Consider the following 66,289-nt stretch of genomic DNA (forward strand, 5'->3'; position numbering starts at 1 on the left):
CTGAAGTTTGCCGATGACACCACTGTCATTGGTGTGATCCAGGACAGTGATGAGTCTGCATACAGACAGAAGGTGGATCGGCTGGTACACTGGTGTGGTCAGAACCACCTCAAATATAACCTTACGGAGATCACTTTTCAAAGACTTTGTACTGTGGAATTTATACCCATTTTAGTTTATTAAAAAGAACATTTATTATCAATTGTAATGTTTTGCCACTATGCAACTTTTTAAAAGATTGACAAAACTGACTGGTATTTGGAACTGTTCATATTTTCATCCACCATGATAAAAACCTCAGTCCATCTGAAGAAAAGTAACACTGCAGCTTGATGCTGCCAGCAACATGCATCACTACGGCTATGATGTCCTATTGGTGATGTGCTGTGTTGTTTTTGTGTCAAACCTACCTTTTGGAAATGTGGCCTAAAGTGTGGTTTCATCAGACCATAAAACATTCTGCCATAGGTCTGGGGAGATTTTAGTCAGGTCTGAATGTTTGATTTGAAAAACATGGCTTCTTTTTTGTAGCCTTACACTTTAGTCCAAACGTGCAGAATATAGGAGATCAAATAAAGAACATAACCAGTGCTTGGCAGAAAATGCTGCAGCGCCTTCAGTCCTATTGCCAGGCTCTTAGCATGCTCCCTAATACACTTCTGCGTTGTCTTTTATTAATTTTAAAGAAACGTTCAGCCTTGATGTGACTGATGTCCCATAATTTCTCTAACCATTTGTAACTGTCTTTACTGTGCCGAGGTATATTTCTTTTGCTGTTGACGTTTTTGTACCCTTCTCCTGACTGACCGTTGTACAATAATTTCACTTTTGGATCTTCTGTAACTTCTCTGTAAACTGTGGTTTTAAAGGTACAAATCAGAAAATGTAGGGTAAATCCTAAGAGAGCCAATCCTTGCTTCAGATTAATCAGATTCACAACATTTGATAGGTGGGATTTAAAAACAAAACCTTTGTATGTTCAGACAAACCCTGTTTTATAATGCGGCACAATTACCTTTATTTATAAAGCACCAATTCACAATAAAGGACTTTTGTAAGCCACTTACAAGACCAAAAGGTATAATTTATATTCAATACAACCCAAATCATTCTATTACCTATTCAGCCCAAGTTGATGTCCTCCAATTCAGTTCAGTGAACTAAAGTCAGATTCTGATCTAAATTTAATTGAAAATATCAGAAGGTTCCTTGAAATTAAAGTGTTTTTCAAGGGAGTTTTGGAAAAGTAGACGCACGTTACAATCTGAAATAGATATAATGCACTACAATCAGATGTAACACATCGTACAAGTCAATACATAAAGTCTCTATAAGGAATATGGCAAAATCTTCACTTTGATGCTATTCCCAACCTAATCAACCGTGGTGCAGTTAAATCTGGTAGCTCTCTTAACTGGTTTGGGACTGAGAGGGGGTTGTAAGAGGGAGAACTAAGTGAGGAAACAGTGGAGAGGTGTATTGCATGTTCCTAGTTTGGAACATGGAGTGTCACTTTTTTGGAGGACTAGGAAGGAACACAGACAGGTAAACGGACATGGAGCAGGCTAATCAGGAGCAATCTAGAGCAGCTGGTGAGAAGGAGAATGCAGGGCAACAGGAGGAGGGAGGCTAATTAACACCGATGAGCAGGGTGTCCAGATAAGTAACAGAAACATCTAAACACAAGAATAAATCATGAATCTAAACTACAATGAATGAACTAAAATAACAGCAACCAAAAAACGTAAACAGGGAAGTGCAGAGAAAATATATGGAAGAGTGTTAGGGCCACTGAAAAATCAAAATCAAAATTCTGACTTAAGGATACAAATGTTACTACTTAGGGACATAGAATCATTATTACCTAAAATAAATAAACAAAATAAACACGAATCTGGCACATACAAAGCATTTTTACAGTGTAAACAAGGATTTGGTTTTTCATCTTTAATACAAGATGTTTATATTTTTGTACAGTTTTGCATCAATTACTGCTCTGAGTGGGTTCATCTTATAACAAATGGCATGGTTTAGTCTGTATACTCCAGCCAACAATTATTTTATTACTAAATTAGTTGATTATTTAAATAATCAATTATTCAGGATTAACCCGATCATTTCACCCCTTTTGTGATGTATAAAAATTAGAATCTAGATGTGTTTTAAAGAATCTATAAAGAAATTTATTTTCACCAGGACATGACTGAGGGTACTACACTAAGTGCCATAGAAACAACAACAGTTGGAATCTACATATCTAGAGGAACTCCTAACAGTCCCTTTAATGATCTGAGAGTTGTTTTCGAAGGTGTAGTTGTGTTTTGTGAATGCAGCCCAACTTTCAAAAAGGTCCAAAGCCTGAAAGCTAAAGTGCATCAGTGAAAAAAAACGATGCGGCCTGTTCTCTTCCACCACCAGTATTTGTTAAGCCAAGATGACTGCAATGATTCGCCAATGCAATAAGTGTTAACCTCTTAATGTATTATTTTTTTCAAGCTGACATTCATCGACATTTCATGTTACTTATTGTCAGCGGGAAACCTGATACCAGTTTTGCTGGACATGTTGGTGCAATGGTTGCATCAATATACCATTTATAATGTAATGCTGTTATATGGCTGTAAAATGTGCCATTTTGACTGTTCTTCCAGGTCATTGAATACAAGGTTTAATTGTTTCACTGTTTTTGGGTGGGGAGAAAGTGGGTAACAGAGTTGAAAATAGAATTTACTTGATTTTCATTTAGAATCTGTTTCTAATTTAGAATAATGTATGTTTTCAGAGTAACATTAATTTTGAAAAATTTAATGATATTAAAGTATTAACATTATCAAGATGTCACTGGATTATAAAAATAATATTGAATGTAAGTGATCAAATTCTGTTAAAAGGTGCATGTAGGCAAAGGACTGAGTTGTGTAAAGTCGTACAACTCCATAGTGCAAAGTAAAATGATTGTAGAGCTTAATTTACTTTATTTAAACACATTTTGTCATGGTTTTTTTTAACTGTCTTGACCAACATGCAGATATCACTCAGGAGGCAGAGAAAAGTTTATTTTACAGAACTGGATTTGGAGATGGATCCAGGACTGGAAACAGACCAACTGGACGGAGAAGTAGAACAGGTAAGTCGGATATATTTCAGGAATGCGGGTTTTGTTAGTGAAGACGGACTTTGCTTATAGGAGAGGTGAGGAGAACTGCTATGGGGAGAGCGATGTGGAGCCTGGGAGGAGAGCTGCAGAGCCGCTTAGCGGTGGATCTGATCCAAGGTAAGTTATTGTCGTCACAGGTGGTGGTTATGAGTGAATCCACGGCAGTGCAACTTTCTTTCAGGAAGATGGGCACCAGTCTGAGGTTGGTACTGCACCTGGTGAAGGTTAAAGTGCTGGTTAGTACAGGTTTCAACTGGGACACATGAAAAGTGGGATGAATACAGAGACTGGAGGGTATACTAAGTCAGACAGTGGTAGGACTGATCAAAGACTCGATCTCAATTTGAAATGTAAAATTTGAAAATGAAAAAGCATTTCTGGAAATGCTTTTTCATTTTAAGAATGCGGCTGCGTTATTTGACCCATAAATAAAATTAGTAATCAAATCATCCTATTTGCATTTGCATTTTCTTCTTCACGACTGCACATTTTATGCCATAATCAAAAAGAAAACAAAGCAGACATTGCTTTTTCGTTTTCGTGGTCTGCCCGCAAAGTACTGCCCAGAACTCGAAAACGAAAAAGCATTCCGAGCTGCGGGCGCAGAAGAGTGACATCAGCAGCCGCTCTTCCTCAGCTCCCTGCTGACCGAGCTACCCATCTTGTTCGGTGGGAGGCGCTGTGCACGTCTGCAGTGCATTACATTGCAAACGTGCCGAGAAATGGATTGAATTGCAGCAGGACCGAGCTCAATTTGTGGCAGTGGCAGGCAGAACTGGTAGTTCCGGTGGCAGGCTGTGGCGGAACTGCCACAGCCTGCCACCGAAGCTGCCACCGGAACTGCCACAGTCTGCCGCAGGGTGGCACGGGATTCCGCGAGGATGCCAGAAGGTGCCAGACCGGCCGTAAAAGCTTGCCAATGCGGTTGCCGCTGTTTTTGTGGAAGCTGATGCTGATTATCGGCAAATGGGTTGTCATTATTGTTATAGCCTGTTACCTTTAAATAATGATTTCATTATTGATTATTATTTAATAAACAGCTTTAGACCCATAACATAAGGTGATTGTATTTACTTGACATGGAAAATAAATAGCACTATGTGTATGTGTGACGTATTGAAAGGATGACGAAGATTTATTGCACAAACAGCCGGTTTATTATAGAGCATGAGCGGCTATTCCGAATCGTCACTCACAGAAAATTATAAATAAATGCTTAAAAACACGCTGGATGTCCCAGGCTATAAGGCTGCCACCGGAACTACCAGTTCTGCCTGCCACTGCCACAAATTGAGCTCGGTCCTGCTGCAATTCAATCAATTTCGCGGCACGTTTGCAATGTAATGCAATGCAGACGTGCACAGCGCCCCCTACCGAACAAGATGGGTAGCTCGGTCAGCAGGGAGCTGAGGAAGGGCGGTTGCTGACGTCACTCTTCTGCGCCCGCAGCTCGGAATGCTTTTTCGTTTTCGAGTTCTGGGCAGTACTTTGCAATGTCATTTCTGGAAAGGCTTTTTCATTTTCAAATTTTGCATTTCAAATTGAATTTTGGTATCTATTTGCTGGGGCATATTTTGAAAAATAAATCTTAGAAGTATTTTTCTTTTTCATTTTAATTAAGTGAAAGAATGAGCAGTCTTGAAGAAGAAAATTAAAATGCAAATAGGATTATTGATAACTAATTTCATTTATGAGTCAAACAATGCAGCCACATTCTTAAAATGAAAAAGCATTTCTGAAAATGCTTTTTCATTTGAAATATGGTAACGATTTGCTTCCATAGGAAAAGGGGTGGTTGATATCCTAGGGATACCTCAAAGGGAGAAAAACCTGTTGCAGCTGGGAATTATGAGCATATTTCACCCAAGGTAGGAACTTACTCCAATCATTGGGGTTAGTTGAAGTGAGACATCTGAGAGTCGACTTGAGCTCCTGATTGATCCACTCAGTCTTTTCATTAGACTGCGGGTGGTATCCTGAGGTTAATGACACTTTGGCTTCCAGAGCTGAACAGAACTGTTTCCAAACTTGAGATACAAATTGTGGTTCTCGATCTGACAAGATGACTTAGGGAATGCCGTGCAGCCGGAAAACGTGCTTGACAAGCAGTTGAGCAGTCTGGAATGCTGATGGAAGTTTTCTGTGTGGGATGAGATGACAGGATTTAGAAAAACAGTCAATGACAGTAAGAATGGTGGTCATACCTTGTGACTTAGGGTGGCCGGTGACAAAGTTGAGAGCTATATGAGACCAAGGTCAGTTAGGTATACTGAGGGGTTGAAAGAGGCCGGCCGATGGTTGATTGGTGGATTTATTTCTAGCACAGACGGTACAAGCCTTTAGATAGTCCTTGATGTATTCATGTCTAGACAGCCCCCAAAAACGTCTGGAGATTAGGGCGATAATGTGGCTTAAACCGGGATGAGCTGAAAACTTGGCGGAGTGAAACCAGTGAATGAGACAGGAACAGACTGCAGAATGTATAAAGGGTTTAATTAGGTTCTCCAGGATCGGGTTCGGTCAGTTGGGCTTGGGAAACCAGATTCTCAATCTCCCATGTGAGGGACCCAATGGTACAGCTAGGAGGTAGAATAGGAGCTGGTTGTTTCTCTGAATCATCTGGAGAGAACTGTCTGGACAGAGCATCTGGTTTCACATTCTCGGAGCCTGGTCTGTATGAAATAGAAAGGTTGAAACGAGAAAAGAATAGGGACCAATGGGACTGGCGAGAGTTGAAATGTTTAGCAGATTGGAGATAAGATAAATTCTTGTGATCAGTCCATACCAGAACAGGATGTTCAGCACCCTCCAGCTAGTGGCACCATTCCTCCAGGGCCAACTTGATGGCTAGGAGTTCTCGATTGGCCACATCGTAGTTTGGTTCCGTGTTGGTCAATCTACAGGAAAAGAATGCACATGGGTGATGTTTTCCATCGGACTCTGCACATTGGGACAATACTGCACCCACTCCCGTATCACAAGCGTTGACCTCCAAAGTGAATTGCTTGGATGGATCTGGGTGAATGAGAAGAGAAGGGTGCTTGAGAGAATTTTTCCTTTCAGTTAATGAATGCTGAATTGGCCTCTGGGGTCCTCTTGAATGAGTTATTTGAGGAAGTTAGAGCGGTCAGGGGGGCAGCGGTCTGGCTGAAGTTTCTGATGAACCTCCGGTAAAAATTGGCAAAGTCCAGAAAACGCTGTAGCTGTTTGCAGGAGTCAGGGACTGGCCAGTCGAGAACCGCCTTGATTGTTTTCTGGGTCGGCACGAACCTGCCCACCCTCTAGGATGAACCCCAGGAAGGTGAACGAGGACTGATGGAATTCATACTTTTCAGCCTTAACAAAAAGTCTATTTTCCAGGAAACGATGAAGAACCAGACGGACATGACAGCGATGTTCAGTGAGATTCTTGGAATAAATGATGATTTCATCAAGATAAACAAAAACAAAGATGTTGAGAAAGTCCCGAAGGATGTCGTTCACCAAAGCTTAAAAAACTGGTGGAGCGTTACTGAGGCCAAAGGGCATCACTAAATATTCGAAGTGACCCAAAGGTGTCTTAAAGACGGTCTTCCCCTTCCCCTGTAATTGATGCATAGATGGAGGGATCCATCCTTCTTCCCCACGAAGAAGAACCCAGCGCCCAGGGGGGATGATGAATGGCGGATGATTCTAGCAGACAGAGACACTGTGATGTACTTCTCCATAGTTTGACGTTCTGGACGGGAGATGTTGTATAGTCAGCTCGCGAGTAGAGGTGCTCCAGGGAGAAGATCGATTGCGCTGTCGTAGACAAAGCTCTGGTTTTACTGAAGACCTGCTTTAGGTCATGGTATTCTTCAGGGATACGTGAAAGATCAGGGGGCTCGGCCTCCTCAACGTTCACTGATGGTTGTCTAGGAGATACGGCTGACTGTAAACAAGAAGAAAGACATTCAGTGGACCAAGAGTTAATACGGCAATCTGACCAGTTGAGTTGGGGGTTATGTTTTTGTAGCAACGGAAAACCCAGGACCACAGAGGTTTGGGAGATGGGAAATACGTAGAATGAAACGTGCTCTCTGTGATTACCTGAAAAACCAGCTCTAGGGGTTTGGTTTGATGTGTTATTCTTTGAAAGGGTTTTTCCATCGAGGACCAACACTTGTTGAGGAGCAGAACGAGGTTCAATTTCTATTTGGGCTTGTTCCACTAGGAGCTGGTCGATCAGATTTTGTTCACTTCCTGAGTCGATCAGGGTGGATAGATTTAGGATGTTTTGGCTGAACAGAATGGTGGCTGGTAAAGTGAATCTGAGGGTCTTAGGGTTAGAGTGATGGTTCACCGACCTCCCCTTTACAGCTGACGGACCCTCTCTTTAGGCCACACAGAACAGGTGGTAATAAAGTGATCAGGGGAACCACAATATAAGCATTGACTTGATTCTCTGCGTCGTTGCCTCTCCTTGGGGGACATGCAAGTACGCCCCACTTGCATTGATTCGGGTACTGCAATGGATGTGTTTAGAAATGGTTGAGATGGAGTTGGGGAATTAACAGGCGTCTGGGGTCTCACAACAGTTCTCTCTATTCGGGAAATTCTTTCTACCCCTCATACGACTATCTATCCTAGATGCTAAGACGATCAATTCATTTAGGGCCTTAGGTTCATCAATAATGGCTAATTCGTTCTTCAGTGATTCGTCCAAGGACTGAAAAAATGTTGCTTTGAAAGCACATTCATCCCAGCCTGAAGCGGCTGCTAGAGTGCGGAACTTAATGCCATGTTCCGAAACAGGTCTGCTTCTTTGTTTTAGAGCGCACAAATGGCAAACTACACTCATTTGATCAGTTTCTGTGGCAAAAGTTTGTTTAAACTCTTGTACAAACTCCTCAGGAGAACAGCCGAACTGATTGTAATTAGTAAATCTAGCTTCGGCCCATCGAAGGGCTTTTCCTGTGAGCAGACCTAAAATAAATGATATTTTTACATCATCATGTGGAAAAGATTGTGGGGAGCGTTTGAAAACAAGAGAGCATTGCAGGAGAAAACGCACACAATTACCAACCTCACTGGAAAATCTTTCGGAGTTTGGGGAATGACGTTACGCCCTGTGCCGTCAAGGCGGTCTGGTTATTCAGGGCATGTTGTAGAAGGGAGGCCATCTGGTTGAGTTGCTGGTTTGTGTTTGTTGTTCTAGGAGAGATCGGAGAGTTGTTCCGTGAGACTGAATCTGATGACTGTGCTCAGAAAGAGTCCTCCTGAGCGTATCTGCTGGGACAGAATGGCCTGCATGTTCTGTGATAACACAAAGTAAGTAGCAGGCAGACAGGAAACAGAAAAGAGTCTCTCAGGTTCCAACATTTTGATGGTTTTGTAGCAGCATTAAATACAGTACTTGTGTTCACTGAATATAACAACTTTGTGTTGAATTAACACAACAGTTAAATTGCTGCGAAAGTAAAAACGTTGTAAGCAAACAATGTCCAGCACTGAATTGAGTAAATCCAATGCATTTTTTGTCAGTGTTGGCTTGGTTTTATTTTTTAACAACGAAAACTATTTGAATAGAAAGGAATGTTAAAGGTGGAATACAGAGTTATTTATTCATCAGCTCATTTACGCATTTATTCTAACTTTCACATTATGATTACTGGCGCTCCTGTACAGAGACATAATCAAGCACAAAATAGATGTGGATTTTCCTCCACACCCATTAGATCAACATTTAATTCATTCAATGAAACCTGTGTGTTCCCATGTCACTGAATTGAGACTTGATAGCAGTCTGAGAAAGCTGAAGTGTTTCACATGTATGTACTCGACACACTGAACAGATGTAAACTATTTTCAATTTATGTGTGACATTAACCACTCCCAAACTGGAAGTTTAAAGATTAATGACCTCTTGCCAGTTAAGCGGGAAGCCCCACCTGTGGACTTTGTTTCTGCTGACGTGTCCTCTGAAAGCTAATGAAGAACCTTTTTACCCTGGTTCAACAGAAGGAATCGTCTCTGATAGTGTTCAGGTATTAATTATTAAGTTGCCAAAGTTTTACTTTATTTTGTTCCTCAGGTAGGAGCCAAGTGGAGCTTGTGAACATTCAGCGGGAGAGCCAACTGTTCTGCTTGTCGGGTGAGCCTAACAAAGACCTGCTTTCTATAAAGCAGGTGAAGGAATAATGCTACTTTTACTGGCTTCCCTTTTTCAGAAGCCAGAAAACACTTGCTGCACCTGTCCTTACGCAGTTGCAAATGTGCTATTGTTATTTTGCTAGATCTATGAGCAACTTTTGATATTATTGTCCTCCTACATCGCCATCAGTAGCTGGTTGAGATTCAGGGTGTTTTTCTAGTGGTTCCTGAGTGAAGGACATCACCCTTCAAAAGAGTAGGTCCTTCGCTGTTGAAATGAGAAATTTCTCTTCCTATACAGTTACTGTCGTGGACTTCCACAAAGCTTAGTCATGGGGTCAGTTTTAGTTACTGTTGAAGCTTCCCTGTATCACATTTTATAAAGATAACATTTTGTTCCAGTTTTCTGATACACAGATTAGATACTCTTCAGTCCTACTAGCTAATCATATATTGTCCTTTCATTTATTACATTGATTCCATGGTCCTCCTATGTTGCCTCCAGGATCTGGTCGCGATTCAGGGTGTTGACCATCAGTGGTTCACGTCTTATTTTTCTGGTAGATCCTTCGTTGTTGAAACTGGACATTTCTATTTCTAAAGAATGCTGTTGAGTTCCTCAAGGATCAATTTTGGGGCCACTATAATTCTCACTGTTAATGTTTCCCTTGTATCATACATTTTATATAAGATTTAATTTCACTGTTATGCAAATAATACACAGATTTACATCATCATCATCAATTTTATTTGTGTAGTGCTTTTAATGAGCCACAGCTGAAACAAAGTGCTTAACATTAAAAACAATAAAAACACAATAAAACAATATACAAGCAATACCAGTACAAATTACGGAAAATCAGTTCTCAATTGGGTTGAAGACCAGTGAGTAAAAAAAAAATTTAAATGAGTTTTAAAAAAGGACAGTGAAGGGGCCTGTCGAATGTGTAAGGGTTGTTCCATAACTTCGAGGCCCCAGTAGAGAAGGCCCTGTCACACGCCCTTGAGTCCTGATAACTTGTTACAGGACTCATCATTTGTTACATCCTGCCATCTGTTACATTGATCACATTGTCTTTCACTGTCATGTACAGAATTAAAAGGTGTTTCCTTTAACTCAAAATGAGCTCAGAATTGATATCCATGCTATTTATTCATGACGTGAAAATAGTTCTCATCACATTGTTCATCTCCACATTAAACTATTATTTATTTTGGCATCAGTCAGTCTCTGACAAAATTCTGCTCCTTGACTTCACTGGTATCTGAATTAAAGCCAGTATCACTACTGTGCCACTGCTTGTTTTAAATGCGCTATTTAAATAAAAAAATGTTTTATTTAACTGGGACTTTTTGCAATTAGTTTGTCTTGCTGTGTAACAATGTGAAATGCCACTAGAGGGCATACTGGTGCAGTTTCTGCTAAAGGCTGGATCAAATTGTCAGTTGTTCTTCCACAGCTTCCCTAAAACCTGAAGCTAATGACTCATGTTGTGTTGTAGGGTGTAAAACCATTAATGGTGCACTGGATTAGTTTCTTGTGAATAACAATGTGAGGTAATTTCTGCAGTACTCTCACCAATAGCCAAATAATAAACACAAGTAATCAATGAAATAAAATCGACAGGTGTCTGGCTTACCAGGTAAGGTGTAATCTAGAAATAATGAATAATAATAATCACTGAATACACTTCATAGATTAACATGAGATTCTGCATTTGTAAGCTGCACATACAATCTCCTGTTCTACTACATCTAAAAGATGCTCTACTTGATTGGCATCTGATGAGTCTGGAGATCGTTGCAAAACAGTTTAAAATGTTCTGAGCTTTGTAACACCTTGAATTATCCTTCTGGAAGTAGCCACCAGAAGACTGGTTCACTACAGTTATAAAGGGACATACATGGTCAGCAGGAACACTCGGGTAGGCTGTGCTGTTTAAACAGGGTTGCTATTGAGGGACCCAAAGTGGGTTAAAAAGAACCCATTTCATTACAATACTAGCAGCAGCTCGAATTGTTAAAACAAAGCATGATGTGTCCACACTTTTGTTGCTTAAGACAAATCCCGACTCTTGTAAATGAATGTAGCAACTGAAATTGAAACTCATGAGGCCAGGTTTTTCAAGTCTGTTATTGTCCCGTATTTGTGAGCTTGTGTAACGTGTAGCAAGTTTCCTGTTCTTAGCTGAATGGAGTTGCATCCAGTGTCATCCTCTGTTGCCCATCTGTTAAGGTTCAACATACTTGCACTTAGAGATGGTATTCATGTACTCATGTATTAAGACACTTGGTTGTAATAGTTGTTTATTTTAGCTGCTGTTGCCTTTCATCTGGAGCCACTCTGCTCATTCTCCTCAAACAACATCAAGCATTTCCATCTACCCAACTGCAGCTCACAGGATATTTGCTACCTTTTGGACCATTCTTTGTGGACCTGAGAAATGGTTGTGTAGGAAAACTACAGTAGATCAGCAGCTTCTAAAATATTTAAACTGACTTTTCTAACACTAACAACTATGCTCATAATAGTGTAGACCAGCTGGTCCTCCGCATCTAAATAAATCTAGACCAGCCTAAAAGAGCCCATGGGAAGATCCAGAAAACCTTGAATGGACTATATATTCATACTAGCCTGGAAGAGGGAGGTCTGTGTTTCCCGAACCTGTTCTCTCTGCGACCCAAACTCAGATAGGTAGAAGACAATAAATGGATGGTAGTGCTTTTGTATGTAATGCCAAGAATTTACTTAATTTAAGCCTGAAATAACATTTGAAGCCAATAATAAATATTTGTTGTATTTACTTTCAGCTTTTGGCAAATCTCCTAAATTGAATATTTTGTGTTTTGAAGTTTGTAGATAAAGGAGTTGACAGATCATCAAGATGTAAGTCTTTCTTAATACAAAATATGAAACATTAATTAAATAATTAAACATTAAATAAAAACATTTTTTTTTTAAAGGTGGTGGTGTCTGCCTGTTATCGTCGGTTTCCTGTTTGTCGGCCTCCCTTACTTTGTCTGTTTTGTGGCCCAGTGGCTCCATGGCTGGCCAGACAAGCCTGGGTATAAAAAGTACATAGAAGCTCTTAACCCAAGGTAATTTGTATAATTTTTTTCTATTTAAGACTTGACAGCCAATATCATCTCTAAGAGTTCAAAGTTTTTGGTTATTTAGAAGAGTTTTAATTGTCTTATTTTTTACGTGCTGCCATTCGATCAGGCGGATATACCGTTTGACCTTTGCTACGGTGGATCTTCTTAAATATCTTCAGTACTGGAGACTGTACTATCAGATTAAGTCATGGTATAGAAATGAGGAGAACAGTAAGCTTTACAAAAAGGTAGGAACACTGTAAGTTGCCAAAATAAATAAATTATGTAGTTTTTTTTGTTTATTCCTAGTAAATAAAGTGCATTGTCTCAAAATCAGTAACGCCCCGTTTTCTTGCTTTCCTTTGGAAGGGTATCGTTTATGGCCGCCATGGCAACAAGCTAGACTTGTATTATCCCCCTAAAATGAATAAATCTAAAGATAGGCTACCACCTCTGGTGGTGTTTGTCTATGGTGGTGCATGGAGCACTGGACACAGATCCATTTACTGTTTACTGGCAACGCAGATGGCTGAAGAACTGAATGCAGCTGTTATTTGTCCAGATTACTCTACTTTTTCAAAGGTAAGAAAGGCACAGTTTTCTGATATATATATTGTTTTGTAATAAATGTAAATGAAAGGTTCCATTATTAACACACTGTGGCAAAAATGGCTCTTTGGGGATGCAACAGTAAAACAAGGATTGGTCAGAGAGCTTTTCAACACAAGGTGTATTGGGGGAGGGGAGGTGTTTTTTTTTGTTTTAGTTTTGAATTACAAAAAACAGTTGAAATATCGAGAAACATTTCACAGTTGGAATACAAGGATAAAGTAGAATTGATTTGGAAAAAAAGTCAAATGTTGAGAAAAGAGTGGAAATAATACCTTGAAGAAAAGACGGAATGCTGAAACTGCTATATTCTTCCTAAACAGGTTTGATAAGCGTCTTATATCAGGATGTTTATGGGCTAAGAGGGAGAGAATTTCTTTGTTTTAAAATTTTATTCTAAAGTATGATGTTTCAAGTTCATTTACACAAGGCGTAGCTGTAGGTCATTTCAACTATGTTTGCATACTTTTCTAACTTTTTCTCATAATTTAGATTTTTCTTCTAATCATTTTGTCATTTATCTCATTATTTCATATTTAATGTTAGAATGGGTTAGCAGCAGCAACAAAAAAACGTTCTCCTGATTATTTTTTTCCCAAGTGACCCTAATACTGTACTGAAAATAAGATGTTGTCATCCTGGATATACTACTGAGAAGCAGTATCTATGTTTCAAAGTCACTGAGTTTTTATCTCTGGGTTTCTGTGCAGGATCTTCTTGTTTTTGACAACAAAAGTAAATTTTTGTTACTTGGATGTTGTTTGGGGAATAATAAGCTGATTTATTGGCACCTAGAGTCTTACCCTAGAAAAATGTTTCTTCCTTGTTTTGGAGATACTAAAACCCTTTTTCTGCACCTGTAACTTTCTAAAAGTTTATTGACCATTGATTTCAGTTCATGAATTCAGTTTTTTGTTTACCATGATAATAAAAATGGGTAAATGAAAATGCTGAACTAGTCTGAAAAATGAATTTTGTTTCTATCTCATTTTCAGGGGAACGTTCTAATGATGGTTCAAGATGTTGCAGACAGTTTGATTTGGGCACAAGAGAATGGACCGAAGTTCAGATTTGACAAAGTAAGACTAACTTTAGGTTTGAACAACAGTAGTTCTGACTTCTTAATCCCTGCATAAATTGGAGAATATCCTACATCTGTCACTGTTTCGCAAATATGATTGAGGTCGCAACTTTACATACATTCAGAGTAGAGAGCAGAATGGTTATACAACAGGCAACATCAATGATTTTATAAACAAGAATTGAGTGCACAAGTTTGAATTTGCCATTTATTTTAGTCCATAGAGTAGGGGTGTCCAAATTGCATCAAAGGGGCCATTTGTGGCTGTTGGAATAATTATGTGCAGCCCCCAACCGCTGTTCAAGAGTGGTGCAAATTTGACCTTCCAGCAAATGGAGCTAATGCAGATAGGGCCTTCTTGTAAATTTTTATGAGACAGTCTTCTTACATGAAACATTTTAGGTACACATTTAATTAAACTTGGCTAAATACAGCAAGTATGTTTGAAGAAAGATGCTTGGAACATACTAAAACTAAGACCATCAAAATGGAAAACATTAGAAATCTGCACCTTTCTTTTATTAAGCCAAATATCTCAGACCGTTTTTTGGACCCATTTATCTGTTGTGTTCTTTTTTTACTTTGTTTTATTAAAATATTGTTATGCTGAGCAGGTAAAACGAAAATGATTCACAATATAATTATAATTCCTTTTTTATAGGAAAGCAAATGGCCCATGAGTAATTTCAGCTTGCTGATTTTGGCCCAAAAATGTTTGGACACAACTGTCCTGCAGGGTAAGAATTAGCTTCAATATACAAATACATTCACAAAAAACATTTACTAGGGGAAAAAGCTAAAAAAAACTAAAAAGGAGAATTACAGTTTTACTCAAGTTGGGAAAGTATTTTGGAGCCATTTTAAACAACTGCAGATTCTAAGGGCATTAGTTCAAATACCTTTACAATAGTACAAGTTGTTCTCATACGTCGACACCTTATCAAGGTCTAGAAGAAGAACCAAACCAGTCTCCTCAGATGAAGGAAGACTGTTTGGGATATTTACCAACATCCTAGGACTCGGCAAAACTCAAACCTGTCATGAACTGGAAATTGCAAAAACATGGTTACACCATCATGGACTGATCGGGTGCAGATCAAGAAAGGAGCACCTGCTCCAAAATTGATTTGCAGATGCACACACGAACAAGCCAGATGGCTTCTTGGGTCAATGTTTACCAGACGAGCCAAACTTTAGCTATTTAGCCGCAATGACAAGAAATGTATTTGGAGGAGTTAAGGTTGGCTTTTGAACCTAAAACCTCTGTACCAGCTATGAAGCATGGTGATAGTAGCATCATGCTATAGGGTGAAGAAAACACCTCCATATAAATGAGCCAGAAACTAAGTAATGCGAACAAGTGTTTTAGTCCATTCGAGACACTTCTTGTTGAAAATTAGAGGCAGTGACCCCAAACACAAGCAAGCTAATATTAAGCTTTTGTCATGACCTCAACCCTACTGAACGTTTGAGGATTATACAACCAATTCAAAGAACTCAGTTCTGCTACTAAGAGTGATCGAGTACCTACCCAGAAATATGTCTGAATCTTGTTGATTGTTCTAAAAAGCCCAAAAACAAATGTTCGTGCTATTCGGTTCATCTGGCACGGTTTTGTTTAATAATTATTATTATTCGCAATGCATTCAATGCCTCCTATGCATTGCTATGGCAGGCCCCAATTATTAATTATTAATGATAATTAACTAATTGTAATTATTAAATGCTGTGAGCCCCATAATCACACCAACAGAGTGTATCTCTGATCTTTATTCATAAGAAATGATTTTTGGTTAGAACTTATTTCATCTAAATTATGATTTTAATTATACTTTTTTATTAATATTAATAATCAGTAATCATAAATGAACAGTAGCAAGGATCCTTTTTAATCTGTGATTTATCAACAACGTATTATACTAATGTTTTAATCATATATTAATGAGTCAAATTCAGGGTTCATGATGGGGAATTTGCTTTTCTAAACTCTCTTCCCTGTCTTAATAGGACAACATTGTTTTAGTTGGCCATTCAGCAGGTGCTCATTTGGCTGCAATGACCACCCTATTTCTTCTTGATACACGAGAGGAGCTGCTGATAGAGTCAAAGAAACAGCAGGAGATTATACGGTCATTAAAGGGAGTCATTGGTATGTACATCTTTTTTAAACACAGTCAGTGTTTCTAAGTAAAAATAAATATCTGTTTGAATATTTTATTTCAAAAGCTGAATGTGTTTCTATTATGCATATTCTATTAAAAGTCTATTTCTATAATTTAGCTCCTTATTTGTTCTCTTTTATGTGTAACTGTTGCTGTTTCGGGCTTCCTAATCAGGGATGAGTGGTGTCTACAGCATTATGGACCATCATGAGCATGAGAAGACGCGAGGAATTGAATACATTTCTTGCATGTCAAGAGCCATGAATGGGAAGGAAAACTTTAGACACTACTCACCAGTGCACATAGTAAAGAACCTTAGCAGTGACAAGCTGAGTAGGTGAGAGGCAAACTCAAGTCGTAACCTGAAATCTGTTTCAGGTGTAATTTCTTTGACTCCTGAAGCATCTTTACTGACACTTTTCTTTTTACTTTACTTCTAGAGCACCCCGGTTCGTTTTGCTTCACGGGAATTGTGACATCGTCGTTCCGGTTGAGTCTTCCATAAAGTTTTATAAGCTCCTGTCGTTGCTCTCCGTAAAGGTGTCGCTCCACCTGCTTCCTACCGTCAGCCACAACGAGATGGTCATTGACCTCATGCTGTCAAGCAGGCGCTTCTACCATCCGATCTTCACATGTGTTGAACACGAGTTCAGGAAACTCCTGCGTCCGTGTTACCGGCCTATCAGTTCGGTGTCTGGGTTTGCAAACATCAACTGACAGGACCATACACATGTGCAGCATCTGCTCTACTGCCAAAAACTAAAGTAATAAAACACATAATTTGACATTATTTTTTGGTTTGCTTTATAACTCCAGTGAGAAGAAGGATTTACTGAGTGTTTAATAAATAAACTAAAAAATATTTTGTATTACTTATTATGTCTATCCAAAATCATCAGAAATGAAGAATAAAAGGTCTGTTTGAACCTTCTGCCTCCTAAGCAATGTTTCTTTTTCACATGACATTCACAACAGACTTTCAGTGTGTCTAAACTCATTGTTCAGTGCAGAGGCTGGGGACTGAAGCACGAAAAAGAAATGCCTTTAAGATAATTAGGAAACATCCTGCACCACCTGAGCCACAGCTGCCTATTATGAAATCAGCACTATTAAAAAAGATTAACTGACAACAAAATGAGATCAAGCTTTACAAACCGACTATTTTATTAGGAGAAACACTGTGTTGTTTTTGTTATTGGAGTCTAACTGCCAAAGCAAAATGTCTTATTTTTGGGCAACTGTTTTTACTAAAATAAATATAGGTAAATATCATTGATCATAATATTTATTTAGTCAAATATATTTTAGTTTGTATAATATCAACCTCGATGATTATTTATGCATCCTAATAATAATGAGAACAAATGCGCCTTAAAAATATTGATGTTTGTTTGAATTTTTTCTTTGACGATTGTTTTGTTTTTTTGCTGTACCCCTTTATATTTATGTACAGTTAAGCTCAAAATTGTTCATACCCCTGGCAGATTTCTTTATTAAAATTTTTATTTGATCAACATGTTTCTTCTGACTTGAAATAATATTAACCTTTTGGTGTGACCAAGCCAGAGTTCTGACTTGACTCTTGAGCTCAAGATTAGGGTGATGGCAAGGAGCCCTTCCAGTCTCAACAATTTGGGGCTCCTTGCCAAAGAGAAATGGTAATAATAGCAGTGGAAACATGCAAAAATCAGGTCAGCAAATGTAAATAAAAAATTACTTTTCAAAAGTGAGGCAACTTTTACATTGTTTTATTCTGTTGAAAGTTGCATGTGTTAGTTCCTATCAGAAGCAAACAACATAACTGTACTGCTGGTCTTAAACTCCTAATCAGCAGGATATAGTAAATAATATATAACGGATACAAAAATTGTATTTCTGCAACTAACAGTGTGTGCATAGATTAAGGAAGGTGGTATATTCTCATGTACCACATTATTTTACTACAGTTTTTGTGTTTTATTAAATAAACTAGATTATCATTTGTTTACATGTTGCATAATCCATATTTATACTCATGCAACTACAACATATCAGTACATACTGTTGCTGAGGAAAAGATGGATGCAATAATTATACAGTTTACACTATAATTAAAAATCCTATATACAGTCAAGGTAAAAAGCAAATACACTCCCTTTTGTTGCAAGCTTTGACATATTGGGAAATAAAAATAAATCATTTAAATCTAACCTCCAGTGCAGGGAAAACATACACCACTGCTGCTTCCATCAGATTTTAAAAGTAAAGACACAGTCAGGTGCTGCTACTCCAATGTACCTTAATAACTGGTCAACAGCGAGCGTGGCCTCCTCATTTCTTTGTTCTGGAGCATACAAGTGAGTGCCAAAAAGGAAAGATATCAGCAATAACATTAGAGAAGCAATTGTTTCTTCCCACTAATCTGTGAAGAATAAAACTTTCCCCCCGAAATTGAAATCCATTCTGCATTGAGAAAGATTTTCTACAAAATGGGAAAAAAAATGTAATATTTCTGGGACAATTATCTTTGCTTAGATAAGACCAAAGTGGATATGGGTAATCCACAGCCTTGGTTTAGTCAAAGCCAAACAGCATATCAGCTCAAACAGAAACCAAGGATCAAATATGGTGGTAGAAGGATGATGGTTTGGGCTTGTTTTGCACCTGAGTGCCTTGTAGCCACTAAGTCACACATAAATTCAGCTGTTAACCAGAGTGTTCTTTGAGTCAAATGTTTGGCCATCTCTCTGACTAAAGAAGCTTGGCCAAAATTGAGTCATGCAGCATATCAATGATCTGCAAATCTACAACAAAATGGTTGAAAACAAAAATGATAAAGTTGTTGCTGAAATATGGCAATACTGTAAGACAGTTGTGCTTAAAGAAATTTCTGCAAACCTCAGTGAACTGAAGCAATGTGTCAAAATTCCTTAAAACATTGATAGGCTGTCTACTTCAAGACTAATGCTCAAGGTGGGTCTACAAGCTTCTGACTCACGGGATTTGTTTCCCCACTCACAGCTTCTTCTTTTTGGCTTTATCTTTGTTTTAAAAATACTGCAAATGTGGAATTTGAGTGGGCTTCTGAACAGTTAAGACTGGATTTAAATACTTTTAGAACCTGGTAAAAACCAGATCGATTTTAATCTGCCTTCATGCAATAGCCACATAGGTAAAAGAGGGTACACTTTATTTCTACCATAACTGTACCGTATTATCTGCCATGGATTACTGCATGATAATGTTTATGTAATTTTCTTGACATTCTTTGCCATCATGAATGCCTCAATTTAAGTAATTCAATTCGAAGGATTCACACACAGACGGGTATATTTTGCATTAGGTGTTTGCAGTATGACTTATAGCTAATGAAAACACCAAATTCAGCTTCTCCGAAAAACTGAAAAAGGATTTTTAATACAGAAATTACAGGGAAGATCGTTGAATAGACAGCTGCCCAGCAGACTGTAACTGACACCTTCCACAATGAGGATAATCCATGAAGTGTCATTGACAAGACGTTGGCTGTTCATATAGTGCTGCATCCAAGCATATTAAAAAATCTTAGAAAGTTGATTGAAAGGAAAAAACGTGCACAAGTAAGAGGGATAGCAGCAGGATTGTGTAGCAAAGTCCGTTCAATAGTTTGGAAGAGATGATGATGGGTCGACTGTGGTTGGAGTCAGTGTTTTGAGAATGAGTCCAAACAGATGTGTCCAGGACAGTGTCTACAACTGGCACATTCATTCTGTTAGATCACTCTTTAACCAGAGACAACATTATACGCATCTTACCTGGGCTACGGAGAAGTAAATGGACTGGAAAGTCCTCTTTTTAGGTGAATGCATATTATGCATTTAATACACAAGAAATCAAGATCGCAGAGTCTGGAGGAAACGTTAAGACGCACAGAATCCAAGTTACTTGTGAATTTTTTAGCTGTCTACCAGGACATTTTAGAGCACATGCTTTTCTCTGCTGTCAAGCTTGGAAGAGATTCTGATTTCAATTTCCATCAGGACTTGGCTCCTGCCCACACATCTAAAAGTACCAATACCTGGTTTAATGGTATAACTGCGCTTAATTGGCCACCAAACTGGTCTGACCTAAACCTCATAGGGAACCTATAAGGTATTAGGGACACCTGAGCCAACAATGCAGATGGCCTGAATGTCACTATATATCAACATAGGACTCCTTATACCACTATTACACAAAGACGAATAACAAAAATCACCCCAAAATTGCCAAATCAGCTGTATAGAATAGCAGTTTCAGCCACAGAGTGATTGTGTCCATGTCACACATACTGATGTAGTAATTCATGCATAAGGAGTCCCAACCAAGTATTGAGTCCACATACGTTCATAGTGGGCCAACACTTCTGTATCCATGATCCTTTTTAACTGGTCTTGTAATACTATTTTTTCCTCAGACACTGACGTTTGGGTTTAATTAGCTGTAAACCACAATTATCAAAACTAAAATGGAAAAATAAACATTAGAAATGTTTTAGTTTGCTTGTAATGGAGCTATATAATAACTAGGTTTCACTTTTTAAACTAAGTTATATTCTGTCATTGGGATGCACCAGTAAAAGGTAAATTGATAAAAAAAAAAACATTAAGAATCTTTCTTCAGCTTTTATTTTGAAATTTCATGCCTAACATTCGCGCACGAGGCGGAGCCCTGAGAGAGTCCGCTGCGGAGCTGCGAGCGCGCGGACACACTTCGGTCCTTCTTCGTTTTATGGCATTTGTTGGTCAGCTGGGCGGAACCGAAGCACGAAGGAGTGAACAACATTCGGTAAAAATGTGAAAGTAAAGTCCGCTGAACATAGTTGTGTCCAAAGAGACAGAGAAAAATGGACTCCGCTGGGATCAACACCAAGAAGAAGAAGTTGTGGCTCTGCGGTCTCCTTTGGTGGTCGCTCCTGCTCGAACTGACGTCTGGGGGTAACAATTACTGCTTTTTGGACTTTTTTTTGTTAATGAGAACAAGAACCAAATGAATACATTTAATGTTACATTTAGAGTCAGTGGGTAAAAATTTAAGTTGTACGCTAAAACAGGGAAGTTTGGTGGTTTTTCTTACTTTAATTGTAAATGTTACATTAAACTAGTTAGTTAAAACTGTGAACGTAATAAAAAAACTAACTTCAAAGTATATGTGATTAAAACTTTTTTTATAAACACCGAACATGACAACAGGTTTATCACATTACAGAGGATGATTCAAAGATTTTTCGTATTTGCTGTTTTATGTTGCTGCTGTTGTTCTCAGGTCTTACATTGCTGACCTTCGTGTAACCCAGCAGGATTAAATGAAATCTGTATAGAGACATGCTGGTGGGGGTTAAAGGATGCACTTATTAGTCCCCTTCCAGCATCATTACAAACTCCACACTCTTCCTTTTTTTGCACATAATAAGAGCTGATAAATGCAGTTTTCCTCTCCTTTAAACATTTTTACCAATGTTTGCGTGCATAAATGCCCATTGTACAGAAATGAGACTGGGATTCCCACTGAACTGGAAGAACTTTTGGATGTAAACAGATTCAAATTATTTTCTAGTTATTGCATTGCCAGACCTAGATGTCTTTGTTTCACAACTGAGCATTATTAAATCCATGTAGGCATTCCTACAGCTACTCTCCTTTATTTGAGCCTGACATGTGCCATCTAAATTCAGCTTTCATTCAGGCACTGGCCTTAGGGGATCATCTTAGATTATTCCACTTTGTCATTCACAGAAAATGGCTATAATGGAGACATTTCCCTTTATGTCACTGTCTTTCTGATTCCGTCTTGCCTCTGCACCCTGAACCAAGCGTTTGCTCAAAAGATCTGCGTCTCGGGGTTTTGACGGTGCATCGGCTTCGGATAAGATTCAGTCATGTTGCATCTCCGGTCTGCTGAATAAACGGAATACACAGGCTGACAAGCACTAGTCTACCTCCTCAAATTAACTACTGGCCTGTGTTCTCTAAAAAGGTCACCAGCTTTGTTGTTAAGGTAGATGTTTGGGAAATCTTTCAAAAAATGTCACTGCTGCAAAGAAACTTGGGCCTGTTGACATGTAGATTACAGGATAGTGTTCATAACAACCTCCTGTTTGTTCTTTTAAAGGGACACGTTAAGGTTGGTGTTTTTTTTTTTTTTTTTTTTTTGTCTGATCTGCTGTGCTCTTTAATTTACATACCTGCCAAAAGTAGATGTTTCAACATTTTTGTCATGTCAAAAAGTCAATATAATGGAACAGAATTTGGAGGAAAAGCTTTTACCCTCACCAAATATTATTTCTGTTTATGCAAATGCATAACTCGCTTCCAAAATGCCCCAAAAAAATGTTATATGTTACGCCACTCAAATGAAGGAAAATAAGGTAAAAAAAAGGACAGGCACGGTTGGATACGCTGTACTCTTTTTAATGCCTGCCAGCCTGATGACTGTGTTTACTTCCAGCTATATTAACCCATCTTGATGAAATCATACCTAAAAAACATAGAGCATTTCGCTGCAACTGTCTGTCTCTTGCAGTCCAGTTAAATAGAATTTTAGTTTATTTTAGTTTTCATACTAAATTTGTCTTTGTGCATGTTTGTTGAACCTTTAACAGGTTAGCTTCTCTACCTGCTTCTCTTCCATTGCACTCCTGCCCACATATATGCTAACTGCTTTTTTAACCTAATATATTTTAAAACCATGTATCTAACAGATTTTTTTTATATTCTTGACACAATCAATTGGATCCTGGAGTTTTGTGGTTAGTGCAAAATATATCCTTCCAAACCATCTATAATGAGAAATATGGGATGTAAACTGCGAACGTTTGCACTGAAACATAATAAATAGGCAGGAGATTCTCATGGTTTGATAACCTTGAATAAATATACAATGTTCTCACTCAATGACAATATTTCTACAAAGATTTAAAAAACATTCTGACCTGATTAATTGTTTTTATGTAAATAGAAGAGGTTTATTATTTCTGCAACATTTATTTATGGTTAATTCGATTTTTTGGCTTAAGCAGAAATATAATACACACCATCTTAATTTAATTGTAGTTTTCGAGGATTTAATTTGCAGAATATTATAATCTCCACATCATATTAATATTAATCGTTCTGCTCTTCATAGAATAACACTTAACAGTATGAGAACCTGGCATTGTCTAAAGATGCACAACAAATCTGCTAACTGTAAGTGGACAATTTACAGCTTGACTAGCAAGTGCCAGTGACCAGTGGCTTGTTGGAAAGTCCAAAAACATCATCCATCATTAGAGCTACCAGGTCCTGGCATAACTGTAACGTTACCTGTGAGCGTTGTTACTGGGTGAGGAAGACTCAGTGGTAGCTATTTTATATATCCGCAGGATGTTTAAAAACTGAGAAGAAGCATGAAGAAGCATGCATTTTCTACAACACGTTGGCGCATGTAGGAACTGCAGAGACAATGCAAATGTTGTTGAAACATGTTTCTGCATGCTTGGAAAGAGAGCAAGACCGTATGGAGATAACAGGAAGGCTAAAGGTATAACAGCGAGGTTGCTCTGTTTTTTTCCTTCCTAGTCTTTCAACCTCTGTCATTGGACAAGTTAAATCTGGAAATCTTAGCATAAAAGTAGGGATCTACATCCTCTAGGGCATTGGTTTTCAGTTCTGTTCGTCAGGACCCACGGTCCTGCATGTTTTAAGTTTTTCCCTGCATCTGCACGCCTGACCTAAATAAGCGGATGATTAACAGACGCTCTGCAGCATTTGATGGCATGCTAAGAAGGTAATAATCATTTAAAGCAGGTGTGCTTGAGCAGAGACACACATCAAATTTGAAGGACAGTGGGTTCTGAGGACGAGGATTGAAAACTAGTGCTCTAGAAAATACCTCCTGGGTAACAATGCAAGCTGTGCTAATATATAATGCAAATGCTTTTTTAAATTTTCAGCATTGTAATCTTTTTGTTTTTGTTTTAAAATATTTAAACTCTTTTATTTCCACTGTTCTTCTGTCGTTTATATTATCTTTTATATTTCGCTTGCCTGACTTGTAAGCTGGGTTTTAGCCAGCCTATCTACAGTGCAAAGCAGCGAGTAGGATTTGCTCTGGTACTTTCTTGCATTTCGTTGAAAGGGCTGTAAACAATAAGCTAGTTTGAGGACAAAAATGTGCGATTTCGAAAAGGTGTCTTTTTAAAACTTTGCTATACCTTGATACTGGAAACCAGACCATGCCTAATGCTTTTGGCTTTCTGAGGTATTTGATTAGAAAGCCTGAAAAGTGGTGTGGCCTTCTTGAATTTTCAGCTTATCAATTTGTTAATTTGCATTTGACAGAAAATACATATATTGATTTCCTATAAAGTAGGGAAAAACATTGGGAATTTATGCAATAACAACAGTAAATTGTATGATGACGATATGACAAGCTATAAATAAAGAAGTACTTAACAAAACGGTGTTAAAATCTCTATGCTTTGGATTTATTGCGCACAGACCCCATGTTGAGAGTTATCTATCGAGCGACTCGAAACAGGGGAAATGAAGTGAAATTTATAGAAAAGGTTGCATCCTGCAGCATCTGCTGTTTTGTCAAAGAAACAACTTAGTTGTAGTTTTTTAATTACCTTAATGCCCTTTAAAGACATTTTCTGCTGCGACCTGAAATTGCAGTGAGAAATTAATTTCTCACTGCAATTTCAGGTGGTGTGTCTATGAACAAAAATACATGGGGTAATGTTAGCTGGGTATTTGATTTGACCCAAAGTTTTAGGTCAGGTATAACATGTTAGCTTCCTCGAAGTTTATATAAGACATATTTTACTGTTTTACTTAACCTGATTCTGACTGCAGTGCGGTGCTAGGCTGAATCTGGGAGCTGGATGGAAGAGGCAGGTGAGGAAGGCTAGCGCGACGGGGCACGCTGTTACTTCTACACCATGTATTCGGAGGAATCATGTTGTTTGTGCCCCCTAATTTGCATGATATAAACAAGTGTTGACTCGGTGCACACACTTCCTGCGGATTCTTCTTAGTTGGTGTTTGGCGGCTTCTTCTTCTGGTCAGCGGACTGAGTATCGAACCAAGGAATCAAAATTGTAAAAATTTGAATCGGAATGTTAGTCCCAGTTCCAGTGGATTCTCAATGATCCAACCCTATTGGTGATATATTGTGCAATCCTACTTTAAAGTCACTCTTCCCTTTTTGTGTGTTTTGTATGGTCTCAGCTAACTGACCTTAAGAAATAATATAACACTTTTATTTGTTTTAGTTATTTATTTATATTCAAGGTTAAGTTTCGGGGGGAAACGCCACATCAGTGCTATAGTTTGCTTCTGATCTCAGATCCTGAGACTTGAATGCCAGATATTGTTTTTGTTGGCTTGTTTTTCTCCTGGCTGTCAGCTACAGATCTAGAGCTCATAATATAAAAGTATAAAAAGTTTTGAAATATTTTATCAAATAACTGAATAACAATATGTCCCAAGTTAACCCTTTTTAAAACAGCCCTTTTGTTCTTCTCTTTCCTCTTTGAAATTAGCTTCTGTTGGGTTCTTGTTGTAGATTAACATGTCTTCATGTATTCATTTGCATGACTGGCTCAACTGTGCTAAAAGATTACGCAGATTTAGCTTTTTCATATTCTTTACAAATGAATGCAATAACTCTTATAAGATTTAAAAAACAGAACATGTACCCACATTAACTTTGTCCAGCCCAGTGAGTCTCACTGACCCATCATAGACTTGCCCCCTGGCTTGTAAACTGCAAATGAATGAAAATGTGGAATGGGCGCTTTTCTCCACAGAGGCAGAGATGTTTGTTGACCTTTCAATATGTGTGGTACTCTGGAGCTTGTTAAAAACTGGTGGTGACTGGGCATGGAGGCACATGAGAACGCTTCAGAGCATGTTTGTGCAGATTATAGGACGATGAAAAATGGCAGAGAAGTGAGGTAGAAGAAACAGCTGGGTCCGTCTGCCACGCCACTTCCAGAACAAGAGGCTGCAGACAATGTGGGGACGTCAGAGCCTTTCATGTTTAGGTTGATGGGTCCTGTCAGTGCAAGGCAGGCCTGAGCATGCCTGACTCTCTCCAAGCCAATTCCACTTCCACCGTCTCTGTTTGTGCATTAAAATCAAATACCTTAAAGAAAGTATATGTCGTCATTACAGCGCTGTTTATTAACAACTTTCTACTGATCCACAAATGAAACTGCAGTTCAGTCACTATGCATTGCCTCAAATTGTGTTTCTAACAGATAGTTTATAGGTAACACTTCAAACCACCATTTTAATGCATAATAATCATAATGGTAGTGTACAAACATTAAGCACAACTGGCCCACCTTGTAGGAGAAATTTACAGTATAAAAAACCTCATGAAAAGCTGTTTTTATATACAGAAATCTGTAATATTCAGTCTGTGTCATTACTCTGTCAATGTGTGTGATTTGTACTTAGACTGTCCTTTCCTTCTAAAGCACAAACCAACAATTATAATTAGCTTGGTTTTATTTCCAAATGTCACATACAAGCTATATTAAGACCACAAAGTTGCACTGGCTTTCTTTCTGTTTGTTGCTGTCACTCATACTTTACCGTTTTTTATAGTTTGAACTCGCATTTTTTATAATTCTGTATTCATTTACTTGAATAAAGAAATCTCTGATGTCTTTTCTTGCAGCTTCTTTCTACGGGGATGGCTTCATACAGCTAAAGGCAACAGAGTCGTCGGACCATAATGTGCTCCGTACTCGCTTCCGGACCTCCAGCACCGACGGCCTGATGTTTCTTGCTGCCGGTCAGGCAAACTACTTCCTACTAGAGCTCCATGCTGGTCGCCTGCAGGTTGGTACAACTATGGCTGCAGTACATGGGCATATGTGTGCATGCGTATGTGAAAGCACAAGTACATGCATGTATGCTGAAAATACACATCTTTTTGGGTTGCTGCATGCAGAACAGGCAAACATTGACCACTGTAAGCTGTAAGTCTTGCTGTTTTGACAGTGTCAGTTCCTCTTTAGAGAAACTCATTTTCTTACACTTTTTTGTCTTTCCCATCATCATAATGACAACACCACTCTCTTTGATCTTCAGTATCTTGATCAGTCTGAAATATGTATCAGGTGTGGGCATAAGAAGGGAAATACCGCCTAACTGGCCATCTACATTATTAGCAAGTAGAATTTGACTGCATGGCTCCTAAAATATAGCCTACTAAAAACGCAAGTAATCTGCGATTGTGATATTGAACACATTACAACTGCTATCACAATTGTGACTTGAAATGTTATGCAGCTCGACCTAGTTTTGTAAACAGAAGACATTCTGTGATTTACCTGATAGCGTCTGTGGATTTGACAAAAAAAAAAAAAATCCTTGAGACTAAGCTCGTGCTACTTACAATTTAACAGTTGGGAATAAATAGAGCTAGATGTGTTGAATTTTTGCACTTCACCGAGCACAATGGGTGAACTATGCTTCATGGACTATAAAGTGCCATTGCTTACCATTTTCAAGCTTGGGGTCTCACTGTGGGAGTCAGACATGAGTGTTGCTCCCTGGAAGCTCGTACATGCTCAGTTCCACAGCAAGCCTTGACAAGCATGTCATCTAAATGCAGCATTAGTCTGAGATAATGCTGTGATGCTCTGTGGTTGTGGCTCAGGGCAAATAGTTAATGGTGCTCTTCCTGCTCTGAAACCCAGACAGAGTTCACTGTTTTGACAACAGGTGACATCATAAGCAGTCTGAATCCTGCATTTCTTCTCTCAGGCCTCACAGTATCTAGAGATGATCTTTTTTTCAAACTCTTGCACCTGATAATATCATACATTATTTAAGGATATGCGTTTTTTAAATAATAATATTAAGAATACAGATGGCATCCTGCATTCACTAAAATGAATCTTTTTAGCTAAAACTAAAGCATTGTCTTTTCAGTAACATAAGTTTGCAGTGCCTTTTTCACATTTAGTCAAATTACAACTACAAGCTTCTATGTACAGCATATAAATGGGATTTTATGTAACTAACACAAAATGCTACATAATCGTGAAATGGAAGATAAGAATCATAGATTTCAATTTTTTAACAAATATCTGAATTTGCTGCTATTAGGGCTGCAAGTCTTATGGGGTCTGAAATTTTTGCCCATTCTTTGCAAAACAGTTCTAGCTCAGCCTGATTGGCTAAAGCGCATTTGTGAGCATCATATTTCAATTATTGGCTATAGGTTTTAAGTTAGTTTTAGGTTTAAGCATTTGAATGGGCCATTCTAACACTAATCTCTGTATGTTTAGGGTAATTGTCTTACTGAAAGGTGAACCTCTTCCCCAATCTCAGCTATTTTGCAACCTCTTACAGGTTTTTTTTCTCAGGATTACCCTCCATTTAGCTCTATTCATCTATCCATCAACTCTCACCATTTTTGCTGTCCTGGAAAAAAGCATACCCACAACATGGCACTGCCAGCACCATGTTTCGTTGTGGGGATGCTGTGTTCAGGAGGATGTGCAGTGTTAGTTTTCTGCCACACGTAACGTATTGCGTGTTATGCCAAATGGTGCTTTTCTGACCGGAGCACCTTCTTCATCTGGTTTTCTAAATGGTTTATGGGAATTCAAAGGGCTTTGTTTTAGCATTTCCTTTATTCCTGCCACTCTTCCATAAAGACAGGAATTATGTACTAGTTGTCATGTAAACAGATTCTCCCACCTGAGCTATGGATCAGCACTGGTAATAGCATGTAAACTGTTGACATTGATTGGTGCAAACATGCTAATGTTAAAAGAAATCAGAACAAGTCCAGACACTGTTAAGAAATAGAAAGACAAACAATTATCTCAATATCTTTCTCAGTATTGATCGGTTTAGACAGTTATCACAAAATGGTTTCAAATTAAAAGTCTAGTTTCTAAAAAAATATCTGTTTCAATACAAACTTGAAAAAAAAAGTACCTAGTATTTCCTACCAGCTATCGTCCTATATCCCTTTTCAACGTTGATCTAAAAAAAGTCTGTAAAGCCCTCGCAAAAAGACTAGAAAAGGTAACTTCTTATAATATATCCTGACCAAACAATTTTTTTTAAATGGAGGCATCCATCCACAAATTCACACAGATTACTTAATTTAAAAGACTATTCCTACAGTAAAAATATTGAGACTAATATATTTCTCTAGATGCAGAAAAAGCATTTGATAGAGTTAACTGGAACGTCTTGTTTGCAACCTTGAGTAAATTTTGTTTTGGAAACTCTTTCATAAACTGGTTAAAAATATTATACAGATCCCTAGCAGCATATATCAGGACAGATAACCAAACATCTTCCAGTTTCTTTCTTCAGAGGGGCACCAGGCAGGGATGTCCACTTTCCCCCTCATTATTTGCTATTTTTATTGAACCACTCGCGGCAGCAATCTGCGAACTAATAATATATATACAAAGGCATAAAATGCATAAATATTGAACACAAAATCAGTTTTTATGCAGTTAATGTATTACTTTTTTTGCCAGCATTCACAAACCTCTCTCTCTCAAGTAATTTGATTAATAAATTGTTTCTTAACAGTTTCAGATTATTCTCTAAATTGGTTAAAATCTACAGTTTCTCCAATTAGTTGTTGTTTCCATTATTCCACTAATACACAACTGCAGTCAGGAATATTACATATTTGGGTATTAATGTTTCTCCTAGATTGGCAGAAACTAAACCAACACTAAACCACATCCCGCTTTTGAAAAAATGGAAGATGATCTCACTAGATAGAAATCTCTAACCATATCACTCATGAGTACCTTTAATAAAAAGTATTGTCTTGCCAAAAAGCAATTACTAATTCTCTATGATCCCAAATAAACCATCATCTGACTGGTTTTGATCTCCGGACTCCTCCATCACTAAATGTTTTTGGAAAGGTAGACCCGCGTGTATTAGCTTAAAAACGCTACAAAATACCAAAGATAAAGGAGGACTATATCTGCCTAACTTTCACCATTAATTCTTAGCGATGTATGCTACAATATATATCAAATTGGTTTAAACTCAGTCCTCTAGACGCACCCTGGCTAGACGTAGAACAGACATTATGCAATAATATTAAGATTTGAGACCTTCCATTTATTAACTCAAATATAAAACAACATGTATGCTTTAATTAAAGGCCTCAATATTAGCTCCTCTCTGACAGCATGGTGGGAGTATCTAAAAATGATAGGGTCTTCACTAATCCCATGCAGACGTACACCCATCTGGAACAACCATGACATCCTACAAAAAATATGATAAACTTTCCAGATTGGAGGAGTAAAGGAATTTAATATTTGAAGGATTTCAGTTCATCCCATTTAACAGATTAATCATACAATATTGGATGGACAAGAATACATCTTAAAGTATCAACAAATTAAATCTATAATAAAAAATAAATTTAGGCTCAATAAGTTTGGGTTACAGATGCCATGTAGTCCTAAATCTCACCCCCCCAAAACATATACAAGATACTTTCTAAAATAGCTGAATCAATATCCCTTCCCATTACGAAATAGGAGGCAGATTTATCAGTCAACTTTGGCCAAACATTCTGATCTCATATATGTTTAAGGACTTTTAAATTGACTAGTAACCCCAGTTTACAATTAATACAATATAAAATCCTTCACTATACACTATACAGGTCAGCTGATGTTCAGGATGGGTTTTGAACTGTCTAATACTTGCTTACACTGCACAGGCAATATACCTGACAATTACATACACACACTATGGTTATGTACACCTGTTCAGAGGTTTTGGTGCCGGATATGTGAAGACTTATCAAAGTGTTTGAGATGTTTTACCTTCCCCCTCAGTTTGCTTGTTGCGCAACTTACATGATGTCACCCTAAAGACAAATTCAGCCTTTTGTGGGCTTGAGTGGGTTTTCTCGCCGGCCTTCTTCTGGTTTGGATATGCGTGTCGGGCATATGTTCTTGGGTGTGGACGCTGCGGGTCTTCTTTTCACAGGGGTGCACTTTCGCGGGGAGCTTTATTTTTGGGAGGCTGGTGGGGGCGCATCTACACAGTGTGGGCTTTGTGCACGGCTTTTACTTTGGGTGCTCTTTTCTGCGTTCTGTCTTCCATTCTGTATGGCGTGCTGTGGTTGTGGTTTGGTGGTCCTGTGCGGTGCAGCTCTGGTGGTCGTGTGTGGGTGCCGCGGGGTGGGCGTCACTGGGCTTAGTGGTTGCATCGGGCTTCTCGGCCCTGTACTGGGATGGTGTTTGCTTGTCTGCTGGGTGGTTCCCGGTGAATGGTATGTGCTTGGGGTTGGTGGTTTTCATCATGTCTCTACGGACAAATGGAAGGATGTGTAGTGTCGCTGTTGCGTTGGCTCTGGGGGAGCTGCTCCTTGGCTTTATCGGTTTTGCTTGGCTGGCCTGGATGTTGGTGGTTCTCCGTCTCATTGGGCCGCAGGGATGCAGCCTCTGTGCAGTGCGGGCTGTGGCCTTTCTGTGGCGCCCTTCGGCCTGCTGAACCTGCGTTATTCCCTTGGGTGGGGTGGTGTGTGCTGAGGTCTGCTTGACTGCCCGGGTGGCGCTGGCAGTTTTGGTTTGTTTTTTCTATGGAGGTGTGTATGTGCCTATGCTGGTTGGGGGTTGGGCAGGCCCAATTGGGATGGGCCTGCCGTTTTGGGTCGGGTGTGGCTTATTGGTCGACTCAGTGTTGGTGTAGGGCGTATTTTCTCGCTTTACTGGCCTGGTTGTGGCTGCAATCCAGTGCTGGACTGGCGGGCATCAGGGACTGGGTTGTGCTGGACTGGCTAGTGTCGCTGCACCCTTCCGGCTGACTCTTCTTTGTTTGGGGTCGGTGACTTCTTCAGGCGGGGGACTGAGTGTCTAGACTGTTCCAGGGTGGAGCTGGGGATGTTGCTCCCGGTTTTCAGTTGGTTCCTGGGACCCGGGCCTTGGGCCCAATGGATATGCCTGCGCATCCCTTCTTTGTTGGAACTCGGCAGACGGGGGTGCCTATTGGGGTCAGCTGGGGAGCTGGCTCCCTGGGAGAGCATTTTGCCCCCCAGTCCTTCCGTTCCCATCCCCGGACACCTCCCTCCACCTGCTCCATCACATTACCACTCATGTAGGGCCTGTTGTTCATGGAAGGAGGCGAAATAATTCTACATCCTCCATTCCTGCTCTGTTCGGTTCCAACCGACGAAGCAACTCCGTTGTTATGTTAATTAATGAGAATGGTTTCACATTCTCCGTGACTACTCCGAACATCAACGTTGATGGACCCACTCTCCATTGTTTTCCATCAAATTAGGGAACAACTCCAATTTTCTGTTCTATTCCGGTCCGTCTTGCTCCGGCCGGGTCAACCAATGTACCTCTCGCGCATGCTTTCTTCAGGCTCCAAGGAACTTGGAGCGGACATATGTTGCATTTGAATGACAGTAATGTGGTTAATTAATGTAACTTTTACCTTAATGTGTAATGTTTCCGATACGTTTTGAACAGTTTTAAAATCATCAAGACATTCCCCCCACCGCCACGATTTATAAAAAATCCTAGAGGAAACACTTATGTTTCTGCAGGTGTCTTCTAGGGTGTTATCTTGTTTTCTCTTCACCCTTCTTTCTTTCCTCTATTTCGTTCTCCTCTCCCTTTTTCCTTTTTGTCCAACCTCTCTCTCTTTCTTCATTCTTTTTTTCATTTTCGTTTCTGTCTCCGTGTCCATTGCAATTGAAATAATCCCAGATTAGTTTCTAATAAATTTTGTTTTGTTTCTACTCGACTGAACTCTTTTAAAAAAAGAGTAATAAAACATTGATAATAACTAATAAAATTTATTGAAAAAAATAGTTAGAAACTGAAAACTGAATTCCCCTAAGAATTGTATTACTTTATGGAATAATAATTAGGGATATGTACCGAATTCGGTACTTTTATAGGTACCTACCTAATTCTGTCGGTACTACCGTGTACCGATTCATGATATCGCTATCATGTTTCGGTATGTAAACGCATCATTGTGACCCTGAGGGAGTGGAAGAGTGGGCGATTTTCCATGCCGGTCATAAACACAGCATTGCACGCACAAGAGCGTAATGACATCAGTGGCCACTGGTACCGTTAACAAAGCATGGCTGATAGAAAGCGCTCAAAAGTATGGCTCACTCCTTTCAGAATGCAATGCGGATTATGCTCCCTGCAATGTTTGTGATGCGAAGTGCAAGGCCGGCGGCAGGACTACTTCTAATCTGAGGAAGCACCTGGTTAAGCACAAGATTTGTCTCAAGGCTAAAGAGTCCTCAATTTTCGTCAGCCCCAGATCTACGGCTACAACTCCTGCATTCGGCACCGTTAGCACGCCTACATCCATTAGCGACTCATCATCTTCAGCCAGCAACATGGGAGACGAAATGTTTGAAACAACTGACATGTTACAATACAAACAGCTGGGTGTTGTTTTAATACAGTCATTAAAGTGTATATATTGAGAAATAAACATGTTAAGTTAATCATTTCTGAGATTTTAATATAAAACGATTTAACATTTATTACCACATAAATACACACAAAAGTGCCAAAAACTGGTACTGTTGAGTACTGTTAGCGATTCCCAGGTACGGGGTATCGGTACCGTATCGGTTCAAATGTGAAAGATACACATCCCTATTAATGACACCAGAGATTTTTGGATGTACAAATCTCTTTGCAGTACTGTAAAAGTACAAATATGCTTGAGTACAACCAGGAATTAATGCAAAATCCAGTTCACGCTACTGCTTGCAGTCTCTTCTCCATCTTGTAAAAATGCTTGGATAATGGTGGCCCCATGTAATGCCTCTTTGGCCAGATGCATTGACTGTCTTGATGATTTTTAAGGCCTACCTTTATCTTTGCTATTGACATTTTCTGTTAAATATAACAGGTTGTTATATTTACCAATGCAAAATTTAAAACAACACTAACAAACACACCGTACACAGCTAAGAATCTCGGTTTGTATAAATACATCAGATGCTGCTTTTAGCATGTAACTTGTTTTAGTTTGATATAACTTATCAAATAAACATTTTTTTTCTTTGCTTCTTTCAGATGAAACTGGATATTGGATCAGGGGAGCAGGTTTTAGAGTCAGAGCAGGGTATTCAGCTCAACGATTTGGCCTGGCACTCAGTGGAGGTCCACCATGTGCAGTTAAATGTCACTATGACTGTCGACAAAAACTCTCATACAAGTATAAAGATGCCTGGCTCCCATCACTATCTCCACATTAAAGATGGTCTTTATGTTGGAGGCTCGGGAGGTTTGGACAAAATCTACCTCCCCAGAGACTTAATCAGCTTCCGAGGCTGCATGGATGAGATGGTGTTCAATCAACATGACTTACTGTCATCACTGAGGCCCTACACTGGATACAAAAATATTTATGAAGTCTCCTTAGGCTGCAATCCCCAGTTCTTCGCCAATGATGAAGATCCTATCAGTTTTTTCAGTTCCAGGGCCTATATTTCCCTTCCAACTTGGAATCATCATCATCAGCAGGCTACGTTTGAGTGTGTTGTGCACACCTCAGCCAAAGAGGGAGTAATCCTTTACAGTTCAGCTAGGGATGGAGGCTTTGTGGCTCTGGAGATACAGGAAGGTTTTCCAGTAGCTGTTGTAGGGAAAGGTGGAGTCAAAACTGAGCTACATTCTCAAACATCCATCAGTGACAGAAAATGGCATTCTCTTAAGTTGCATTTCAGTTCCAAAAACCTTGAGCTGACAGTGGATAAAGAAATGGTAAAGAGCAGCATTATCTCTCACTCAAAGAGGCTTCATCTCAAAGGTTTTCTTTTTGTTGGAGGTATTGATGATGGTACCAGGTTAGAGGTGAGAAAGGTTGGTCTTGTTTCTGTATCAGGAAAGCGTGTCAGAGGTGGTTCCTTCAAAGGATGTTTAAGGAACATTGAAATAAACAGAGTTAAGATGGGTCTCTCCAATGCAGTAGTCACCAAAGATATCTCAGTAGGTTGCGAACCAGATAAACCAGCTGAGGAACCAAGCCCTGTGAGTCCTACAAGTACGCCAAGTCCAGTTTTGTACATTGCAACACCAACACCATCTCTTCAGATGTCAACCCTTGCAGTTGGCTTGGACAAAAGGTACGGCTCAGATTTTGTGCATCTTAAAAATCTTGTTGTCCAGGAAGGTGGTCGAGCCTCTCTTGAGGCCAAACATATTAAAATATTCCTGGACTTCAAGATGCTTGGTATTCGACAGTCTCAAATTATGTTTAGAATTGAAGAGCAGCCAGTTAGAGGTCAGATAAGACTTGATGTTGATGAAGACCAAGAGGAGAACACCTTCAGCATGTTGGATCTTTGGCATGGTAGGGTGATATATGTCCACGGAGGCTCTGAGGAGCTAGATGACTTCTTCATGTTCTCAGTATCTTGTAGCAGCAGAAAACCAGTTCCTGATTATCTGAAAGGCAGCAAATTATACCGCTACAACATAACTGTGACACCAACCAATGATGCACCTGAATTAAGCCTTCCTGAAGGAAATCTCTTTGTCTTATTGGAAAAATCTAAGAAACATCTCACCACAGAAGTTCTGAAAGCAACAGACATTGACAGCAACTACACCGACCTTGTATTCTCTGTACTGGGGAATTTGAATGCTGATGCAGGCTACTTGGAAATAGAGAGCAACCCTGGCAAGGCAGAGACTTCATTCTCATATGTTGATCTAGATGAAATGAGGGTGTTCTACGTCCACACGGATGTGAGAAACTCGAGGATAGTTCTGAGAGTTAGTGATGGAGACAAGGTCAGCAACACTGTAGTTTTAAGGGTCATGGCTGTAGAGCTGGAATACAAGATTGCCAACAACACTGGTCTTGAGATCACCCAAGGAGAAACTGCTATTATTAGTTCAAAGCAGTTGGCCATGCAAACGAATGCAATAAAGCAAATTGTAGACATCCGCTACGACATCATTGAACCACCAGAGTTTGGAGAACTCCAGAGACTTCACTCAAGTGGTGAATGGCGGCGCACTGACTCATTCTTGCAAAGACTTCTTGAGAAAGAGCGACTTAGGTACGTTAGCACCTTTCAAGATATCCAGAGCTCCAACGTCACTGATTATTTTAAGTGCAAGGTTAATGTGGCTGGGAGAGCAAACACTGAATTACTTTTCCCAATTGCTGTTAACTGGGTGAAGTATCAGTTGGTGAGGAATGTCATGATAAATATGGATAAAGTTAGAAAAGTGACGCTTAACTCAGAGTACCTTCTTGCGAGAGCTGAAGGTGTGGCCCTCTCAGATGATGTCCTTTATTTTCGGGTTCTCACTACACCAAAGAAAGGGAAACTCCTGCTTGACAACACAGTCTTGATGAAGAACTCAACCTTTAGTCAAAGGGATCTAACAGATGAAAAAGTCCATTATGAGCTCGTTGACAGACCTTACGAGGACACAACTGACAGATTCAAATTTCAGCTGGTCTCTAAACATGCTCAGTCTGAAAATTATGATTTTCAGTTTTCAATCAAAGCCGATATCAATACCGTGTTTATGAGAAATAAAGGGCTCTCCCTTCAGGAGGGAGAAGGTAAACTTATCACCAAAGATGAGCTCTTTGCAGAGACTTTAAGCACAAGGGACATGTTCTACACAGTCATAAGCAGCCCCAAACATGGAAGGCTGGCCCGCATTAGTCAGTCAAATTCCAATGCCAGCTATGATAACATCTTGACCTTTAGTAATCAGGATATCTTGCAGGAACGATTAATGTACATCCATGATGACAGTGAAACTACACGGGATAATTTTACTTTTATAGCCTCTACCAGCCAAGGGTTCAAGTCTTCCATTCTGGATGATGAAGTTGGCTCCAAAGAAGGAACCTTCAACATCTCTGTTCAGTTAGTAAATGACCAAAAGCCAATTCGAATCATTGATAAAGTTTTCCATGTAGTAAGAAACGGACAGAAGCTACTCACTACAGAAGATTTGTTTTATCACGATGCCGACTCTGACTTTGAGGATGGCCAGCTCATTTACACCCGACGTGGGATACCAATTGGAGACCTTGTGCTGGTCAATGACACCTCTCATCGGCTGTTTCAGTTTCCACAAAAGGACTTGGAGGAAAAGCGGGTGTTGTTCATTCACAAGGGTGCTAGCACTGGCAGATTTGTTCTTTTTGTGTCAGATGGAAAAAATTTTGTATCAGGCCTTTTAGACATTAGTGCTTATGACCCTTTCCTGAAGGCTGGCAACAACACGGGTCTGTTGGTTCAGAAAGGACAGTCAGTAACATTTACCTCCAACAATTTCAGCATCATATCAAATTTGGATATCCGAGACGACCAGGAGGTCATTATGAAGTTGGAAGAGCCTCCCAGATACGGCGGTCTTTATCGTAATAAAACAAAGGTTGAGTCATTCACACAGTCCGACCTAAAGGATGGCCTGATCTTCTACAGGCATGATGATGGCAAACATCTGGCAGACCATTTCAACGTGACTGTGAATGCCAAAGGTCAGCAAATTACACAGAGAGTTAATGTGAAGGTCTATCTAGAAAGTCATCAGAGGCCGCCCATCATACAGCATCAGGAGACTTTACTGGTGGAAGAGGGAAAACCAGTGAAGTTTGATGAAACTAAACTGGAGGTGAGTGCACTAAACATGCATTTTTTGTCAGAGATTTGGAATTCCTCAGTAAAGCTTTCATGTATTTGAAATAAATCAGGAAATCATTACAGTGTTATTTAAATAAAAATAACTGTAAATATCCATCAGTTTATTCATCCATCACATCACTCTAACGTTCCTCCCTCCCTTCATATTCCTTACAGCCTGTTGTTTTTGCATTTTGTATTTGTAATTCTTGACCACTGTAGAAATATCTGACTTAAATCCACAGTGAAATTCTTTGTTTACACTCGTGAAATTTGAGTCTGGAAATGTATAGAATTTAGTCATGAAAAGTATATTGGAACCCTGATACCTGAAAATGCATGTTTTTACTGTAAAAATGTTTACAATTTTACAATAATATCAAGGAACATCAGAATTTCAAAAGAAATAAAACTGAGTGGGCAATGTTACATTTTACATGTAACCATGGAATGTTTTTGAATTGGGACAGGTCACCCATGAGGACAACCTGCCATCTGAGATTGTGTTCGCAGTCAAGGTTGCTCCGTCTCATGGCTTTCTCCGGCGCTTTGTGGAAGCTGAGGAGCGCTACATCGGAACCAAGCAGTCGCCTGTCGAGACGTTTACCCAAGCTGACATCAACAAGGGGAACATCCAGTACGTTCAGGTGGAGCCGTACAAAGTAAACGACACCTTTGTCCTGGATGCCACCAATGGTGTCACTGACGTCAGCAACATAAGGATACCTGTTGACATCATCCCACTGCTCATTCCTCTGCACGTCACCAATTTCACCATTAATGAGGGCGCCTCAAAAGCACTGACAGAGGATGTGCTTAAAGTCACCACTAGGCACTTTTCTGGATTGAACTTCTTTTATAATTTGACAAAACCTCCTCACCACGGTTACATTGAGCACTCTCAACATCCTGGTGTGCCTATAACCACTTTCACCAGGAGGCAGGTGAGATATTTAAACAGACTCAGAGACACTACAAAGGTTCAGTGGTGAAAAGATGGTTGTATGTCTAGTGCCTTGTGAAAGTATTCATAGCTCATGAACTTGTTTACATTTTGTGTCTTTAAAATAACAGATTTTAATGTATTTCATGTGCAATTTTAGTTGTATGTTTAAAGTTGATGTCAAACTGGAAGGTGAACCCCGGCCCCAGTCTCGTGTTTTGCTGCCTCTAAATGGTTTACTTCAGATTGCCTTGTATGTTGCTCTGTCTGTGTTCTCATCAACCTTGACCTGCTTCGCTGTCCTGCTGAGCAAAAGCATTTTATTTTACACTTTGCTGGACTCTGTTTGCCAATAAGGTATTTTCTGAAAGCAATTGTTTGAACTGGATTTTATTTTAGAGAAGTAAAATATTTCCATAACCATATTTCGTTTTGCTAACACTTCACAATCATGTCTTACATTTAGTTGTTTAATCACATAAAATTGTCATAAACTACATTGAGGTTTGTGTTTGTAAAGAGATAAAAAGTGAAAAAGGTTAAGGGAGATGAATATTTTTGTAAGGCACCGTAGGCTAGCAGCTTTATTTTCAATAACTCACTGAGATTTTTTCTCATTTTTATTATCCTAGAAACATTCCAGTAATTCATCAAAGTAATTAGACTTATTATTATTGCAGTAATTATTTTCCTACTTTCCTTCTTGAACGCTGGAGTTCTTCTCTTAAATATTTGCATATTTTTAGTATTACCAAACTAAATTACCTCAGTGACGAAATGAAAACAGGACCGTTGCCCTGGCTTGACCTGGCTTATTTGCTATGCCCTTCTGCTCCAGCAGGAATCTACTCTTTTTTTATCATTTAAAGTAATGATTATAAACAAAACAAACTGCTGAAATGTCTTAAATGCTATTTTATTATTTGCGTTGTATATTATGCCAACTCTTGCTTATATTTTAGTCTTTGTACTCTGTTTAAAATGACCCCCATTTTGAATTTTTCCTGGATGATTTTTATGGTTCTTTCTTTCCCCAGGTGGAGCATGAATTTATTTACTACGTCCACGACAGCAGCGAAACCTTGGTCGATAATTTTACGGTGGAGGCCCACGATACAGGGTTAAGGAAGCAGAGTGCCGCCCAGACGGCTTACATCGAGCTTACAGCTGTTAATGATGAGCCTCCTGTTATTACAGCCAACAAGGTCCTCAGGGTGAGTCTCTAGCTCTATATTTAAACTCTGCACACTTTTTTTCTGCCAGTCGATCTGGCACCACTGTCAAAAAGATTTTCATGGGGTCATTTTTAAGTTGCTATGCTAGGAGGCTGTGTGTGTGGTGATGGGAGGGCAGGGGGTCCCATGTTTGCTATGTCAGAGAACTGGCAGCACAGAGCTAATAATGTCATACATAAAGATGTGGCCAAACGTTGTTGGAAAGTGTGAGGATTTGATAAATCTCCTTTCTAATAGAAATATCTAGTAACTTTAAGACTAAGCTGTGGTTGTGTTTAGTATAAATGGACTGAAATGGTAAATGGACTGAATTCATGTTGTGCTTTTCTAGTCCTCCTAACCGCTCAAAGCGCTTTTACACTAAAGCCACATTCACTGATTCATACACCGATATGCAGACTGGTAAGCAACTTAGGGTTATGTGCCTTTCCAGGGGCACATCTACATGTGACAGAGGGGAAGCTAGAAGACCATTACTTAGAAATATTTCAGATTAATTTTCATTTAATAATAGAAATAAAAGGTGTTATACATTATGACTATTTTGTTTAATGTCTGTGGGCTGGACGATGCAATTTTATTGGTAAGCCAAATAGAAATCCGTCAGATTTAGTAGGTAGAGCTGGATGGGATCCATCTGGAAAGAGCATTTAGACAATTTTTTTGTGTTTCATGACCAGCTTTGCCCCCTTCTTTGAGATCCTGCAGTCTCAGAAAAAAGCAACCTCTGACGTTTCTAGCACAAAAGATGGATTAAAAGCAAGGGCTGAAACAATTAATCGATTATTAAAGTAATCGTCCTCTAATTTAGTAATCGAATAATCATTAACTGGAGCATCCAGACTATAAAATATGCCATTTGCTGAAAGAACTGCCCACTCCAGAGCAGTGATTAAGCCAAAATTGTACACAAAATATATACAGTTTGATTTAAGGTGAAAAACAGTCTTTGTGTGTAAATGTGCTCTATCCATAACTTGTCAAGTGGTATGGCTTTAGCTTCACCTGATTCAAATTCTGTAACAAATCTCCTATTAAGCACCTTTTGCTATCTGATTATTAATCATTTTATTGAAAAAATAGTCAACAGATTAATTGATTAGCAAAATAATCTTTAGCTGCAACCGTAAAAACCAGTTTTAATGTAGTTGTAAAACTCTTACCAAATTAAGGTGAGAGTTTTGCTTTATTTTATAATTATTATTTATTATCACTCTGCAATTATTTAGTCTGTCCTGTGCACATTCATCACTGTGGTTTGGGTCAGCCACAAAACAGGACAGGTCCAAACTGCATCGAACAATTAGTTCTGGATTGAGAGCAAAGTGGAACAGAAGTCATATTCCTTGTTTGTGTCACCAACTTGGTGAATAAAGCCTGTTCTGATTTTAATTCTGATTTTATTTTATTGTGATTGGTACCTATCCAGTGATTTTTACATGACAGCTTAATGCTAAGAGGTATTGGTTTATTGCTGATAAAGACCACTTTTCAACAAGGTTTTGCCATATGAGTTTGGTGAATGTCAAGGTATAATTAATCATGAATTATTACATTATTTAATAAGGAAAGATCATTTGAGATTTAAAATCTCACAAGAGAGACCTGGACACAAACTTTTCAAACGGTAGAAATATCAGTGGCCACAAGGTGGCTGTCTGCCACTGTGTGCCAATAAAATGATTTGAGTGTGCAACAGCAACAACAAAATATTTATAGATATTCATGATTGAGTCTCAATTTTAATTAAAAGAGGGCTTTACATTGTAATAAAATAAATATAAGGCCAACATGAAATTTAATAAAGTTTAGATATTTTCTTTTATCACTGCTTTTACAGATTATAAAGATAAAGATCATTAAAACTGTTTCTCACAAATCAAAGTAGTGAAGGTTTGGCAGTTTAGACTTCAACAAAAATGGATCCAAGAGTCAAGTGTGGTCACATTCTCTGTGTTTGTTATGATCCCTCTGAAGGTGCAGCCCGATGAACATCAAACATCAGCCTGTAATTAAGAAACAATCTTAACCCCAGGAGGCGTTTCATGCAAACTGATCTCATGTGTCGTTTTTCTTTGAATCTTTGAGTCACTTTGACGCTGTTCATCAGTCCTGCTGTGACTTCCTGTTAAATGAGGGAGTACTGGAGGCGTAGTTGTCTCCCTCCAGAGCAACACTCACTCATATGTGAGAAGAGCTTTCTCATGTGGGTGGGTGTTCTGCTGCAGGGCTGGTGTGGCAAGTGTGGTTTGTAGTTGTAGAGGTCCTAACTGACAAAAGTCCCTGGGCTTCTGTTCCAGTACGCTACCTACAAAAAACATTTTTGAGTATCTCTGTAAAAAGCAAAAGTGCTGGCAATTTGCTGATTTGTAGCATTCAGTGCTCAGAAGAAAAGAAATCCATAATGACCTCAAATAAATCAGGTAAGGAACATTTGAAGGGATATTTCCTAGTAATTTAATAGAGATTAATTACAAAACATTCTTTACATCACATAGTTTTCTGAGAAGTGCCGATCTCAACAAATTCTGCTCAAATTTTGATTGCATATTGCTCTGCTAAATGGTAAAAAAACAAAAAACAAGGCCTACATCTCAGACTCCAGAGAGTTGAGCTAGCATGTCAAATATTATAGTTAATAGACAGACCAGACCAAAGAAGAGCTGTTTGACCCCAATACACAGCACCACTTTTGGTTATAACGCAACACGTATTAGGCGTATTAGCTGTCAAGCATGGTAGTGAATTGTTTGTAGTCATGACATCTGGATTGTCTGTTGAGCAGGCACTTCTCTGTATATTAAAGTATTCTGCTGTCAACCTTTAGGCCATCTTTCTATCAACTAAAGCTTGGTTTCATTCTGCTCATACAGCAAAACGATACAAACCACAAAACGGCATTTTTAAAAGAAAAAAAAATTGGGGCGTAGTCTGTCGCTATCACTTGTTTTTGATCCCTTCTAAGAAGTATTGCTTCTTCCATGCTGATTTATCTTAACGTGTTTGGGGAAAGATTTTGTATTTGTGTTTTAGCACTTGTTTACTCTCACCAATCACCAGTCACAGTTCACTTCTTCCATTGTTGACATTTTTCACATTAACCACCTGTCAGAGATCAGGAAAACCCACGCCACACTAACAAGCTTCCAGCATACTTGCTGTTTGGTAAGTGTGAAAAATGTGACATTTTGGTAACCAGACACTTGTTATAAAGTACCTTAAATAGAACTTTTTCAGTTTTTGTCATGCAAGAACTGGAAACCTCCAGTGTTGTGACACTTGAGTGCTTTTAGAAACATTGAGTCATGGCACTTGTCATGGTAGTTTCTCAGATGTGCTGCTTTTTCAAGACCAAGACCACAGCCGCAGCATCCTTCTTTGCTGCAACTTTGTGTGAAACTACTGCCTTCTTAAATATAACCAATAAAGTATTTTTTTTACTTTCATTTCAATGGTGCCACCTGTACCCCTATGAGGCTTTGGATGAGATGAGAAGACTAGAGGGAGAACCATTTTCCAGCGACAGTATATGGATGTTTCTTTGGCTGTACATCACACAGACAGATCGCTGTCCTCCACTCCACTAGAAAAGCATGTCAGCTTTTTTCTATACTGCTGAGTTATACTCTGGATGACTTCTGGTCACGGTATGTCAGCTACTGACAGGGGGCGAACCATGTGGGAATTCCTAGTCGTCACAATGATAAAGAATCCTGGATTCAGATGATGTTCCGCATCTAACAATCTGTTCTTGTCCCAACGTGCATCTTGTCTGAAAATTTCATAAAAACCATTCACAACGTTTTGAGATACACTATGTGCCAAAAGTATTGGATCACACCACCAAATCAATGAATTACGGCTGCAGGTGTATAAAGTTTGGCTATGAAGAAACTTGACTGGCCCAGACTCCTGACCTCAACCTTCTTGAACGCCTTTGGGATGAATTAGAGCAGAGGCTGCAATTCTGGTTTTCATCTAACTATGAACACATTCCTAAATCTTGTGGAAGATGTTTACAAAATAGCTAAAATTGCTGTTGCTGGCAACGGTGAGTCCATCAACAGACGGAACCTTTATAGATTAAAATAGGATGTTTTCAGAGTTCTTGTACATGTAAAACTAGACAAATACTTTTTGCAATTTAGTACATTTTGCAAACAGATAAACAAATTCTGACAAAAACGTAACCTCCTTGGTTGAGGTAAAAATGTAACATTATATGCTGTTTTCATTTAGGGGGATATTATTCCTGAGCCTTTTTTTGTTTTACTGTTGAGATAGAGAAACGGTGAACAGAATAAGGAATATTTGCTGAATCTTTCTTCAGATTTCCCTTCGTTTCTGGACCCTGGCACCATCTTTGTCACGTTAACAGTGCAGCTCCTTTGTTTCATATCCTAAATGGCACCTGTACTTTTTCTTTAATTATATAAGCTGCTACTGTGGCTCCTCTGGAAATTGCATATTGAGTTAATCTCATTTTATGAGGTCGGCACTCTGCATTTTTATCACCCTGATGAATTAATTACAAGGAAACGGCAATCTGTCCTGGCTTGAGGTCTACAGGTTTATCCTTCACTGTCAAAGATCTGTATGCTTCAGTAGTTTTGAGATGTTTGTGTCAGTTACTTCCTCTGTTACTTTGTGATAGCTTCAGCCTCTTTCTTCGGTGTGCATAGAAGCAAGAATTGACCTCAGCTTGTCAACTCTCTGAAGTGCTCTGATAAGTATTTACAGTCTGTAGAGCTATTCTTAGTCCAGGATGTCCTTGATGAAGGCAGTGTTCCAGTGTTTTTTTTTTTTATTTCTTTTGCTTTAGGTTGGTCCTAATATTTGCCTTGCTTGAGTTAGACATTGTTTTATAGTAATTTAGCCATATTACATGCTGTGTTTTGTAAAATTATTAATGCCCCTTAAACTTTTTTACATTTTAACAACTGCAAACGCCAATGGGTTTTTTGGGATTTTATGTGACTGAGCAACAGATAGCAGTTCCTAGTAGTGAATTGGAAGTATACGGACATATTTTTAGTTAATGCACACTTTCCAATCTTTTTTAGTCATTAACTGATAGACCACTGAAGTACAGTATTTCCTAGCGAAATAGCCAAGAGACCCATGAGAAGGCTGGAGGAGCTGCAGAGATTCACAGCTCAGGTGGAATAATTTGTTGACAGGAAAACATTTAGTCATGTACTCCAAACATCTGTGCTTTATGGAAGTTCGGCAAGAAGAAAGCCATGGTTGGAAAAAGCCACATCTTATTGAGGGGGGACAGCAAACATGTAGAAGATTTGACTTTTATTCCTAAATGTACAATGCTATGTGTGACGGAAGACTCGCATTGCACATCACACCAACCTTGCGTTGAAACACGGTGCTGGCAGCATTATGCTATGTTTATTTTCAGCAGGGACAGAGAAGCAGATTTGAAAACTAAATACAGGGTATGACTTAAAAATCAATGCCTACAGGCACTCTTCATAAAATCTGACTGGGCCTAAGGTATTTTTAAAGAAAAATTGTCGGAAAATTCACTCTCCACATGTCCAAATCTGGTGAAGATATGTCCAGGAAGCTTACAGCTGCAATTGCAGAAAAGGGCTGTTCTGCAAAAATATTGACCAAGATGTTTATTTGTAAAAGACTTTGAGAGCCTTAATGTAAGATTTTCTTTTTACTTCTCAATTTAAAAATTTTTGTGATGGTGATCAAATACGAACAAATTAAATAGACTAAAGTTGCTATGTTACAGGTCAAAGAGCTCAAAGGCCATAAATACGTTTCTAAAGGTGTTTAATAAGGCATACCTCACAAGGGAAACATGTCAAAAGAAAGAAGGAAAAATGCCAAAACTACTTGGAGGGTAATTGGTTTTAATTTCTCAATGACAAAGACACAGCAGCTGTTTCTAAAAGAGTAGTGCTTACATTTCATTTGTATTGTCAGTTTGTGAAGAATTACATTAGGGATCATTTTTCTTTCTCACAAAGGAAGTGACTTTGCCATTTTCAATGAGTGACCTGTCCAGGGCAGACGGCTGGATGGATGGATTTCCAATTACCACCTTATCTCAATCTTTGCCCTAGTTTATGTCTTACGTATTATTGTCTATAAAAAAAATGCCCACCTTGAGTTAAATTTTTAAAGAAAATGTGCCTCAACTTAATGAGTCCCGTGAAATGAAACTTTCCTAATAATATGGCACCTTTCATGCTGTCTCTCTAGGTTTGGGTGTCATCAGTTACAGAAATCACACTGGAGGATCTTAGAGCCGAGGACCTTGATACTCCAGCAGATGAGCTACACTTCATGGTTACCCCACCCAGCAATGGACACCTGGCCCTTAAAAGCAACCCAATGAAGGCAGTGCTAAACTTCACACAAGCCCACATAGACCAAGGACAGCTGCTGTTTGTCCACAAAGGTAACACGATTTAACAGTGAGAGACATCTTTAATAGCTTCATTTAGTTTTGTCTCACATCTGCTCACTATGTACACACAGTATTTGTCACTGTGACATTGCTTGTTCTGAGCTGTTTATTCTGTTCCTTTTATCTCCACTAGAGGATGCTCTTGAAAGGAAATCGTCAGAGAAGGGTCAAACCCCCGCCATACATCACACTTATGCTATAACCTTTAAAGCATTTTGTTATGGGATTAAAAAAGCAACTGTCTAGTTTTTTTCTTTGAAGTTTATAACTTTATTGATGAGTTGATGTCATTTTCCAGGTGCCATGTCGGGGGGATTTAACCTTCAAGTCAATGATGGTGTGAATTTTACTCCAAGGCAGATCTTCAGCATTACCGCCAAAGCTTTAGTTGTGAATTTGGAGAAAAACCGCCCACTCAAGGTGTTTCCTGGTAAGTATGGTCACTGCAGCAACATATCAGCAAATTGCTTTTTCCTGTTTCCCATGTACCATGACCTCTTTAACGCTAAAAAAGCGTTTTCATAAGGGATGAGCAGCTATTACAATACGCTGCACTGATTTAAAGCACTTTGTGTTTAATGATTAATAAAACATTTGTGGAAATACTTGGAATAAACTACTGTACTGTAATTCATTAGATTAAAGAGACAGGTGTTGCAGAGGAAATCTTTATGGCATCACACAAAAAGCTGTTTAAGACTTACACAGTTACACAGATGGTCTTTATCAGCAGAAACATTTGAAGTTCAAAAATTATTTCCAATTTGAAAATGAATTTATTTTTATTCAATCTATTCCCTTTTTGTAGCACTAATCTCACAGAAATCTCATCTCAGGATTTTACGATACAAATAGATCAAATTTATATCCAGAAATATATAATCAAATTAATCCAATACAGTCCAGTCATACAGACTAATTTAAATTGAATTCCACTCCAGTTCTTTCCTATAATACAATAACATCTGATTCAGATTTTAATGCCAGTTGGTCAAATGTTGCCTATCTAAGGCAGCCCAGCCGATTGCAGCAGGTCAGCCTTCCTAACAGTGGAAGGTTAATTGTGTCAATCGACAACTTTACAACAATCCCTCATACTGAGAAATCATTTGGCGACTTTCTTTTAACAGGAAAAACCTTAAGATGAGCCATGCATAGTAGATGAGGGGCCAACTGGGGGTTTAGGGTGCAGAAATGAATAAACTCAGACTCAGGTTAAATGTGTCCCAGTTGCAAACTGAAAATTAACAGGATTTGCACCGTGGCCAAGTTTGCCATCAACAACAGTACACAATGCCATAGGAGCATTTTTAGAGGTAAAGTCTAGGCAGTGAGAGAACATCTGTAAGATGTACTACCAGCGATAAATCACTGGAGCAATTTCCACTTTTTATATGCTGGGGAGCCTTTTTGTATTTTAAAGTGTGTCCCATAGTATGATACTGCTTTAAAATGAATCGAATCAATGCTCAGTAGCGTTAAAGTGTGCAGTAAAGTAACACACTGCATTTCATCAGTGTTGCACTTAACTTGCAGAGCGCTGATGTTCCGGATACTGCAGCAGCAAATACAATCTCTTTCACGGTGAACGTTATTAAAGGTGAAAAACTCTTAGATTACAAGAGGGAATCGCTGATTTGTTCGATGAAAACTAATGTGAACAGCAACAAGCCATGGACATATAAATTAGCAATGACTTTTTAAAACATTGGCTACGCAAAAGCGTCTCACGTAAAGTGACACAGAACAGCAGCAGCAGGGATTAGGAGTTGACATTATTCAGGGGTTTGGTAGTGATGATTTAAAAACGCTTTGATCAAGATCCCAATCCAGTTTAGTTATTCATTTTCTCACTAGTTCACCCCAACTTAAACACTGTGTCTTGTATGACATCAATTTACAACAAATGTCATTTGAAGGTACTTTACAAGGCACATAGGTCCATCCAGTTTGTGTTCAAATGCATAGATAAGTTGGTTTAAATTAATTTCAAATCACCCTAATTCAGTCCAAGACAAACTTTTTGTCATTTCACTTTTTTCAAGAGCTCATTGAACGTAATTAGAAAATATGTGTTAGTTTGTGTTAGTTTGACACCTTTATGTCTCATTAGCTTTACTTTTAAACTATAACACACTTGTGTGTTCAGCATGCTATGCTTTTCAGATTTCCTTTGGTTAAATTATTCAGGGCCTTTCCAGTAGCAAGGCCATTAAATCATTAAATGGGTGTAGTCCGCTTCTTTTAACACTCTTCATAGTTTTCAGTGGTTTTCAGTAATTCTGTTTGTCAGTTAGGAAGAACTGATGTTGTGTGGGTGCAACAAACAGCCAGTTGGCACAGTCCACTGAGCCTCGCAGCCACAGGGTGAGTGGGTACTTGAAAAACTGTGCCACTGTCTGTCCCAGGCAGCCATGTTGGTGCTTTGTGCCAAGCAGGACAGGCTGGGGAGGCTAGGATGGCAGCTTTGGCTGACAATAAGGGGTGGTTTTTAAAAGGAGAGAGGGGCCACATAAAACCCTTTCTCACTGTGGTGGGAACATAAATGTTTTTCCCCCTTTTTCTCACAAACCGCTTAACTGTCTGGGGGATTTTTGTCAAAGTTTAGAAAGACTGCTTGCTAATCAATTGCATGTGTCTCTTTAAATGAGTTCAGTCGAAAGGTCATTAAGTATGAATTACATTAAAACAATTATTTTACCTCTTCTCTTACAGGGTACATTCTGAATGTAAGGGAGACAAAGACTGTAGAATGTATCCCAGTAACAAACTGAAGAATTAACAGGATTTACGCAGTGATCTTGTTTGTTTGAAAATTTGTGAGAGGTATCAACAACTGAATCACAGTAGCTATCTTCACTTTTTATATGCTGAAGAACCCATTGTATTGTGTAAAATGAATCAAATCAGTGCTTAGTAGCGTTTAAAGTGTGCAGTAAAGTAACACACTACATTTCATCAGTGTAACACTTAACTCGGAGAGCACTGATGTTCTGCAGCAGCAAATACAATCTGTCTTTCACTGTGAATGTCATTAAGGGTAAAAAACTCTTTGATTATAAGAGGAAATCACTGATTTTATTGATAAAAGAATAATGTGATGTACATGTAAATAAGCCTTGAGATTTTAAAACATTGGCTACACAAAACTGCCGGGGAGGTACCATCTCATTGCAGGTGCGCCGTCCTTTAAGGAGTGCATTCTGCTGGCGGGGCGGAGGGTCTGTGGGAATGGGTGGGGCAAAGTTAACCTGGATGTCTAATGTCTTATGTGTTCTGGGAGTTGTTCGAATATTGGGTTGGGTGTAGGTTTTCTTCTGGGGAGGGGGTGGGGGTGGGTGGTTGGCCTTGGGTGGACATAGGCATAGTTTGGATCTCTGTGGTTCCGGTTTGAATTCTGGTTCCTCGTCTTGGTTCCAGTTCCTGGCGGTTCTCGGTTCCGATTCTGTCTGGGGAGGGGTCTGCAGGGTATGGGCTGGCGGGCTGACCGGAGTTGTACTCGGGTGCAGTGGTCTCGACTTCTCGGTGGGTTTTGGTATAGGCTCTGTGGGTTCTCTCCCTTTTGTGGGCTCTGGTATGGGTTTTCTAGCGGGGCTACTTCTAGCTGGTGTATTGATGTCAGGCATGTGTTCTTGGGTTTGGATGCTTTTTGGGGGGGGGTGCACTTTTGCAGGGGGTGCTTTATTTTTGGGAGGCTGGTGGGGGTGCATTAGCGCAGTGTAGGCTCTGTGAACGGCTTTGGATGCTCTTTGCTGCGTTCTCTCCTCCACTGTATGGTGCGCTGTGGTGGTGGGGAAGGTGTTCCTGGCCTGTGCGGCTCTGGCCTTCGTGTGTGAGTGCTGCGGGCTGGGCATCACTGGGCTTAGTGCCGAGACTGGCGTTTTGGCTCTCGGGATCATTTGGATTTTATTGGATCTCGGTCCTTGGCTTCGGTGGCCTGTCCATCGACTGGAACGGGGGGGTGCGCCGGGCACTGGCAGGGGGTTCTTGGTCAGGCAGTGTGCAGCGGTGATGTGGCTTCACTTTGGTGAAGGGTGGTGTGGAGGGGTTGCAGCGTGTGGAGTGGAAGGGTTGTGCCCTCTTTTTGGGTGTGGGGTCACCAGTATTTAAATCGGCTGAGCGGTGACTGTTGAGCTGAGCAGTTTGGTGTTTCTACCTAGGTTGTCGTTGCAGTGGCAGGGATGTGGTGTGTTTTTGTGGTTGTGGGGGCATGGTGCGTGCCGCCGGCCGGGGACCTCTTGCTGGATAAGTTTGTCCCGTCTTGGTGTGGGGTCAGGGGGTCCGTTGCGAGCACGGTGCTCGGGGGTGTGTGCTCTGTTACCCTTGTGCGCAGAGGCTTGTGTATCTGCTCCTGCATAAACGGCTGCTAGGGGGGCCTGTGGGCTCGTCGCTGTAGCTCCCTGGGGCTTCTGCACTGTGGCTACTGGGTGGTTCCCCTGGGGCTCTGCACCTCTCTGGGTGGGTTGCGGGAGTCCCAGCGGTGGTACTCTCGGGGTTCCCGTGCTCTGGGGGGCCTTTAAATGTCTGTGGCTCAGATCTCCACCTGTCTGTCTCGGGTCCATAGGGGCAGGTCTGTGGATCCTCACACTCGCTATTGCATAGTTTTATGAAGAAACCTTAAATACACAGGCACGCTCACAATTACACACACAGATGTTATATTGAGCCGCAGTTACCACTAAATACATCTTGCATTCGTGACCGTGCACATTTCAGTAACAATGCTGTTGTTATATATGTTTCTGCACGTGTAAAAGCAGTTGTGTAAGCTGTTATCTAGTATCCTCTTCATCCGTCTTTCTCTCTATTCTTTTCTCCTCCTCTTTCTTTTTCCATTTGCCCCACCTCTCTTTCTGTCTCTGTTTCCATTACAATTGAAATAATCTCAAAGCAGTTTCTAATAAGGTTTTAGAGAGAGAGAGGGAGAGAGAGTAACGGTAAAAGTATTGGACACAAACAACATTTTCTCACAAACCACTAAACTGTCTGAGGGATTTTGTCAAAGTTTAGAAAGACTGCTTGCTGATGAAATGCATGTCTTTTTTAAATGAGTTCAATTAAAAGGTGTCATTAGGTGTCGATTACATTTACAAATAATTTTACCTCTACTCTTATTGTGTACATTCTGAATATAATGGAGAAAAAGATTGTAGAATATAGTCAGGTAAGGTAGTTTATGTACAGTGCCTTGTGAAAGTACTCGGCCCCTTGAACTGGTCAACCTCTTGCCACATTTCAGGCTTCAAACATAAAGATATAAAATTCAAATTTTTTGTGAAGAATCAACAACAAATGCGTTAATACTTTGTAGCGCCACCCTTTGCTGCAATTACAGCTGCAAGTCGCTTGGGGTTTGTCTCTATCAGTTTTGCACATCGAGATACTGAAATTCTTGCCCATTCTTCCTTGCAAAACAGCTCAAGCTCAGTGAGGTTGGATGGAGAGCGTTCATGAACAGCAGTCTTCAGCTCTTTCCACAGATTCTCAATTGGATTCAGGTCTGGACTTTGACTTGGCCATTCCAACACCTGGATACGTTTATTTGTGAACCATTCCATTGTAGATTTGGCTTTATGTTTTGGATCATTGTCTTGTTGGAAGATAAATCTCCATCCCAGTCTCAGGTCTCTTGCAGACTCCAACAGGTTTTCTTCCAGAATGGTCCTGTATTTGTCCCCATTCATCTTCCCAGTGGATTCTATTTATCATCATCAGTCATTTGGGACAACATTGGATCATTCAGAGATCCTCACTGAACCTCTGGAGTGAGTTTGCTGCACTGAAAGTAAAGGGGCCGAATAATATTACACGCCCCACTTTTCAGTTTTTTATTTGTTGAAAAAGTTTGACACATCCAATAAATTTCATTCCACTTCACGATTGTGTCCCAGTTGTTGTTGATTCTTCACAAAAAATAAAAATTTTATATCTTTACGTTTGAAGCCTGAAATGTGGCAAGAGGTTGAAAAGTTCAAGGGGGCCGAATATTTTCGCAAGGCACTGTAGCTGTTGTTAAAGTACATCTTAAATCTGACGTGTTTATTATTTTTAACAACATATAACGCAAAATTAATTTACTGCAGATTTAGTATACAGGAGTGGTTTTTATTTTAGAAAGAAACCATTTCTCTCCCTCTTCCTCCAAGGTATAAATTTCCCCTGGGAGGTGAAAATGGTGGGAGCGCAGCTTTCAAGTGATGAATGAATTTCCTCTTTTTATGCCTGCTTTCCATTATTTATCAGCAGTTATTTTTTATGGAGTTGCAGCTGGGATCTGCAAATATATGTAATTCTATTTGGAATAAAACTCCTTTATTGGGATGATGTGTTTTTTCCAAAGTGATGTATTTGTGTCTGTAAGGAGCTTTTACCGTGTTGCTTGGAGTTTGTGTAACACCCCCACTCTTCAGTTAGGCACAGTGTTGTAAAAAGTCTCTGGTGTTTACGTGGCAGCTTTAATTTAACACTTCAAAAGGCTCTCATCAGTCTATTCCAGGCCTCGTTTTTAAGAGTTTGGAATTTAAAATGATGTGAAGAACTTCGAGACGGAAGAATTAAACAAGATTTGATGCAGCTGCCTTGCAATAGTTCAGCGCTAACCCCTGTTACAATTTCTCTCCAGGTTCTTCCAGACCGATCACTAACGAGGATTTACAGGCTGTGACCAATGATGTCGCCAACCCCTCTAACCGCACGATTACGTTCAATATGGTTCGTCATCCTAAACTGGGACGTTTAGCAAGGAAGCAGTCTAATAACTCCACAGTGGATATCTCCACTTTTACACAAGATATGGTGAGTCCACAGAAGGTCACTTTGAGATTTTTAAACATGTCCATCACTGAAAAAGAATTCAATGGATATCTGTGAGAGACATTATTTATTAGGCTTCCTCCATTCATGTGGAATGCTTGTCAAGATTTCCACTTTTCTGCATGAATAATACATGTCCTCCATCCTTGTTGAAGGTACTGAATCTCCATTTTCTTTGCAGAATGAGCCATGTAGCCCTTTTATGTTTTGATTTTTGATGGATTTTGATCGGACACAGTTAAAGCCACTGTGCTTGTTTTGTATTTACTGCGTAACAAAGAATATTTAAATTATCAATTATATCTGAACCATAATGACTTGATTATTGAAAAAATGCTGAGCAACTTTCAAGGTCATGGGAGCCGTTTATACAACTGGAACATATTAAAATGTCGATTTATTTAAGTGACAGTTCAGTCTCTCGGAAAATTATAATCTTGCACAAGCTTAAGTTCAAAAAAAGAATACAGAAATGTTATGTTATGACAATGTTATGGCATACTCAATCACTGGGAAGACTGCTGCTTGATAGTTGCTCTAAAGAAAGTAGTTGACAACCCTCCACAACAAGGGTAAGCCACAAAAGGTCGCAACTTAAGAAGCTGACTGTTCACAAAGTTCTGTATCCAAGCATGTTGATGGAAAGTTGAGTGGAAAGAAAACCTTTGAAAAAGCGATACTATGGTCATTATTGAGATGGACCTGTATATTTGATTAAGTCAACCTTTCCAAAGGACTGACTGAGAGCTTTGCCACCTTATGTATTGCTGAAATAACCTAAATGTTTCTCTATAACAGGTGGACAGAAAGGAAGTTATCTACATTCAAACGCCAATTGAGTTGGTGGGCTGGGAAGCTGTGGATTCTATAACCTTCTCCGTTATGTCACCACCTGCCTCTATAGACAGTCAGACTTTCAAAATAGACATCTCCTATGAAAATAAACGACCTGAACACAACACTGTCCTCATCAAAAACACAGGTATGAAACATGTTTTCAGTCCATTATCTGCTGTATTAGGTTATACTTAATTAGGTCGGTATTTTGCTTTTCATTTGAATTGTTTGTTTCTTGACATTGTATTTATTTCTTAAAAATAAAGACATTGTATTCAAGTTGTTTGTCATATTTGGTCGTAAAGGGAGAAGGACAAATGGCCCATTTCTAAATTTCTGTATATTTTCCTTCCGGGAGAAAGATTTTCCAAAACTCTTTGCAAGTGGTATTGATCAGTAGATCTTCATGCTGTTCTTTCAAAGTTAAGATAAAATTATTTTGTGGCCAAGCCTCTACCGTGATAGTAGGATTTGCAGTGTATGCCTAAAAATAGGCTGGTGGAACACCATTCATTGAAAATAAACATTACGCAGAACTAGCCGTGCTAAATGAACTTGTCCACATTTTTCCCTGTCACAACCACAGACCTAAATGTGTTGTTTTGCATATCTATGTAATGGGCCATTGCAAAGTTGTGCACAATTGTAAAGTAGAAGGAGAAGGACATATTGTTTTCATTTTTTGTACAAATAAAAATGGGAAAAATGTACTGTGTGGAGCCACCTCTTGCTTCAGTTAGAGCCACAGGTTTGTTGGGGTGTCTCCACCAGCTTTGCACATCTAGAGAATATTTGCCAATTGTCCAAAAAAGCTTGGGCTCAGGTAGATTACCTGGAAAGCATCGGTGAACAGTCTTGCCACCGTTTCTCATTTGGATTTAGGTCTGAACTATGACTGGACCTTTCTAACATATGACCTAAACTATTGCATTGTAGCTCCAGCTTCATGTTTAGGGTTGTTGTCATGATAGAGCCTTCAGCCCAGTCTCAAATCTGTTGCAGCCTCTAACAGGCTTTTGCATTTTTAGCTCCATCCATCTCCACATCAACACTAACCAGCTTCTCTGTATTTGTTGTAAAAAAAAAAAACATCCGTAGAGCATTATGTTGCCACCATCATGTGTTACAGTGAGTGTGCATTATTAGTATTCTGTCCGACGTAGTGTTTTTTGAGAAGGCCAAAAAGAAAAAAAGGTAGAGCACCTTCTTCTATATGTTTGCTGGCTTGTGGCAAACTGCAAATGGGACTTCTTGTGCCTTTATTTGAACAAATCTTTTTTTTCTTGGCACTCTTCCATAAAGACTAGATTTATAACACATAGGACTAATTGTTTTCCTTTGGAGTGTGGATCTTTGCAGCTCCTGCAGACTAACCATGAACCTCTTGGCTAGAATGGATTTTATTTAGGGGTTTCAGGATGCATAAAAATGCAAAGCACACTTTTTAGATTGTTTTGTAAGGAAATTTCAAAACTGTTTTTTCAAGTGTGAGTACCCAAAGTTGGGACCAAAAAAGGGATCTCTCCTTGCAGAAGCAGTCAGTAGTCTGGCAGCAGCATTTTAAGCAATCTGTAAGGTCAGTGAAACAAATGAAAACATTTCTCTAAAAGATCTCTGGTACTGGACAGAAAGGTATGAAAAAGCAACAAGGTACCTAAAAAGAAAACTTTGAAACACCCAAAGAAAGTCTAGAAATCTATTTATTAAAAGTACTTTAAAAGATAACAAAAATGTCTGTCCCTGGAAGGAAAATATAAAGAAATCTGAGTAATGTAGTAAGAGTTAGGCACAACAATGTACACACAAGTACTGCATCAAGTTTACTTTGTGTTTACTTTGTGATAGGTGCTGAGGTGACTGAAGGGGAGAACGTTATCATTGATGAATACAAGCTGGATGCCTCTAACCTGATGTCCAAGCTGCCCACACCAGAGCGGAGCTCCTACGAGGTCTGGTTTCAGGTGACTGATCTGCCTCAGCACGGCGTTATCGTGGTAGGTGAGAGAAATCTCACCCAAGAGAAACCCAACTTTTCCCAGTTCATCGTCACCAAATATGGTATCGTCTACAGCCATGACAACTCGGAGACAACTCATGATTCTTTTGTATTCGGTGCTTGGTTGAATCCTAAAGGCAGAACTGCCCAACGGCCTCAAGATGAGAAGGATGTTATTGTTGAGCGTTTTAACATCACAGTCAGGCCTGTGAACGATCAACCACCTGTGCTAAAAACTAAAACTCCAGGTCTAAAGGTGGTACAGGGAGACAGAGTAGCCATCGGGCCAGAGGATCTCAGAGTTGAAGACTTGGACGATCCTCCAGGGGATATTACATTCTCTGTGATTAGCAAACCAAGCAACGGTTACCTTGCTCTGCGAGGAGGTTTGAATGAGTCAGTGGTGGCCTTCACTCAAGCTCAAATCAACAACAGAAGCGTCTATTTTATCCATGACGGAAGCTCTGCCTCAGGCGTGTTTTACTTCAGCGTCACAGACGGACATCACAAGCCAGTATATAAACTTTTTAACATAGATGTGTCAGAGATCACCATCACTCTGCTCAATTACACTGGATTGTCACTGCAGCAAGGGAAGACTGTGGCAGCTCTGACCCAGGACAACCTTGCTGCAGAGACCAATGGCAAAAGTGTCAGCATCCACTACATGATTACAAAACCTCCCAGCTTTGGCAAAATTCTCAAGGAAAACCAGGAAGTTACACATTTTACACAGGAGGATCTTTTGGCTGGAAGCTTGGCCTACCACATGACCTCACTGTCCTCCGCAGAAGACAGCTTTGAGTTCACTGCCTTCACTTTGGAGGCGAATCTTACCGGTCAACTCCTTAACATAACTGTCAGACCTCTGATCCAGGTTGCCCAAGGATTGAAGATTCCCAATGGGATCCCTGTCAGGCTCAACACTAGCTTTTTTAATGTGTCTGAACTGGCTGCTATAAGTGATAGTGACCCTGTGTTTGAAATTATGTCCCATCCTAAGTTCGGAAAGGTTGTTCAGACAAGTTCTAAAAGGTCCAGGAAGTTTGTCCCAGCTGTGTCCTTCACATTTCAGGAAGTGATGCAGGAAAAAATTGCATTGGAGCTGAATGGCAACATGACTGGAGTCGAGGAGCTGAATGATTCCCTTGTGTTTGTGCTGAAAGCTGATAATGTCCAACCTGCTAAAGGGGAATTTTACTTTACAGTTGTCCCCTACAATCCAGTAGCTATTCCATCCACAAAAAGCCCAGTCCCGACCACATCACCCATTCCTCAGACACCAGTCAGGATTTTTAGGAATGGCACTGCTTCCCCTGTCCCGTCTACGGTTTTCCATCCCACCCACCAACCGAGCAAAAACCAGCAGAAATTCAAGGGCCGTAACCGCTGGGGGAACTCAAACAGAACTAGCTTTTTCAGCACAACCCTTGGAAAGCCGCCTCGAACAGAAGAGTTTCCTTTCAGAAACACACCAGTTCGAGTGGAGTCCTATCCTCAGAAAACCTCCAACCCACTCCTCATCATCCTGCCACTTCTGGCCCTTCTGCTGCTTATAATTATCTTTGTGGTCGTGGTCGTCTATTTTCGACACCACCGGCAAAGGAAGCAGAACACCTCTTCACCTCAGGAAAATCCTTTCAGTGTTCCTCCCAACAGTGAGTCCCACAGCAGCCTAACCCAGAGGAGCACCACATTTCCCACTGTTACTGTCACTCCATTAAATCCCACCTACTCTGCCAGCCCTGTGCTTGGTAGGTTTTTGGCCTCGAACCAGGCTTCACCTTATGACACTGCTGATTCAAATGTACTCGTCAGTTCTTGGAGTAATGGTTCCCTTGAACCAACTTCCCAAATTATTCACGCCGTCACCCCAACTTTGCAGAGGAATCAGTACTGGGTATAAAGGTAATGATGCATACTTGGTGATGATGCTACAAGTTTATGTAGAGAATAAATGGTACAATTGATTACTTACGGTTGCAGTTACCTGCCATAGATTTCTGGAGCTATTTTTGACCCATTGTGTGCATTGTTCCATTAAACGGAGTACTGTATGATACCATCTATCAATTTAAGTCTCATGAACTCCATTTCCAGAAGGCCGAAGTTTCTGAAGAGGAAAGAAACAGCTTTTTCTATCTTACAGGTCCAATACATTTATGGAGCTCCTGAAGTTAATGTTACCGCAAAGTTTTTCCAAATATATTAGGTCACGTGTGATTCATCTTTGAACAAGAGTGGCTAAAATGGGGTTGTTTCTGTAAATGTTAGCGTCGCTTTGTCTACCATGTTTCCACCGTGCAAACACTACGGGTGTCTTTAGAAGAAAATGAAATGCCTGCATTTTAATGGGCAAAAAAAGTTGTTTTTCTGCTATCCGGGGTTACTCTGTGGGCAGAAATGCTGCTACTGTGCATGGATATGGCTAATGTTTGGGAAATTATCCTGTATGTGCAGCTCGTTCGACACATAATGGCACCTTGGGTAAAGGTGAGTGGGGCTGGGGCAATCCCATATGAAGAAACACTTGGTTTCAACAAGTGGCACAATTACTGGTACACCAAATAGTCCCCTTTTAAAATTAATGTTACTGAACTTTATTTTAGTTTGTACTTTGTTAATTTAATTCAGAACTTCGTATTCATAAAGCTCAACTTTTGGTTTCCTGGGTGTATAAATACAACATGACCAAGAGGCCTATTTCTTTTAGCCAATGGCTATTAAGCTGGTCGTGGAAGAAAGCCTTTTTATTCCCCACATCACAACCATCAACTTGTGGAGTTTGCTATCTGGATTTGGAGAGAAACTTTGTTGTTTGATCAAATGAGACTTAAAATTGATGTTTTCTTATATACTCCAGGATGGTCTGGCACAAAACAAAGGGGGATTTATGTGTGAAAGCACTTAATCTCTATTGTTAGGCATGGTGGAGGACCTGTGATTCTGTGGGCTTCTTTTACTGAAAACCTGCAAGACATCATGAACTCTAGGAATTATCAGGACATTTTAACTAAAAATGTTACGGCCTCTATAAGAAAACTGAAAATGGGTTATTGTTGGGTCTTTAAACTGGAACCAGAGGATCCAACACATTAACCAATCAACACAGTCCCACACCCAAATCTTATAGAAAACACTCTCTGTGTGTGTTCAGACCTTGTGAGATGTTACTGAGTTATGTAGGGCTATTGGCAACAGAGGGTTTGTACAAAATAATATTACTGCCAATATCACAGCGTAAGATGATGCTCCTGCAAAAAAAGGAGCTTATTTGAATGTTTTTTACACAATTTTACTAGAGGTGCCAATAAGTGAGAACGACATTGTAAACTGAATGAAGCAGAGTTCAGTGTTTTCTTTCAGTTTAGTCATTCACTGAAAACCTACTCATACCTCGTCTTTATGCTGGCCAGAAATGCCCCTTTATGAATCTGAATATCAGAGTGGAAGCTAAGGATGATAACAGCTTGATACTGTGAATTATTGAGACTGGCACAAGGATTTATGGTCAAAGTATTTCAATAAATTGTTCAGATTTTAAATTATTTTCATGTGTTGCATATATATAAAAAGTACAGTTTATTTTGTTATCTCAGGTATTTTTTTTAACACAGCGTGTTACATTAATTAAAGGCAGCATGTAGTCAGTAATCACTGAACAATACAAGCCTAAATAACAAAATTGGCAGGACTTTAATAGGTTTTGTAAACACCGTTTTCTTTAGAAACGAAGTAGTTAAGTATGCCCACTAATGTGGTTTTACTTTATGTTTACTACTCTTTAAAAGCATTTATTCAAGACATAAAACATGCTGCAGATTTAAATGCATAATACCTGACTACTATTTAAAACTGAAAATATAAGTGATTAACAACTAGTAGTAATCTTTACCGGTGGGGTTTTATCAGAAAAGAGGTCTTTATTTAAATCAACAGAACTACTGAAAAGTCTTGGAGAGACAAACAGGAAGAAACTTTTATTGACTAAAATGAGCTCTCTTTTTTTAATCATATTTTATCAAAGTCAGGATAACTTCTGTCAAACGATGGACGTTCTGCAGATGAAGTCGGACCCCTGTAAATAGGCAGTTCTGTTGTGATCGGCTGAGAAAGGAGAAAATGTAACTACTGTCGGGGAAAACAAAACACTGCAAATGTATTACTGTAGTTGTGAAATAATTTGTACTGAAAAGAATAATTTATGTGTTCCAGTCTAATCGAAGTGTTAACATTTACTATATAAGTGTTGTATTTATTTATACTGTATTTTTAATAAACCACTTTAAAAGTCTTCAGCACCTTTCAGCTTTTGAACAAATCTTTTTCAGGCATGTATTTCCTTTTATCCTCTTTTTGGTATTGGTTCTTGGTATTTTCTTATTGAATCTCCTTTTTCTCCCTCATACACATACTATGACTCTCACTAAAGTGTGCTGCTACCATCCTCTTAATCGCATACTACACACTGTAACAACTGACACATTACAACCTAGGAATTAGATTACCTAGGTTATCATCATCAATACTCGAGTTTCCTGCAATTAGCTTAGCTTTGATTTTCTTACAACTTATAGTCATTAAATCTGGAGCACTTTGTTGTGATTGGCACCAAGACGTGTGTTTCGACCCCATCAGGAAGGAAGTCCATGCCGAAGCAAATGTGCCCTTAAAGAGACCTCTGTGATTTCCCAAGCAGTCATTCATCTAACGCCCAAGAAACTAATACTGGGGACACGTCACCTAAAGCTTAGACTGAGCAGCTGCTTTATCAGATTTTGTATTTCTGCCGTGGGTTAAAATTTGACTTTTCTTTTTTTTTTTTGTAATTTGTATGCATCCGTGGTGTTTTGGAGGCTTATCTTTCACACATTTACAATTTATATATTTAAAAACATAATAAAAAATAAATAAAAGGAGCAACAGTGTCAGCAAGTGAGAAAGTCATTGTGATTCTATTGGTAAAGTAGTGTCATTTATACACAACTCCCAACACAGCTTTGGACATGTGGACTCAAACTCTTCAGTTTGCCAGGCAGGTTCAGGAGTTTTTGCCTCGCCATCACACTGCCACTACCGTGTTCGACCTCCTCAAATGAGCTGAACATATTGGTCAGCAGTGGTTCTGGCCTTGGAACTCTCCAAAGGTGCTATTTTTGCCCGGTCTCTTTCTGATTTTTGAATCATGAACAGTGATCTTAGCTGAGGGAAGTGAGGCCTTTTGTGACCTCCTGGATGAGTTGTTAATGCATTCTTGGGAAGGTTGAGTGTGCTAACCGATACAAAACACTTAAAGGAGACACTTTTAATAACAGCAATATAACAATTAAATACTTTAATTAATTTCTACATATTTGACTTTCCTTTAAAAATTCTTGTTAATCCCTTCCTCAGTCTTTATGTATCTCTTTCTATGTATTTGTATCTGTTTCTGTCAACATATGTCTATCATAATGTTTTGTTTCTTTCCATCGCTATATCTTTATCTGCATTATACAGGGGTTGGACAATGAAACTGAAACACCTGTCATTTTAGTGTGGGAGGTTTCATGGCTACATTGGACCAGCCTGGTAGCCAGTCTTCATTGATTGCACATTGCACCAGTAAGAGCAGAGTGTGAAGGTTCAATTAGCAGGGTAAGAGCACAGTTTTGCTCAAAATATTGAAATGCACACAACATTATGGGTGACATACCAGAGTTCAAAAGAGGACAAATTGTCGGTGCACGTCTTGCTGGCGCATCTGTGACCAAGACAGCAAGTCTTTGTGATGTATCAAGAGCCACGGTATCCAGGGTAATGTAAGCATACCACCAAGAAGGACGAACCACATCCAACAGGATTAACTGTGGACGCAAGAGGAAGCTGTCTGAAAGGGATGTTCAGGTGCTAACCCGGATTGTATCCAAAAAACATAAAACCACGGCTGCCCAAATCACGGCAGAATTAAATGTGCACCTCAACTCTCCTGTTTCCACCAGAACTGTCCGTTGGGAGCTCCACAGGGTCAATATACACGGCCGGGCTGCTATAGCCAAACCTTTGGTCACTCATGCCAATGCCAAACGTCGGTTTCAATGGTGCAAGGAGCACAAATCTTGGGATGTGGACAATGTGAAACATGTATTGTTCTCTGATGAGTCCACCTTTACTGTTTTCCCCACATCCGGGAGAGTTACAGTGTGGAGAAGCCCCAAAGAAGCGTACCACCCAGACTGTTGCATGCCCAGAGTGAAGCATGGGGGTGGATCAGTGATGGTTTGGGCTGCCATATCATGGCATTCCCTTGGCCCAATATTTGTGCTAGATGGGCGCGTCACTGCCAAGGACTACCGAACCATTCTTGAGGACCATGGGCATCCAATGGTTCAAACATTGTATCCTGAAGGCGGTGCTGTGTATCAGGATGACAATGCACCAATACACACAGCAAGACTGGTGAAAGATTGGTTTGATGTACATGAAAGTGAAGTTGAACATCTCCCATGGCCTGCACAGTCACCAGATCTAAATATTATTGAGCCACTTTGGGGTGTTTTGGAGGAGAGTCAAGAAACGTTTTCCTCCACCAGTATCACGTAGTGACCTGGCCACTATCCTGCAAGAAGAATGGCTTAAAATCCCTCTGACCACTGTGCAGGACTTGTATATGTCATTCCCAAGACGATTTGACGCTGTATTGGCCGCAAAAGGAGGCCCTACACCATACTAATAAATTATTGTGGTCTAAAACCAGGTGTTTCAGTTTCATTGTCCAACCCCTGTATATCTATATACATACCAAGATCAGTCTTGTGCAGACAGGGACAGTTTTTCTCCTCTGACAATCGAAACCGGTCATCCTATGATTCGTCTATATTTTTTTTTTCTTTTTTTGCTGCTTGTCAGGACCTGAAGCATTTAGGTTATTTTCCATAGTTATTGCTGCTCCTTGCAGGAGAGTGATTCCTGCTATACTATCAGCTCAGGGGTGTTGAAAAATGCTGATATTTTAGCTTGTTATGCAGGTGGTTATGACATCTTCTCTGGTGCGGTCTGCATCTACTGACGGGAGCGTGTGTTCACCTGTGGTTTCAACTTTTCCTTCCTTACTGTTTCATGGTTCTGTGTTGGCCTTTTCCTATCGTTTTATTGGTGAAAGGGTGGTGGAGAGGCAGAGTTAGATTTGTGCATTGTTTAGTGACCTTTGCTGTTTGATCTGTGCATAAAATACATAAACGTTTTTTTCAGAGGTTGTACTTTGAGCAGTAGCTCAAATACAAGTTAAGCTGAAGGCCCATAGCCAATGTGTGTGTATGTATATAGATATATGAATATGATTGATTTATATATTTTATTAATTTAATGATTTCAATAATTGTGTAGTAACAAGAAGTTACGCGTATCAAAATCTATTGACATTTTGATACTAGACTATTAAGGATCTTAAAACATTCCCGTGTTGAAGATTCAGTAATTTCATCTATCTGGGATAACAGCTTTTTGCGGCTAGATCTATGGTCCATCAAGGATATTTTGAAGGGAATTGGTGAAAAAAAGTTAAATGAAGTCAAATATCTGATCCCAGGTGTTCTGTGAACTCGTGGTGGTGGGACGTCCGGGTCCTGGGTGCTGCATGGTAGGAGCCTGGTAGCATTAGTGGCCTCGTATCCATGACATGTAGCCTGCATGCACCTGCATGAATTGGGCATCAGAGAATTTGAAGAAATTACCACGCTCGCCTAATGCCAAAATACCATCCTCAACATACCCAAACAAGGCTAGCAGTACTCCCAAGATAACTATTTTAACATTTCTATTGACACTATGCCCTGCTATACCCATCGCGTCCTGCCACAGTTTTGGCTGCAAACGGATATTGTGTGCCTTTGAAATAGGCCACCTAGCTGTGGAAAAGTGTACACACCTCCAAATTGCACAAAAGCTTGTTGGTTAAACTGAGTTCTTCAGGCAGTGTTTGAGATGCAGGCAACTCATTGGGTTTGTGATATAATAACACAAATCTGTTTCAAAACTCAACTTTTGGCAAGAAATGAGAACTCAAGGCCAAGCAATTTTGTCTTTTAGGAATGAATGTAGTGTGCACCAACACTTTTTGAGATTTTCAAAACCTTTTAGTAATTTTTAATTCATTTAATTCATGTACTCAAGCAGGAAATGTGCCAGGATTAACTTTACAGTTATAACAGAGGCCTGGTGTCGAGACTACAAACGTGAAGCAACAGGGAACCAACACCCTGCTGACAAGCTGCTTCCATAGGGCTCTGGAAAGGCTATGTATGATTGCATAGAATGAAGGTAAGCGTCACATTACAACATACCTGAATTTATTCTAATCTAGGTGTTATAAAGGCATTGGCTCTGAGTAAATGCGCCTGAAGCTCCTGCTTTTGCACCATAACCTATCTAACGTTTTATGACAGCTCAAGATGATGTAATCATATCTTATCCGAAATTTGTATTACAAGTTGAAATTATAATTATTTCACAAATCGTCGTCGTCGTCTTCCGCTTTATCCGGGACCGGGTCGCAGGGGCAGCAGACTCAGCAGAGACGCCCAAACGTCCCTCTCCCCAGACACCTCCTCCAGCTCCTCCGGGTGGAGTCCAAGGCGTTCCCAGGCCAGCCGAGAGACATAGTCCCTCCAGCGTGTCCTGGGCCTCCTCCCGGTGGGACGTGCCTGGAACACCTCCCGTGGAAGGCGTCCAGGAGGCATCCGGTATAGATGCCCGAGCCACCTCAACTGGATCCTCTCGATGTGGAGGAGTAGCGGCTCTACTCCGAGCCCCTCCCGGATGGCCAAAGTTCATGGCCATAGGTGAGGGTAGGAACGTAGACCGACCGGCCCCCATTACTGTGGCAGCCGCACCAATCCGTCTGTCGATCTCCCGTTCCATTCTTCCCTCACTCGTGAACAAGACCTCGAGATACTTAAACTCCTCCACTTGAGGCAGGAACTCCCCTCTAACCTGAAGAGGACAAGCCACCCTTTTCCGGTCGAGAACCATGTCCTCGGACTTGGAGGAGCTGATCTCCATCCCAGTCACTTCACACTCAGTTGCGAACCACCCCAGTGCATGCTGTAGGTCTTGGCTAGAGGGGGCCAGCAGGACCACGTCATCTACAAAAAGAAGAGATGAAATCCTCTGGTCCCCAAACCAGACCCCCTCCGGCCCTTGGCTGCGCCTAGAAATCCTGTCCATAAAAGTTATGAACAGGACCGGTAACAAAGGGCAGCCTGCCGGAGTCCAACATGCACCAGGAACAGGTCCGACTTAGTGCCGGCAATGCGAACCAAACTCCTGCTCCGCTCGTACAGGGACCGGAGGGCCCCTAGTAAAGGGACCCCGATTCCATACTCCTGGAGCACCCCCCACAGGGCATCACGAGGGACACAGTCGAATGCTTTCTCCAGGTCCACAAAACACACGTGGACCGGTTGGGCAAACTCCCATGAACCCTCGAGTACCCTGTAGAGGGTATAGAGCTGGTCCAGTGTTCCACGGCCAGGACGAAAACCACACTGCTCCTCCTGAAGCCGGGGTTCAACTATCGGCCGGACTCTCCTCTCCAATACCCTGGCGTAGGCCTTACCAGGGAGGCTGAGGAGTGTGATCCCCCTGTAGTTGGAACACACCCTCCGGTCACCCTTTTTATGTAGGGGGACCACCACCCCAGTCTGCCAATCCAAAGACACTGTCCCCGTCCGCCATGCAATGTTGAAGAGGCGTGTCAACCATGACAGCCCCACAACATCCAAAGACTTGAGGTACTCAGGGCGGATCTCATCCAACCCCGAAGCCCTGCCACTGCGGAGCTTTTTAACCACCTCGGTGACTTCAGCCTGGGTGATGAAAGAGTCCAACCTCGAGTCCCCAGCCTCTGTTTCAACCAGGGAATGCGTGATGGCAGGATTGAGGAGATCCTAGAAGTACTCCTTCCACCGGCCGATAATGTCCCCAGTCGAGGTCAGCAGCCCCACTGTAAACAGTGTTGGCGAAACACTGCTTCCCCCTCTGGAGGCACCGGACGGTTTGCCAGAATCGCTTCAGGGCCAACCGGTAGTCCTTCTCCATGGCCTCACCGAACTCCTCCCACGTCCGAGTTTTTGCCTCTGCCACCGTCCGGGCCGCGGCACGCTTGGCCCCACGGTAC

The 66,289-nt window shown here is 40.0% G+C and overlaps 2 protein-coding genes across 3 annotated transcripts; both read left to right on the plus strand.

Moving 5' to 3' along the window:
* The first annotated feature begins 9,097 nt into the window (after positions 1-9,097).
* On the plus strand, positions 9,098-17,145 carry si:dkey-193c22.1 (uncharacterized protein LOC567837 homolog). 2 transcript variants are annotated; one of them, XM_047380698.1, is made up of 9 exons: positions 9,098-9,165; positions 12,125-12,158; positions 12,236-12,370; positions 12,495-12,615; positions 12,737-12,949; positions 13,972-14,055; positions 16,065-16,206; positions 16,394-16,556; positions 16,660-17,145. In XM_047380698.1, coding segments are annotated over exons 2-9 (1,137 nt in total). In that variant the 5' UTR covers positions 9,098-9,165; positions 12,125-12,156; the 3' UTR covers positions 16,937-17,145. The 2 variants fall into 2 exon arrangements, with proteins under 2 accessions (XP_047236654.1, XP_047236653.1); XM_047380697.1 differs by having other exon boundaries at positions 9,149-9,272.
* Positions 17,146-20,916: 3,771 nt separating this feature from the next.
* Positions 20,917-60,427, plus strand: cspg4ba (chondroitin sulfate proteoglycan 4ba). The gene is made up of 10 exons (XM_047382086.1): positions 20,917-21,153; positions 26,888-27,051; positions 34,287-37,862; positions 38,341-38,814; positions 39,851-40,027; positions 46,280-46,478; positions 46,786-46,917; positions 53,110-53,282; positions 54,099-54,282; positions 55,983-60,427. Exons 1-10 carry the CDS (start codon positions 21,063-21,065, stop codon positions 58,037-58,039), a joined length of 7,227 nt encoding a protein of 2,408 aa, XP_047238042.1. The 5' UTR covers positions 20,917-21,062; the 3' UTR covers positions 58,040-60,427.
* The last annotated feature ends 5,862 nt before the right edge of the window (positions 60,428-66,289 follow it).

This window comes from Girardinichthys multiradiatus, chromosome 12, assembly GCF_021462225.1.
Source record: "Girardinichthys multiradiatus isolate DD_20200921_A chromosome 12, DD_fGirMul_XY1, whole genome shotgun sequence".
Taxonomy (NCBI): domain Eukaryota; kingdom Metazoa; phylum Chordata; class Actinopteri; order Cyprinodontiformes; family Goodeidae; genus Girardinichthys; species Girardinichthys multiradiatus.

Coding starts and splice junctions, on each gene's coding strand:
- si:dkey-193c22.1 (XM_047380698.1), top strand. Junction 12,950..13,971: donor ATTACTCTACTTTTTCAAAG/GTAAGAAAGGCA, acceptor TCTCATTTTCAG/GGGAACGTTCTAATGATGGT. Junction 14,056..16,064: donor CGAAGTTCAGATTTGACAAA/GTAAGACTAACT, acceptor CTGTCTTAATAG/GACAACATTGTTTTAGTTGG.
- cspg4ba (XM_047382086.1), top strand. CDS start 21,063: ATGGACTCCGCTGGGATCAACACCAAGAAGAAGAAGTTGTGGCTCTGC. Junction 37,863..38,340: donor TTGATGAAACTAAACTGGAG/GTGAGTGCACTA, acceptor GAATTGGGACAG/GTCACCCATGAGGACAACCT. Junction 54,283..55,982: donor TGTCCTCATCAAAAACACAG/GTATGAAACATG, acceptor ACTTTGTGATAG/GTGCTGAGGTGACTGAAGGG.